Here is a 56,205-nt window from a genome sequence, read left to right as displayed (position 1 = left end):
GCTGCCCTAGTCAAACTATCCTGGAAACAGTGAACTAAAAACTGATCATTATTGATATGACCAGTCATCCTCCGACAAAACATCGTGATGTGGGCCTCAAGGCAGTTGGTTCCGTTGTATTTCTCAAACTCCGACATTTTAAACTTCGGAGGGAGCATTAGATCTGGAACCAAACTTAACTCTTTAGCATCCATACCACACTGATAATCAGCGCTTTCCAACGCCTTGAACTTCTCTTCCAGCTATTTGTATCGGTCTTCCAGCTACTTTGGGAGTTCTCATTTTGCCCTTTCTACCTCTACCATGTCATACAAATCAGGGACACCGAGATTTGCCGGATTGTCTCTGGCGCCTGAGCCTGTCGGAAAGTGCATTAATGCTGAAATGCTGGCTTGATGCTGAGGACTGATATTGACAAACATCCTTAGTGGATATGCGTTGGGCTGCACTGGGGTGTTTGTTAGGGCAAAACTCAGTGAGTAGACAAGGTCCTCATTGTCATCCCCGGGGTTGACCATAGGGTTCTTCCCTTTTTCTAGCCCTCTAAGCAGTAACTGGGTTAATTGATTCATCATGTTATTCTGTGATTCTAGCATCTGATCTTTCATATCCTGCTGAATCTTAGCCAATTGCTCTTGCATCTGTGCTTGCAGCCGATCTTGCATTTCTTTCTGCATTTGTTCCAGTTTTTCCAGCTTTTGATCTATAACTCTAGTTCTTCTCCGTGTGTAGTAGTGATGTTCCAGGGTAACTATAACACGGTTTCTAATTAATTAAGGCTCTTTTGTGAAGTTTAATGCACATGATGCAATGCAATGCAAATGCATGGAATGAATGCAAAAGAAAGTAAGGCGTTGATTCTGAATTCAATTATATTAGAACAACTTTTCTAGAAAACAAATTCCTTTACGTAAAAAGGATTACATATGCGACTTTGCCCTCATATTCCAGGCAATCCCTTTTCTGTAAAAGTTGAACCACACAAACCTCCAATAGATGCCTCCACTAGCTCATTTTTGTTTAATCTAAGCCGCGACTTATTACTCACTTATCCTCGCAATGCTTGTTAGCTCCTTTAAGAAAGTCGAGATGTGACGGCTCTCGAATAATCTTTATCGACTTGAATCTTCAGGTAAAGTCTTGTTTTTCCTCTGCAAACTATCATCCTTCTTCCGTTGTGTTTACCTGGATCATATTCAGACAACCGTATTATAATCCACTTTATCAAGAAATTCGTTTTCTTATGACAAACTGTTCTATTTAGCAATCAAATATGAATCAACACTTCATCTCTATGGTGATGTAATGCAATGAAATTAGAAACAAAACAAAAACAAAACGCATTAGTACAGAAAAAATAAATAACAAATAAAGTACCTATTCGGGTGACCACTAAAACTGGGCAAGGTTCTACCTAAGGTGGACTCTCAAGGTTCACTATATGTGGCTCGATTCTAGAGAAAGGGTACCTGAACTAGCAGATTTTTCAATCTTCACCCATTATAGGCTCATATGGATCGAGTTAAGTTCAGGGGAATACATTTCCCTATGGCCATGCAGAGATAAAAATCTCACGAAGACATAGGTACGGATGTATCCCGGAAGTAATCCACTAGCCCATGCGGAGGTGAAAACCTCACGAGGGTGTAGTTTCTCACTTCCACTTAAAATGTGTGACCACAACGGTCATGCAATGCAATCCAAGAGTATTCTATGATACTCAAACAACAACAATCATGGTGATCACAAACAAATACGACAAAAGAATCATGATTTTTCAAATCAATTTTTCAATTTTCGACAAAAGGACAGAAAATAATCAATTTTATGGTTTGATTTTCTTATTGGTCCCCAGTGGAGTCGCCAAGCTGTCGAAACCATTTTTTTGAAAAACAGGAATCGACTTTTTAAAATGAAATATGGAGTCACCACCAATCCTTTTTGTTTAGGTGTGATCGGATCACCTAATAAAATCATTTGATTAAAATATCAATTTTGGCCTATGAAATTTGAGAAGACGGGTTCGGGAGTCGGTTACGTACGAGGAAGGGTTAGCACCCTCGTTACGCCCAAAATTGGTACCAAATTGATTAAATAATGTCTTTATGTATAAAATTTTAGAAAAATATTTTGAAATACAATTTCTTTTAAAACATTTGAATGACTCAAATTGGACGTTCAAATTCTCTTGTTTCGAAGGAATACAGTATCACATCCAGCACGTTAGGACACGATCCTTTATACCCTCGAAACTATCAATTCTTGATGCTCATACATTTGAAAATTACAAAAGGATATTCGATTATTTGGTCCAACGAAAAAATCGAAACCCAACACGTTAGGGCACGATTTCTCGGATTTCCCAACATAAAACATTGCCTTGTTTTAAAATTTAGAAAACACAGATAAAATTTTAAAGGGATATTTTATTATTTTGGACAAACGAAAAAATTGAAACCCGGCACATTAGGGCACGATTTCCCGAATTTCCAAACGTCAAACATTACCTTTGTTTTGGGAAATTTTCACGTAAACAATTACAAAGCCGGTTCAAAACGCATTAGTTGATTCACTTGAAATAAAAATGATACGACCAATATCAATCAAAACATTGAAATTTGAATCACAATGCAATAATATAGAAAAATCAAAGTTACAAACATGGAACAATATACATAGATGAAATATTATACAAGTGAACAAAAAAGAACAAATTAACATACACACAATAGCAATGAGCTCACATCCAAGAAACAAATTAGAATAAAATATAACAAGTTTCGAACATAGATGAACAAAAATTAAAATAATAGTACAAAAGACTAATAAACAATATGAAACAATAATACGTGAAATAATATGAAAACTAAAACAACACATAACATACAAAACAATATAAAAATCAGGAGTCAATGTAATATAAAACAATTTATAAACTATCAAACATATGAAAATTTACGAATGAACTACACATGCTAGAGTTTGAAATGATTTACATGTAAAAAACTACTAATATATGAATGATTATTCAAATAGCTATTATGGAAAAAAAAAGTCTTGAGTAAATAATGTACACAATATTTTAAAAACAAAACATCTATTTAAAGTTGATGGCATACATATAATGGAAAAAAAATTAAAAATATGTAAAAAAAATAATAATATATGAAAGGATTTTAAATAATGAAGATATACAATAAAATATTTTTTAAGGAAAGAACTATATACATTATAGATTTGAAAAGAAATATATATACAAAAATAGATTTTGTTAACAAAATAAAAATACATATATATATACACATAAAAAAACATGGAATTGATAATGTACATAGAATAAAGCTAATTTTAACATAAGATATATATATATATAATATAAAGGTAATTTAAAATAAATATTATCCAAAATTTTAAAACAATATAATATAAAAGAGAATTTTAAAATAATAATTTTAGAATTTAAACAAATAAATAAAAAATAAAAAAATTAAAATTATTAAAGTAATTCCAAATGTATATTTAAATAAATTTTTAAAGACGAATAATAAATGAATTTTTTTTAAAAAAAATAATGAATTACACATATTGAAATGAAAAGAAAACTTAATTGAAATAAAATTAAACTAACAGAGATAATTAATAAATAAAATAAATCATTGAAACTGACATAAGACCCAAAATGCAATGCACGCGAATGTACAAGGGCTAAAAATGCAAATGTTTCCAACCCCCAAAAACAGCACTTAGGCGCGGACTAAATTGGAATGGTGCGCAAACTCCAGGGTAAATTTAAAAAACAAATAAAATGCAAATAGGGGATAATTTAAAGCTGGCGCGAAGGTGAAGGACTGAACGCTCAAATTACTCATTTAAGGGGTAAATGCGCGGATCCATAGGGTCAACACGCGGGCTATCTCTGCCCCCCCAAATTTTGCTTTAAAATTAAATAAAATCTTTATTTTGTTTCTTTTTTTTAAAACATTAAAAAAGCCTTTTAGAAAATCCAAAGTTTTTAAACCCTTTCTGCTAGGGTTTCAGACTAAAAATGTGCAGCCATCAGACCACCACCATACGGTTGCCGACAGCGCGCAGATGATGGCTGATTCCGCCAACGGAGGAGAACTCCGACTAAGCCCACGGAGGTTTGGTAAGTGCTCTCACTTTCTTCTTCTTTTGATTATTCTTTGCACACCAAAATAACTAAGAAGGTCAACAAACAAGATCAATCGAAAACCACCTCTTAAGTTTCCTTTTACACTTGTTTCTTTGCAATTGATTTTTGTGTGTATTTTGTATTCTCCGTAACCAAAAAACATTACATATTTGTGGCTTTATATAGCCATTTACAACTGTTTTTGTGCACATTTGTAGGTATGGCGAACATGGTTTGGACATGGTGCGTGGGTGCGTGGTGCGTGGTGGTGGAGAACGTGGGTAGTGGCGGTTGAATGTTGGCACATGGCGGCTGAAGGGAGGCAGCAAATCTAGGATTTCCCTCTTTGCTGAAAAATTTTTGTGGGCTAGGGTTTTTTTTTTTAAATTTGGGCTTTGTTTTATTGTAATAGGTTAATGGCTATGTTTGGGTTCTAATAGGCTGAAATTGGATATTTGTTTTTTCGGTTTATTTTATTTGTTGTGCCCGGGCAAAAATTGGACCCTACAAATTTTATATATTATTTTATCTTGAATGGATACTAGTCTTTTTTTTAAATTATTTGATATACTTTAGATTGCTTTTATAAGATCCGTTTTAAATCCTTTTATGTATTATTTGCTTAGAATTGTTTTATATTTTATTTTAGATTTTCTTACTACTTATTTTATCTTTGTATTAATGTGGATATTAGGATAGCATGTTATGTGATTATTGCTATTATGTGTATTGTGATTCTTACTTTGTATTTATTTTTTATTTGTGATTCATTATTATAACATTTTGTTTATGAATTATTACTCTGCGTTGTACATTATTATTCCAGCACATTTTATTCGCTTAAAAGGTCGTGTTTTAATATCGTTTAAGTTTTAAAATCATTTTATTCAAAAGTTTTCAAAATAAGGCAATACTCGGTATTTGGCATCTTCGAGAAGATTGTGCCCTAACTTACTGGGTTCCAATTGTCCTCGTTGAATCTAAGTAACCGAGTACCCTTTTTCAATCGAAACGTATAAATTTCAAATAAAAGCTTATTCTCAGGAATTCGAAGTGCTGTGTCCTAATTCACTGGATATGACATTTTGTATCTCGAGATAAGGATTTCTAAAGAATAAAGACAATATTCTATATTTGGAATTTTGAGAAATTGTGCCCTAACTTACTGAGTTCCGATTTTTCATTTGACCCAAATAATTGAATATCCAAATAATAGGTAAGGTCAGTTTCGAAAATGTGAAATGTTGTATCCTAACTCATTGGGTATGACATTTTATTTCTTCGAAATAAGAGGGTCTTAGCATCCAATTTAACTTATTCAAGTGTTTTTTTTAAATAAAAGGATCGTATTATAAAACTTTTTCAAGTTTTCGACATTAAAATATTAATTAATAAATTAAGTACCAATTTTGGGCGTTACGAGAGTGTTAACCCTTCCTCGTGCGTAACCGACTCTCGAACCCATTTTCTCAAATTTTATAGACTAAAATCATTGTTTTAATAAATCAAAATATTTTATTAAAATGATCAATCTTAATGTGATTTGATCACATCTCGAAAAAAGATCGGTAACAACTCTATTTTTGTTTTTAAGTCGACTCCTCTTTTTCAAATTAAAAATAGTTTCGACGATATAAATGACAAAATTGAACAAAATATGAAATTTAAAACTCACATATCTAATAAAAAACTTCATTGATAAGGGACTATACAACCATATCAATAGCACACAATAAAACCAAATGCGTATGGTTCCCATAAAATAGCGTTAAATAAATATCCCTGCTTGAAAGGACTATACATGAAAGCATTGAATATAATAATATAATGACTATACCTCATTTTAAATTTCAATGGCACGTATTTAGCGCTGTCTTTGTAATGACCAAATTTTTACGGTTATCGGGAAATTAAATTTTTGAGTCTCCATTTCTAAAAAAATGGATTCGTAAATATTTATTAAAAATATTTACGAAGTCAATTGAGTGGTTAATTAGACTTTAACTAAGTAAATTTAGCTTAATTAAGAGTAATTAGTGGAAATGATTAAATTGAATTAAATGTGAAAGTTTAATTATAGAATAAAGAAAAGTGAAGGGACTAAATAGGAAAATAAGCCAAAAAGGGGTGAAAAATGTATGGTTAAAATAAGTTAAATGTGTACAAATATAAATGGTACACATGTATTATACATGTGTATTTACTTATTATATAAGTAAAATAATAATAATTAAAGTATATTATATTAATATTATTTTATATTAATTAATTAAATAAATAAAAGTTATGACAAGTGTAAGGTGATAAATGAATACATGTGTATTAATAAATATATACATGTATAAATAATAAATATTTTAATATTTTAATAATAAAATAAAGAAATGAAATAAAGAAATAAATGAAATAAAAGAAATGAAAAAGAAAAAAACAAAGCTAACGAAACAGAGAAGAACAGGGGAGAAAGAAAGGAAAGAAAGAAAGAAAGGGAGAAAAGGGAAAATCTAGGTTTTGAAGCTTTAAACTTTAATAGGTATGTCAATTTAGTCATTTTTACTTAATTTTGATGTTTTAAAAGCTTTAGAACAAAGTTTTGATGAAATTAAGTTGATATTTTGAAATTTATTAGATTTCTAAATATTGTTCATGTTGAGTAAAATGATGAATTAAGGGCTAAATTGATAGAAATTCAAGTTAGAAATGAAATAAGGATTGAATTGTAAAGTGATTCATAAGTTTTATGCTTTAAGGACTAAATTGAAAGAATTTCGAAATTATAGTTTTATGATAAAAAATAGATAATTATGTCTAAGTTTGGTTAAAAATTGAGTAGAAATAAAGTATGAATTAAGATAGAAAAGTAAGTCAATTTAGTTAGGATTAAATTGAAATTAAAAGTAGAAAATCAACATTTTGCACTAAGACTATTTTGGACAGCAGCAGTAGTCTAAGTTTGAAAAATCACCAAAAATTTTAGAAATTGAATTAGAGTATGAATAAAATATGGAATTAAATCTTATTGAGTCTAGTTTCTTATAAAAGAAACGGTATAAGCAATTGAATTGTAAATTATGAGATATAATGAATTTTGTGAGATAAGGTCAGAATGAATTCGGGTTCCCCTGTTCTGACTTTCGAAAATCACCAAAAATTGGAGAAAAATAATTAGAGGGTTAAATTTATATGTTTAGAATCCCTAATGAGTCTATTTTTAGGAGAAATCAACGGGAATATTATCCGAGTTCTGTACTGTGAGATAATTAAATTTTAGTGAAGAAGGGTCGAAACTGTCAGACAGCAGAATAGGTGTGAATTTAAAAAATAAACTGTACTTAATGGCTAAACCAAAAATTTTGAAAATTTTATTGTAAGAATATTTGTGAGTCTAGTTTCAGGAAAAATTAACGGATTTTAATTTAGAATTCTGTAACTCAAGATATAAATTAGTAATGTATTAATGATTATAAATTGTATTAATTTCGTAGTCAATGTGGTACCGAAAATCTCGGCTAAGAAAGGACAAGACAAAGTCAACGGGAATTAGCTCGAAAATTACGGTTTGTATTTCTATAACCCAAACTTAATATTTAATTATTGAATTTATTATTTATTATGTATGGTAGGTGCATTGATTAAATTATTTGAAATAAAATGAATATTGATTGAAATTGAAGGGTGAATTTAATTAATAATTGTTGTATTTTAATTGAATGTTATGGTAAATAATTAAAGTATGAATTATTGGTATTGCGTTTTTATTGAAATGATTTGATTTGAAAATGTGGTGAAATAATTATGAACATGTGTTTATTGTGGAATTTAATTATATGAAAATGAAAAGTGAATTGAATTGTATTAAATTATGAATTAATGTGAATAACTGAGATATATATATATTGAATTGAATGAAAATGTATGAGATTGTGAAAATGTGTGAATATATATAATTATTGGAATGGTATATTAAGGAAAGAATTATTGAATTGAGAAAATGAATTATAATTGATACTGAAATGAGATAGAAATTATACTGAAAAGTGAGTTAAATACCCTATTAACTAGTCGGGCTAGTTGGATATAGTTGGCATGCCATAGGATATGGAAGAGTACTGGTTTTGCCGGCTTACTGATCAGGCACTTATGTGCCGACTACTGTTACTGTTATCGTTACTGTTACCGATTCGGCACTTTGTGTGTCGAATACTGTTACTGTTACCGTTATCGATTCAGCACTTTGTGTGTTGAATACTGTTACTGTTACTGTTTCGGATTTGTTCCGATGAGGTACTCTATGTACCGTATTGCTACTGTTACTGTTTTGGCTTCGGCCGATGAGGCACTATGTGCCGTATTGGTGTGTTGGTTGGATCCGTGTATCCGTCTGAGTCCGAGTCATGTTAATAGGGGTAAATAAAGGTATAAAACAACTGATTATTTCTGAATAATTGACTATTACCGAATAATTGACTGTTACTGGATAACCAATCAATTGATCAATACTGAATAACTGGTTATTATTGAATAATTGATTGTTACCGAATAGCTAACTGTTACTGAATAAATAATTGTTCTGATTGTTAATGAACATTACTGATTGATTAATTGCTATTGAAATTAATAAATGATTTGAAATTTAAAGTAGACCAAAACATTGGTTGGAAAGTGAATGTTTGAATACTCATTGAGTTTGAATAGTTGATATATATAAATTAATAAGTTTTATAATTGCTTAAGTGTTCAAATTATAGAAATACCACTGAGTGTATACTCAGCGTACGGTTTGTTTCCGTGCGCAGGTTAAGTTAAGGCTAGACTATTGCATCAGCATCCCAGGCCGATCCCGAATTCAATGAGGTAAAGTATGTTGAGTATTGATAATGGCATGTACCTAGGATGTTTAATGAGAGTTATTTAGGTTGTAAAAGTATTGATGAAATAAGTAAATTATGGTTGGCAACGGTATATAGTATGAATTTTGAAATTTATAAAAAAATTCGTATTGATTCTAAATTAGTTCCAAATTGAATTTACTGTTCATATTGGACCGCGAGGACCCATTAAAGGGATGACATCTTAAAACTAAGATGAGTGTGAATATTTATTTTAATTAATGACTGGAATTGGACTGTACTGACTGGTAATGTCTCGTAACCCTGTTCCGGCGACGGTATAGGGTTAGAGGACGTTACAGTCTTTTTAGGCATAATTTAGTCTTTAATATTGATATCTTTTACCAATTTAGTTTTTATTTTCGCTAAATTAATTTATTTATTTCTTAAAAAAATTTAAATTATTTTTGAAGAGAAATATTGATTAAAATATTAATTTTTTAACATTTCATTTTATATGTACTCTATATTAACATGTCACTATTTATCTTATAATTTAAAATTTATAAAAATATTCAATAAATTATAAAAATTTTAAAAAAAGTACACGAGAAATGTTATGTAGGCTGTTATGTTTAAAATTTTAATATTTTAGTCAATATTAGTCGTGCCTTGTATGACCGATTATGACGATGAATGGTAAGACCAATAATTGAGATCATTTGTAAATTTTAAGAGTTATTTTTTAATTACTAAATTAATATAATTTATAAAATTTGAGGGTTAAATTTATTATTATACTAATTTTTTTTAGTTACCACATCACCTTCTTGTTAGACTCTTAAAAGTAATGGACCAAAAAATAATAATCTCATTTAATTAAATGATCAATTTAAATATATATATATAATTGAGTGATTAAAAAGTTATATCCATAATTGAGTAACTTATGATATAATTTTCGTTTAAATAAAAGGCAGAGGTTTATCCAAATTTGGTTGATTTACCTCTCTAGTTTTCGCTTTCTGCCTAGTGTCACAGGTCAGAGTTCAAAGCCCGTGACCATCGCACCAAATGCATCCGATGGAGGTCTATTTCTTAGATGGGGATCATTTGGCCCACAAGAACTGACCCGATTCAAGGAACTGTTAGAGAAACCTGTCAGATTGAAGCCTGGTTGGCCCGATAGCGAAGATATGGCAACTTAGGCTGCTTTGGTAACTAATCTTAGAAGATAGAGAGAATCATATCTTGTAAAGATTAGATAGGATTTGATATGGCAATATCTTATAAATCCCTTAAATTATGGGACATGGTTAATCTCGTCCGTCGATGTAAATATATCTTGTCCGTCAGTTTTGGGGGAGCTCAACTATAAATAGAGAGCTTCCCCCTCATTTGTACTCACTCCATACATTGTTTCATTATTCTTTATGAATAAGAGAATAGAGAGCATTTACTTAAACACTTTGCGAGCGTCCCTTTCTGTTGTTCTTTGGTTGCTTCTTTTGACATAAATCACTTCCGCTTATCAATTTGGTGCCTTGGAGGAGTTCTTAATGAATCCTCACACGAGTAAAAGATGACTTAGGCGAGTTTGGACGAGCGAATTGCCTAAAGCCATACAGATTGTGAGACGAAAGTCTAGCCCCGTGACATTAGTCGATATATTCACAACAATTTCTTATGACCCTTCATCGCCAAATAAATGATTATTAATTAACTCATAATAATATCAACTTGAAATCCGTGGATGTTGTCTACCAGACAAAATATATGCATGCATCAGTAAAGAAAAGTGTTATTGTAATTATCTTCACGTGGGGGCTAAACAATATTATCTTGGGATTGTCAATCTCACTCTGAAGGGTTCTAAAGTGAAAAAAATGGAGGAAGCGATGGGCTTAGCATTGATTGAGGATGTAAACAAAATTTTGAGACGTATTTATGAAGCCAACTTCTCATCTTGAAAGAATCAATTGTGGGAGCTGAATCACGTAGTTACTTCCTTCTTAGAAAATAGCTTTGAAAAGTTTTTGGGCCCTCCAAGGAGTTAATTTCAATATTTCAACTTGCCATACAAGGCCTTTTTTCTAAAATAAATAATAAAAATAAAAAATAGCCTAATAGGACAAAAATATGCTATTGTCTAAATAGAACAAGATTTTGTATTAGACTTGTTCATGGATCAAGTTGTATCTGTCTGAAAAGTGAAAGGGTTTGAATAAAAATATAGGCTCAAAAAATAGGTTTAGGGAAAAATATATTCGTTTTCTAAACGAGCCAAGTCTTAGGTAAACTTTTTTTGCTCACCTGAATTTGCAAACAAAACTTATTATTGTTTTGTCACTGTTTTTTATTATTTTGCTATCATTTCATTATTATATTGTTACTATTTTGTTGTTATTAATTAGGTATTGCATAACTTTTGTGTTATTATTAATTTTGCTACTAATGCAGAGGTATTTGCTTATTAAGTTGCACTTATCTTAATGTTATTTAAGTATATATTTTTTTTCATTTGTTGGAAAATATTTATTTTAATGTTTTTATTATATTTGATGTATTATATTTTTAAAATTTATTTTTATATAAATAAATAATAATATAAAAATATTTAATAAGGGTGAGTTGAGCTCGAGTTTTAACATTTTTATCCAGATCGAAATTAGACAAAATTTTATACCTATTTTTTAGGTCGAGCCTGATCCTAAGAAACTCGAATCAACCTATGAACAACTCTATCGTGCATAGAGAGGGAAAAATTGGTCTCTTTCAACCGATTTTAACTTGAAAAGTGACCTGTGGTGTGTCTAATTTGTTGAAAATGGAAAAAAGAAAAAAAAAGATTAAGTAGTAATGACATACTACACCCTTCTGAACCTGAGATTTGATACGCTGATTTGAAATAAAGTTTTAAAATGTCAGACTCATCTAGTTCAAAACACAGTAAAAAAATAAAAAAATAAAAAATATATATATTAAAATCTATAAAACCCTATACCCCACATCTCAAAGGTAAAAAGAAAAGTTATATTAGTTTGATAGATAAAAATTAGTTTGAAGTGTTTTCCATAAAACAAAAATCCTAAAGATTTAGGTAAATAAAATTTATTTATTTAATTTATTGTACTAATATGATTATTTTTAAACTAATAATTTAATATCTTTTGTAAATAAGTAGTAAAAGATGGAGAACTTGTTTGCAGTTTTGGTGTATTACAACAGACAAATTTGAGAAACCGATGAAATTAAAGTTATATTCGAATCGAGGCATAAGATTAGTGAGCGATTTAAACAGAATATGGATCTTGAAGAGATGAAATCGTAGATCAATAATAAAATTTCAGCATGTTGTGGGAGGACGGTATCTACAATCTTCTATACATTTCTGACGTCATTAAATCCGATCACATTTAGCTATCTTCAACTTTTCGATGATGAAGATGTAGAGACAATAATAGCAGTTCATGGAAAATTCAGAAATCGTGCAATTGAATTATATACAGAGTTAAATGATAAAGAGGAAGTGAACCCAGTTGCCAAGAATCCTAGCTCATACAGTCAACCTGGGATCATAGAGGTGCCAACAATATCTTAAGGGAGAAAATCTCCAGTTTGTTGTTTGGATTTCGATCTAAATGTCCCACTGGAGGATCAATATGAGACTAAATGTAACCCCTCAAACCCGGCCTAGATGTTATGGCCAAATCTGGGAGTGTTACTATGAAGGGTTTTAAACACATTCTTTAGGTTAAAACTTTACATACTAATTGTTACCAAAAAGGGTAGACATCTTCAAAAAGCTCGTTTTTATATTCTTTATTAAAACCATTATTGTTTTTTTAATGTAAATCGTAAATTTGCAACAGAAGTTGGATAAATTGTTATAGATAAAACGAAGTTTTTAAAAAAAAAAACCTTTGTTTGCGTAAAAATCGTGATATTGTCAAACATCGCAGTATAAAATTTTTAAAACTCATCCAAAACCAAAACCTAAAGCAAACAATCTAGAGAGTCCCAAGATTTAGAAACTCTCAAGAAAAACTAGAATCTAAAATAAAACCGTTAATTTAAAGACAGTTTTTGTACTAGTGGTCACTACTGAGCCTTGTCGCATCGACCCTCCTATACTTGAGGATTACTTGAACAAAACATACAAACAAATATGAGTTTTCGAAAAAAAAAAACTCAGTGTGTAACTTATCAGAGACATTCATGCATATGGGAACAAAGTTTTCGTATATAGATCAGATACAGATACAAACACAAGTCCTTAACAGAAATAGATCAAGTCAGAATCAGATAATCAGAACATATATGCAAAATCCTACCCCCATCCTCTACACACCATTTCCGACAATCCCATCACACCATGTGAGGTATTAAACACCACCCATCCCTACACACCACATAGTGTCTGTACGACACTTATCAGAATAGTATGCAGCCATGCTGCCAAATAATAGGTGAAACGTCGCCTTACAGTACATTTCCTCCATATATACAAAACCCACCCCAGATACAGATATAGAATACAGATAACAGACATAACAGAATCAACATGTTTAGCATGCTCGTATACATATATCATATATGCTTATATAGACAATCAGACGTACATATCAGTTTTACTAACTCAAATCAGTCTATCAAGACAACATATCTCGTGCAATAAGGGTTTGATTAGCCCTTATCGACCCTATGGAAGACCCACAGTCGATTGGAACGACTCAAGCGACCCTAGGGAAAATTTCAGAATTTTGGGCCTATACGCCCAAATTGACCTAACCCATGTGGCCCACACGGCCACACCTTTGCCCATTAAATGGTCGTGTGCCACACACGGCCAGCCACACGACTGGGCACATGCTCGTGTGGTGTTGGTAGGCCACTTTTTTGACTTTTTTCGAACCTTGTTTTCTTGTGTTTTTGTTACACACCTGGTTCAATTTTGATGCTACTACAACCCCGGGACTTCCGAAACCTAGAAAGCAGTATTCCAATGATCGATTAGCAATCAATTTATGAATTCATCAATACTATACTGAACAACGCACATAAATTTACCACCACTAAAACGATCACACACACAAATTAAACTGTTGAAACGAAAACCACTGCTTCACCTTCTTCTCCTACACAATAGATTCACAAAAATCAAATTCCCTACTACACACCTCATCACCTTTTCCAAAAGAAAAATCCACCACAGATTCACAGAAATTGAAAATGAAAATAGGAAACAGAAACTACACACACCACTTATCGAACCAAACGAAGGAACTGTGAATTTAAGGTACAATGATACAGACACCGAATTTTGACAGAATCAAAAAGGGAAGAGGAAAGAAAGAAGAGGAAGAAAAACATCAAAAGATATAAAAAATGAAACACAGAGAGTTTTAAGATAAAAAAATAAAATAAAATTTGAACCCCATAATTGTAACGCCCCGTACCCGAGTCCGTCGCCGGAGTCGGACACGAGGGGTTTGCAGACTTATATCACTTCTTTGCACAATCCATTTTAAAAATTTCCAGGCAGTTGGCTAACTGCGTCACTGTCACCTTAAAAATCATATCTTGAGTTTCAAAACTCAAAAATCAGTTTTGTAAATTTTCCCTGAAACTAGACTCATATTCCCATCTACATATTTTTTTCTAGAATTTTTGGTTGGGCCAATTAGTACAGTTTATTAGTCAAAGTCTCCCATATTACAGGGATCGACTACACTGACCTTTGTGTATTACGACTTGGATATCTCCCTGCACAGAGCTTCAATACTGATACCGTTTGTTTCTATAGAAACTAGACTCAGAGAGGAATCTATACATATATGGCATGACTCCTAATTATCTCTGGTTAATTTATAATGAATTTCCAAAGTCGGAACAGGGAATCCAGAAACCGTTCTGGCCCTGTCTCACGAGAACCTGAATATCTCTTAACATACTGTCCATATGATCGTTTCGTTACTTTCCTATGAAAATAGATTCATCAAGATTCGTTTACATAATTTATTCACTATTTAATTCCATTTCTACTATTTTTAGTGATTTTCTAAATCTACATCACTGCTGCTGTCAGCATCTGCCTTTAAGGTAGACTTTACCTATTTCATAGTTTCCATGATTCAACTAGCCCTTTTAGCATAAATAGCACAAATTATGATAGTGATTAACCATTCCCATGGCCAATCCTTGTTAAGCATATCCACACCTCTCAATAACCATATCCATACCAAATGATTATAACATTATGCTCAAACATATATAAGCCATTTTCGCATGGCTATCCAAAATTATATAAATCCAAAGGGTCCATGACCCACAACAAAAAGGGTAGTCCTATACATGCCATATCCAGAGTTCAACTAAAAGAGTACCAAAAGGGCTTTGATAGTGTGGATGACTTCGACTTCGATGATCCCGAATCCGATATCTAACGAACAAATCTATAAAACAGAGAGCCAAAGCAACGGGGTAAGCATTTTAAAGCTTAGTAAGTTTCAAGTAATGAAATCGGCTTTGACTAAAGTATTACATTCACATAGCTAAATGAATCACTTTATTAATACACATTCTCATAAACATACTTACTTCACATTTCATCAACATATACACACAAGGTATTAACCTATCTAAAAGCCGAAAGTTTGTTAGTCGATTGAACGAATACTATTTAAAACGAATCGACTTTTCCGATGCACACGCAAACATACCTTATCGTTTGGGTTTTTCGAGCGTATTAATTGAATTTATTACAGCACAACACGCTCACCTTCGAACCCAAGTTTCTTCGGAATTTAGCAGGATATAACCACAAGCACAATTGCCTTCGGGTCTTAACCCGGGTATAGCAACTCGCACAAATGCCTTCGGGTCTTAGCCCGGATATATCAACTCGCACAAATGCCTTCGGGTCTTAGCCCGGATAAAATCACTAGCACAAATGCCTTCGGGTCTTAACCCGGATAAAATCACTAGCACAAATGCCTTCGGGACTTAGCCCGGATATCATTCAAATGCTCATGCACACATATATCAACAATCATGACACATCCATATTTCATTTTCGTTACTAAGGCTCAAACACAGAACATTTATTAAACCTTTCCAATTTCGGCTCAATAGCCACACACAAAGAGCATGATTTCAATTGGCTTTATAACATAGTCTCTATGCACATTCGGCTATCCGTCATAGTATGACTAATCATTTCAATATAATTCAAGTAGGGTCATTACTCGAAGACTTACATCGGATGTTGTCGAATGACTTCAATGGCTATTCAATTACTTTTTCCTTCCCTTTATCGGATTTAGTTCCCCTTTGCTCTTGAGCTTAAGTTCAACAAATTTTAAAATAGTCATTAATCGACTATTCAAGTATTACTTTCAGAATATAATATATATAGATTCAACTTTCACACACATAGATTACAGTAAGCTTTATAAAAATCAATAAATAATTCATTAGCAAATTTTCATTAATGTTTACAATATAATTACAATTTCCCTATAAGCTGACTTCCTGAGCAACAGTCACTAAAGTTTTTATAACTGGAGCTACGAAACTCCAAATCAATTGCTGTAAATTTTTCTTGACAGAAGACTCATTTATCTATTATCCATAAAATTTTAAAAATTTTTAGTTTAGCCCAACAATACCAGATTTTTCTTAAAGTTCACATTGTTTCACTGTTTGACTAAACTGACTATCCTTCACTACGAATCAAATTTCTCATTGTACAGAGTTCAAAATATGTTCTTGTTTATTTCATTTGAAACTAGACTCATTAAGGAGTCTAAGCACATAAATTTTATCTTAGGGCCATTTTTGTACAATTTATACTGATTTTATAAAAACAGAACAGGGAATCTAGTAGTCGTTTTGACTCAGCCCCACAATACTTCAAATATCTCAAGATCGGTAACTCTTTTGTTTTTATAGTTTCTTTTGTAAGAAACTAGACTCTTCAAGCTTTAATTACATAATTTACTCAGCTTCTAATTCAACTCCTACAAATTATGGCGATTTTCCAAAATCACCTTACTGCTGCTGTCCCCAAGCAGATTATTACCAAATCAAATGCTAACATTTGCATTTCACCTTAGTAGCTAGCTTAGCAAACCTTAATTTAACATATAATTGTTCATAACACAATTAAAGCATCCTCTCCATTCCATCAATTCAAAACACATACATTGCCCAATAGTATCCAAAATCATATTCGGCCTTAGTACACAACTTGTTAGCCAATTTTTCTCCATTTAGCAACTAATGCACATATGTGCTCATTTGTTAGACTCTACTTCACCTAACTACCATTTTCTTTTTCATCCAAATAACATGAACAACAACCATTTCTTGAACATTTTCTCTTCAACAATTCTTCATAAAACATAAAGACTATAACCCAATCTCATCCTTTAATAACTAAAACCGAATGCTCAAGACACCACACCATTTCAAATTTTGGTCATGGGTTAAGCAAAGAACTTAATGACTAACTAAAAAAAAATGCTAAAAATCCAAGAATCATCCTTGAACTTACCTTGATTTAGCTAACCACCATAGCTGAATTTTTCAAAGCTTTTCTCTTCTAGGTACGGCAATGAGGAGCAAGGATGGAGAAACTTTGGTTTCTCCTCCCATTAACTAGTATTTTATTAGCCTTATTCCTTATTTCATTTTGTAACATAAAATTATTAGCATAAAATGTTGACACAAAATAATTATAATATGCTTTAGTCCATAACATGGCCGGCCACCATCTAGAATTTGGCCAATTTGACATGCAAGTACAAGCATTTTTAACATGCATCAATAGGCCACTTTAACATTTGCCTATCACATTTCTAAATTTTCTCACACAAGTCCTATTTAATAAAATTCACTTACAATTAACAAAATTTAAACATGAAATTTTCACACATGCATATATACATATAATAAGCTTCAAATATGGCGGTTAATTATTTTTATGACTCGGTTTTGTGGTCCCGAAACCACTTTCCGACTAGGGTCACATTTTGGGCTGTCACAATAATATCTCAACTTCCCCTAAATCTCACTAACTAACCGACCCACTAACTCACAACTACCTTAGTATTCCACTTCCACCGAACCTACACAAAATCGAAGCAAAAATTATCGCTCACACCCATGCAGGGATTCAAACATAAGACCTCCAACAAGCTAACTCCTTACCACTTGAACCAATAGGCTCATTCTAATATGAGTTTACAAACAATATTATATAAGTCCATCCAACAGGGATAAGGCTAGGATAAAAAATAATAGAATTTTTTAAAGAGTGTGACTTGAACCCAAGACCTCATACACATACCCTGAACACTTAACCACTAAAGTAGATACATATTTGTGACAGAATACACAGAAAAAAAAGTTAAGAAATTTAGGACGTTACACTACATGACTGTCGCGTGTGAATATGCTAAGTGAATTGTGCAAGTGTACATGTCGGATCAAGTAATAAAGTGACAAGTGAGATTGTCTCCACAATGATCGGTTAGGTATAAATTGGTCAAGTTATTATAAAGGAGTGTGATTAATGCTATGACAAAAACAATATTAAGAATGTAATGATAATTAAGGAATACTGATGTGTGTACTATGTGAATTCTAACAAATAAATGAAAAATGTTATTGCAAGACAAGAGTAAGAATGCAATGACAATTATGAGAATGATTACGTAAATAATATATAAACAAGTAACAACTAAGGATGTGAAAATAGAGATGCTACATCAAAGGTTAAAAGATCTACGATCTTGAATTGTAGGTTGGGATTACTAAGAATCTACCATTTTTAACCAATAATGCCTTGGCAAATTCAATCTTATTCTACTGCTCATAAGAGATCTAAAATGACCTGCTTCTTTCGAGAGTAAGACCTCAAGTTACTTTGCCTAAAGTAATATATGTCTATAGGTCTTTAGCACAGTACCTAGCATTTTTTATTTTCTTTCTGTATGGAACTCTGCTCTAAGTCTAGAGATTGTTACAAGTATTCAGTCAAGTACTTGCTCATATCATTCAATTTCAATCTAACGAACCTAAACTTATCAATACTAGATTAATTTCATAAACATGCTGCACATCCATCTATGTCTAGAGATTATATACATGCGATTCATAAATACCATTAAATGAAATAGTAAATTAAAACTAATTTATGTTTTAGGCATTAAAGGAAATAAAGGTTTCATGAAGCAATCCCAACCATATGGGATTAACTCATGAGTTGGACAATTACATCCAAATTCAAAATAGCATTCAACATCATTTTCATCAATTAAGATCACAAAGAAACAAATAAAGAAGAAAATGAAGAACTTAGGGAAATAGCTTTGGCCTATCTAGCCCACAAATCTGGCGACGCAATATCTAGTGATTGCCTAGAAGGATTGCCTTTTCCTTCTCCCTTTCTGACTCTGTTTTGTTCTCAATCGTTATCCTCTACTTTTGTTAAAGGATTTTGTCCAATTCTCTCTCTAATTGTTTCTTTCCCCTTTCCTCTTTCTTGTTGGGTTTTATTCATCTTCTTTTAGATTAGGACCATCATCCCATGATCCCATGATCTTTTTCCTCTTTTTTAGGTTGATTTTTTTGGTACACATACAGCAGAGCTGATAACGATTAAGTGTTGACTGGGTCGTTTCCTGGTATTGCCACAACATTCGTGTTAGCAAGCTGTCCAACCTTTTTCCACGAAAAACCTTCGCTCATTTACTTTTTTCCTCATTCTGCACATGCCACTTAACAAGCAAATCTTTCCCACAAACAATTAGAAGTAACATGTAATAATATTTAAGCACAGTCCAAGCCTTTTTAATGCAATTTCATAAAAACACTAATGGAAAATCCTAAAATTCAACTAAACTTACCTAAGTACAGGGAGTTAATCAAGCTTAAAATCTATAAAATATAACTCTTTTCAAGAGTTATCAATGACCATCTATATCTGGGGGGTTCAAAATTCAACATTAGACCTTAACGAAAATATTGTTGAGCTTGATGCAGAAGAAGTGTCAGTTATGTTGCATACAATGATGGAAATAATTTGAATTTAGTGATCCGCACAAAGATGATATTTCGCAGGAACTAGAAAATATTAAAGAAGATGATGGTGATTTTGATTCTAATGAAGGCATCCAGCCGAATACTATTAAAACTGGAGGTTAGTCAAGTGGACTCAATTCGGTTCTTCCACTGTACAAATCTCCGTCTCATATGCTTAACATCAACTTGAATGCAATGCTTGCCATAGAATTTTTCGAATATATAAATATATTATCGGTCCATGTGATGCATTCTAAAGCACAACCTAGGGATTTATGTGTGGGTTTGCAACTTGCAATAAAGGAGGCCGTTATATGAACCTTCAAGGAGAAACCTTTAAACTCGGGGTGGATTACAAAGTTGCAATTTCTACCACGACCAAATATGTTAGTGAGTGTTAAAGTGGTAACAAAGATATAAATGGAGGGTCAAGGTAGCATTGATAAAAAAGAAACAAAATTGGGAAATTCAAAAATATGAAGGTCCTCATACTTGCACAACTAACGCAGGACGATCACAAAATGGATTCCAAGCTTATTTGCTAATGAATAATCCCGCTGGTCAAAGAAAATCTGACAATTTCAGTATCATTACTAATAGTTGATATGTAGTCTCGATTCAAATACTCCATCACATATTGAAAGGCATGGAAAGCGAACCTAAAGGAAAAGAAAGATGCCACTATAGGAGCCTTCAAGGAGAAAACTTTAAACTCTGGGTGGATTACAAAGTCATAATTTCTACCACGACCAAATATGTTGGTGAATGTTAAAGCAGTAACAAAGATATAAATGGAGGGTCAAGGTAACACTGATGAAAATTTTTTTTGGAAAATTTGAAAATATGAAGGTCCTCATACTTACTCAACTAATGCGAGATCATCAAAAATGGATTCCAAGCTTATTTGCAAATGAATAATCCCGTTGGTTAGAGAAAATCTAACAATTTCAGTCTTATTACTAATAGTTGATATGTAACGCCCCAATTTTCGGGAATCCTGTGAATGTTGGCATAGGTTTAATTATGTTAGTGGGCCTCTAGAAAGCCCAAGCTTAAGATAGAACTCGGCAATTTTAGTTAATTTTTTGTTCCATAAGAAAAAGTGGGTGAAATTATGAAATAGGACCTATGTGAAAATGTTTGAAAATGCTATAGGCTAAATTGAAGTGGCCAAATAAATAGGAGTGCAAAATAGGAGGATTTGCATGACAAACCTCCCATTTTACATGAAGTGGCCAGCCATCATGTTGTTGTAGACAAAATGTACACTTGATATCCATAATTTATGGTACAAATTGATAATAGGTTAGGTAAATGTTTCATGATAATAGGTTAGGTAAATGTTCCATGATAATAGGTTAGGTAAATGTTCCATGATAATAGGTTGGGTAAATGTTTCATGATAATAGGTCAGGTAAATGTTCCATGATAATAGGTTAGGTAAATGTTCCATGATAATAGGTTAGGTAAATGTTCCATGATAAGGGTTAGGTAAATGTTTCATGATAATGGGTTAGGTAAATGTTTCATGATAAGAATTTCATGTCTTTTGTATTAAAGAATTAAATGGATGAAATATGAAGTTTTATTAAAAGAAAAAGGGGTGAAAAGAACAAAGTTTTGTCCATCTTTGTTCATCATAGCTGAAAGTTAGAGAAGAGAAAGGAGAGGAGAAAGCTCTTGAGTATTTGGTCATTAGGAGGAGGAAAATTGAAGGTAAGTTCTTGGTACCTTGCTTCTATTTTGAGGTTCATGAGTTCTTCTTGATTCTATCTTAACTCTTGAAGTATATTTTGGTTTTTAGTTGTGTTGTGAGCATTTAGTCATGAATTAAAATGAAAGAAATGGTTATTGTTTCATGTTCTTTTGATGAAAAAATGGAAGATAGGTGAAGTTGAGCCAAACAAATGAGCATGCATGTGCCTTAGATGTTAAAGGGAAAAATCGGCTAACATGTTGTGCTTTAAAATGATGAAATGGAGATTATACTTAAGTAAAATCATAGATATGTGATGACTGATTGGTGATATACATGTTTAAATAACAAGCATGCAAGTTAGGTGTGAAAGAGTGATTTGGTAATAAGTCTGCTTGGGATAGCGGCAGTAACGTGACTTTGGAAAATCACCATAAATTGTAGGAGATAAGTTAGAAGCTGAATAAATTATGTAATTAAAGCTTATTGAGTCTAGTTTCTAATGAAATAAACAAGAACATATTTTGAATTCTGTACAATGAGAAATTTGATTCGTAATGAAGAGTGGTCAGATTAGTCAAACAGTGAAACATGGGAAACTTTAAGAAAAATATGGTATTGATTGGCCATACCAAAAATTCTGAAAATTTTATGGATAAAAGATATATGAGTCTATTTTCAGGGAAAATTAACGGCACTTGATTTGGAGTTTCATAGCTCCAGTTATAAATAATTTAGTGACTGTTGCTCAGGAAGACAGCTTGCAGTGAAATTATGATTATGTGGTAAACATTGACAAAAATTTGTTAATGAGTTGCTTATTGATTTCTTATAAGCTTACTATGATCTGTAGGTGTGGTTGGCCGAATATTGTAAGGGGTTAATACGTAGTTTGTATTTGAATAGTTAGATTAACGTGTTAGTAATCCAATTGTAGGCGGTTCGTGTGTGGATCTCGTCAGCATATCGTCGCAAACAGGTGTGTAACTGACACCCTCTCATAGACTAGATTGGCAAAAGCCGAAAAGCCGAAATGCCGAAAAGTCTGTATTTTGGGAATTTGCGAGTGTGCGAATGCTCGTAAGATAGTTGGGTTTGTAGATTTGATAATCTAAAGTAATAAACTGCAGTACGCGCGATTTCGTACATTTTGATAATTTGGGCTTAATAGGCCAAAGATCAGGTTCATGGGCCAACGGGCCCAATTCGGTAAGTATGCGCGGTAAGTGTTCTGATAGTACGTAAATAGTTAGGATATACATGAAAACCCTAAAAGTAGCTAAATTACTATAATACCCCTATGTATGGAAAATTACTGTTATACCTCTAGGTGTAAAATTACCGTTATACCCCTAGGGTTAATTTTGACTAAAAAGCATGACGATCTGATTCTGTATGATGTATGCCATGATTATATATCTGTTGCATGGGACATGGGTTATATTATGGAGGAAGCGTTCTGGTGGCTATGCCACAAATATCTGATCTGGTGGCTCTGCCACATATATCTGTTCTGGTGGCTCTGCCACGATTATCTGTATTTGGTGACTCTGTCACATTATCTGTTCTGGCAGCCATGCTGTAAATTCTGTGGTGTATAGTGGTTGGGTGGGTCGAGTTGTCTCCCCACACGGTGTAAGGTTGGTACGGGGGTGTATACGGTTGGATATGGTTGGGTTTCTGCATAAACATGTAATATCTGTTCTGTTCTGTTATGGGCCTATGGGCTTTATTCTGAATTCTGTTCTGGGCTAAGGCCAACTTATTATGTTTCTGTGGGTTGAGCTGATTTAGACTATGGTTGGGTTATTTTACACACTGAGTTTCCCCAAACTCACCCCTTTTATTTTCATCCACGCAGGAAATCCCCAACCATAGTGGGCTTGGAGCTGTGAGGGAATTCGGAGTGGCCACCCGTTCTGAAAGTTTGATTTTCTTCTGGTGAACTGGACATCCTTTTAATTACGTTTGAGGTTTTGGGCTTTTAAATGTAATAAGGCCGCTTATTTATTTTTGATGGTTTTTAATATGTATTACTAAGATAGGTAATACTTATTTTAACTGTTGAAATTGGATAGCTTTAGGGCGCGTTTTCTAAAACAACAGTTGATTTCAAAATAACACGACAACATGCAAAGCTTCTGCAATGAAAGTATTTTCCAAGATTAATCACTTTTCCTAAAAATGACTTAATCAAATCGGTTTCCTAGAAATATCCATGACGTTAAAGTGTGGCAATGGCGGTATGCATGTCTAGGATTGGATCCGAAAGGAGCTTGGTACTTAAGCAGTCCGATGGACTCACCACCTCTTTTCCGGTTTCCTACCTGGTGCACAGCTTCCATTCACTTTAACCTTTAATGAATTAATCTTTTGAACATCAAGTACGATTTTCTAGACTTAGAATGGAATTTTTTTTTACGTTTTTGATGTGGCATGCCGGATCTGGCCATAACTTCTGGGCCGGGTTTGGGGTGCTACATGATATGTAGTCCCGATTCAAATATTCCATCACATATTGAAATTCATAGAAAACGAAGCTGAAGGCAATGAGTGAATTGTTCGATGATTGAGACAAATCTTAGGAATTGCAAATATAGATAGCTGAGCTGAGGTAGTTTGTTCTGAATACAATGGTTGAACTGCAAACTCTCAATGCAGGCGATTCACCCAAGAATATAGTTCAAGTTAAATGGATATTCTTGATAAGTCTAAATTATATAGACTTTTATAATACCTTTTTAATTAGAATTCATGCAAATCTCGAGCATTTGAATAACTAATTATGTAATTTTGGTTCATATTGAGATATTGGGCATAATTTATGCAAAATTTGTAATTTTACATAATTAGGAGTTAACTTTACGTAATTTCATTGAATTATACTACATGATCATTTCTTTGTTAAATTGTTGTAGTATGAACCATTAATTTACTCAATGTTGGGAGCAATTGAAGAAACATATAAGTGAGTTGATTATCCAATACTTTGGATGAAAAAGGAGATGAATTGGGCTCAGAAAAATTACTTTGACACAGCTTAAAGATGGTTGCTGAAGAGAATTAAAATTCTTTTCAATTGGGTTGCCAAAACTGTCTAATAAGGGGGAGAGAGCCCAATTAGGTTAAGGCATGAAAAATAACCCAAATTAGCTTTGGAATAATTGAATTGAATATCCTAACATGTATGAGAAAAATCACAAATTAGCCCTCAACTAATGGCTTGATTTTCGTCCAACCCCATACTATGAATCAAAGAAGAATCGACCACAAATCAAGTAACCATCAAACCCTCATTCCACAATTCATGATCGACCATGCTAGAGAGATTATCAAGGGATGCACATGCTATTTTTAGTAAACTGCCAAGTTCTCCTTCAAATAAAAATAGGCCCTTCCATTCACCTTTCATATCGTCCACTAATCCTTGAATACATCTTTCATTTCTTATCTTTCTCTCTTTTCTTCCACCCCAAAAGCATTCCATCTCCTAATTTCCTTTTAGCTAGCTTTTCCTTGAGAAAAAAACTCTTTTGGCTAGCCACTTTGAGGACAATTTGCAAAGGACCAATCGCGAGAATTGGAGAAAGCCACCATGATTAGTCTTCGGGGAATCACCGAACTCATCAAAGAGTTTCTTCTTCCTTTACTTTTAATTTGTTCTTAGTTATTCAAACATGTTCGTAAATTGTTTAATTGTTTTTCTATTAATGATGATGACTTAAATTTGTTTTAGCTAGAATAATTGAAATGATTTGATAAAATTCATTCGATTCATTTTTATGTTGTTCTGTGCCTCAGTCATTCATGCTTCCAATTAAAATCATTTATGTTATTCATGCATTAAAATTAGTTGTTTAATCTTAATCAGATGGTGCTAGTGAAGACACTAATTGGAAGATGCATTCTTAATTTATATCCTAATCAGAATAAAATAAATGTTCGTAATAAACTAAGAAAACACTATTACCTTACATAATTTTAGGTTTATGTGATTAAATTGTTTCAAACGTAATCTGTCCTTGTTATATCACATAAATTCTAAGGAATCCTTAGTTAAATATGGACATACAAAATTTATAATTTCATACTATAGTTTGATTGGATGTCATACGACGATCCGAAAATTCAAGAATGCAGCTCGGCCAAATTTTTGGTCGTAATATTTGGCACATGAATGTGTCATTGATAGTTTTTGTGATGGTGAAGATACACGAATTTGACCGAGTGATGTACCAGTTCAGGTTTAGGTAAACTATTTCGCCGTCACCCTAGGGCCTTGAAAATTTGCAGAAGGTTAACTTGAGGGGGAGGACCAACGAAGATTGGGCTAAATTCCATGAGAAAGATATCAATATTTGGGAGTATAGGTATGATTTCATACCTATGCGCGACCTTGTTCTCACACCGGAATTGGCGAGCTCTCCGAACTACATGAGATGGTTTGGACATCATAGCAAGTCTTATCTACTGTCGGAGAAGGAAAGTACTAGGCAATGTCGTTGTAGGAGGCCAAGACGACCCCACATGAATCCTAAGTCGGGAGTACTTGCCACCTCAGCGGAGTCATCATTAGCTCCAACCCAACACGAGGACCTGATGTCTGCACCACCTCTTGTTCAATATGGTTTATATTATTCTGATGTTTTCACTAACTTCATTATTTTTACACAAACACCACACTATGCACCACCATACCTGCATCAACACATTCTGTACCTGTTATTTTTACACAAGCACCACACTATGAACCATTGTGCCCTGCATCAACACCTTCTGCAGGTATATTTTTTGTACCACCTTCGTCCCTAGCACCATATTACATGACAATGGCTACAACAAAACAGAGGTATCCACTATCGCCAACAATTCTAACAATTTATCTGTAACAGAGTTATGTAACATCATACACTTATCCGCCGATAGTGTTGCAAGCACCTCGGCGTCATTATTCTGTCTAGGTGGTTCATCTTAGCAAGCACCTATTACTCGAAGGGACGATATACAATGGCATCCTAGAACAACATGACATTCAAACACGGAGGAATGAGAAGAAAAATGAAGATGGAGGTAGAGGAGAAGATAAAGATAAAGATGGTGAATATAAGGAGCCGGAACCCCAACTACAAGGAAAACCTACTCGCAACTGACACCCACCAGGTTGTAGCAGCCATTCAGCCCGATAACTTCGATGATTTTTTGTTTTTAAGTTTTTTCATGTAAATCATCCTTTAGTTTGTTAACTTTTAATTTGTATTTGTATTAAATTTTTTTCCATGCACAATGTATTTGATATAAATAATGTATACTTCTTTTTTTTGCAATTTACGAAAAAAAATTTGTTTACATTGTATTCTACTATATTTTACAATAATAATATATCAATATTCACAATTTACCAAAAAATGAGAAGCAATGAAAAAAATAAACTAATTGTCTATCAAAAGAATGAATAAATGCGTTAATGATGTTTTGTCCTCAATGTTTCCCCCATGTGTGGGCATGTTGACCTCGTATGCTCTGGGTTCTTACAATTACTGCATAACCTCGATTGGTTCGTCATCTCCCAAATATTCATACTGATGCGTATCTTAGTATAATTCGGCCGACCTTTTAGCTTGCAACGCAACAAAGTATTCGGTACCAACTCGAATAGAGCACTCAATACAAGCGGCCACCTACTTTCATCTGGGATTGATGAGAATTCGGATTCCATATGTTAGAAAAACCCTAAACCTTTAAAAAACTTTAACCCCCCCCCAAAAAAAAAACCAAAGGGTCTAGGAGAGAAACTGAAAGCGTGTCCTGCTAAATGTGTTTTCAACTAAATTGACAAGTAAGCGTGTCTGCGCTTTTAGTCACATCAGTAGAAAATGCGCCCATCAAGACGCATTTTCTTTTTCTCTCTCCAAAATCAGTCTATTTCCTAAATATCCCAAAAACCAGCCCAAAACTCTAATTTTTCTTTAAATTTGACATTTTCTTCAAATTTGGCCTTCAATGTTTGATATATACAAATGCACTAAATTAAAGTTGCAAATTATATTAAAGTTTCATGTATAGTTTTGGTATTTATCCCTTTTACTATTGAAAAAAAGAAAATTAAAATTTTCGAGAATGAAATAAATAAGTATAATTTAAAAAATTTTTAATACATTATTTTAATTTCTACTGTTTTATCATTTTAATCCTTAATTTTTTTACCTCAAATCCACACTAAAAAAATGTTTTTTTTAATTATCAAAATAAAAGTAACTTAAAAATTATGTAATCAAAATAAAAGTGTGAACATGATGTTGATGTATAGTTGATAGTCATTAAAAATTTAACACTTGGATGACGTGAAGAAACTGCAAAAATTCTTCTTGGGTGACCAAAGAAAGCACAAACTGGGTAACTCACCCCTAATATTATTTGGTCTCTGCATCACAACGGGCCCTTGATTCTGCAGTTTCGAGGGCCTAATATGATCAGGGGCATTGCCATCTGGTGCAACTAAGCAGTGAGCTTATTTCATATGAATGAGTTTTCTTTAATTAAAAAAAACAGTTTGTGATTTTGATTATGCGATATTTAAGCATGAGGCCTAGGAGACGCTTCTGAAGCACTCCATTATAGGGGCTTGCTGTGTAGCCAAATATCAAAATCCAACCAAAGCTGCTGGATAAAACCCAAAAAACTGTAAAATAGATCAGTCGCAAAGAAAAATTATCCAAAGGTATTATATATCCAACCAGCCAGTTTTTTAGTTACAATATAGCCATAAGTTCCCAACTAAATTAATGATCATCACAAAATGCAAATAAAGGCATAACAACAATCCGACTGTCTCAGATGAAAAATGAGGGGGAAAGGAGAATGAAAAATAATAATAATAAGACGATATAATGCTCCCCCCTGCTTCCAGAACTTCCCACATTGCAAAAATCTTCTTAATAGCTTCAGGCCTGAAAAACACGCGTGCAAATATAAGAAAAATGAGAAAGGGAACTTCCAATTAGGGTATATGGACGCGGGCTGGCTAAGCTATTTGCGTTTGACTTTAAAAAACTTAAATTCGACTTGCATATTGTTGAGTCAAATTCAAGTAGCTCGTGAGCTGAATTAAAATATGTTTAAATTAACACTAAAAAATCTCAATTGACTCAAGCTCAAGCACGAATAATCAAGTTTGAAGTCGAGTATGAGAAACTCTTTTTTCACTAGGTAAACAAGCTTAAAAGATGTTAATCAAGGAAACTCGAGCAGTTTGGTTTTTATTTTGAACCAAGCTTGAGCTTCAAATGTCAAATTCTGTGTAGATTATTCCAGGGATGTATATTTCACTCTAGAATCTTTGCAGTAATCCATGGCATTGGAAAAAGAAACATAAAATGTACAAAATAACAAACATTGATTGGTTTGGCTATTATGTGCTTATCCCAGAGGGATGCATAGATTACGTAAACTGTCTCATAAAGATGCTTGTGCTAGTATCCATTCTTACCTTGTTAGCTATGTTGTTGGAAAGCCAATCTAGGCCCTCATAAAGCCCCTCACCAGATGTTGCACACGTACTCTGGATATACCTGAAAGACAACCAAGTTACACCAGTGGTAATGAATAAGAATAAGATTGAAAAGTGCAGCACGAAAACTCAGTGAGTAAGCTTACCAGTGACGCTGTCGAAGGGAATGGAGGCCAAGCTTGTCAGTTATTTCAGCAGCATTCATTGCATTTGGAAGATCCTGCTTGTTTGCAAAAACAAGCAACACAGCATCTCGCAGTTCATCCTGAAAACAAGTCAATGAACTTGGTAACCATGAAACCCAGCAAAACTAAACCAAGAACAGAGATTCAGCTCATCTTTCTAGGTTTACCTTCAAAATTTCAATACCAATCCATTTTTATTTGATAATTTCGGTCTCCACATGGATATCAAGAATGTAAAATATCATTATTTTAACAAACAAGAACTTTAAGAACTACTTTTGATTAATAGAAATATTTGGAACAAAACCAGTAGCATAAATTATACAAATAATTTTCATTGACTTTAATCATTAGCTTCTAAAATTGTAGTTTCAGAGACTACATTGTTTGTTGAATCGACATCTTTCAACACAACATTTGCTCAATAGCACATAGTCGTGATAGTGGTCTTTGAAATAAACAGATCAAATAACATGGAAGAATCATGCCATTTTATGTTGGATGTATTTTCACACAATTGCTCATGGGTCAGATTATAGAAAGATAATCATTGATAAGAAATGGTTTGGGTGTAGGGGAGTGTGCATCTAGGCCACCTAGAGAAGCCATGAGCAAATAGGGTGCCCTTTAGCACGTATATGACTACTAAATCTTAATTTTGTACTCAATGAATAGCATTGAAAAGGCAATTATAAGTTATAACGGCAATAACACACGTGCATAAAAAATGACCATAAAATCAAAGGTTGATATCCACTTAAAAGTAACTGCCATACTTCATTCAACATTCTATGCAATTCATCCCTGGCCTCAACAACACGGTCTCTGTCATTGCTGTCAACCACGAAGATGAGACCCTGTGTATTTTGGAAGTAATGCCTCCACAAAGGACGAATCTGCATGGTTAACAATAAATGAGCAAGACATTATTGTTTTGCCATTACTTAAATATCAGAATACGTAAAGATCCAATAACTATTAAAGTGTCAGAAAGTAAATGGTTTTTTCAAGTATTGCAGAAATAACAAGGCTCAACATCAAAGTAAAACACTTATACCTTGTCCTGACCACCAACATCCCAGACAGTGAAACTGATGTTCTTATATTCGACAGTTTCCACATTAAATCCTGAATGAAAGACACATGACAGATGATGAGCATGGATCAGTGCATCACAAACATTAAAAAGTTAACATACCAAACAAAATCACATTATGAATTATAAGCATTACGGTCCTGAGACTATAACATTCTAGAACAATCATTTGGATTGTTTCATTCCTTTTTTGCTCGACTCCATCAAATGGAGAATTTCTTCCAAGTCATTCTTTTTAAAGCAGAATGGGAACCATAGAGATTTGTCAAACATAAGTTACTGTTTTCTTGTTATTACACCCAAGTAAGACCTCCGCTGTTGAACCAAAAACAGAAAGGCCTATTACATGGGGCACTTCAAGAAGTTTGTGTTAAGCATACATGCATGCCATTTTGCAAAGCCAGGATCAAACTCTTCCTTTTTACAATGATTGGGCCATGCATCATGTGTTGCATGTTTTCCATCACCTTGGCTCTAGAAATCATGCTTAATTTGGTTCCATTTGGTTACTAAATGTTTCCTTCTTAATTTGCATGCTTATAAAAACAGTAATGGTAGAATAAACAGAGTTGAGCATCCTGTTGGATCACAAGCGCATGTGCCAAGTGGTCTAATCCTAGAATGAAATCTAGCATTCGAGGATCAACTATAAGTTCTAGAGGGCCAATAACTATAAATTCTGAAAAGAGAAAAAAAAAGCACAGAATGGTTACATGCTTTGCAAGCTAATATCTGCCATGGAGCACATGACAACAGACTTTTTCAAAATGAGGGGTAAGCAATAATAAGAAAAGAAGAATTAACATAGCGCTAATATACATTTATAAATAATCAACTAAAGCAGAGATTAGAAAAGCTGAAGGATTTGAAATAAGAGCACTTACCGATGGTGGGAATAGTGGTGACAATCTCTCCAAGCTTGAGCTTGTACAAAATGGTAGTCTTACCGGCTGCATCAAGGCCCACCATCAAAATTCGCATCTCCTTCTTGGCAAAAAGCCGGCTGAAAAGCTTGGCGAATGACAGCCCCATTTATCTTCTCTACCTTTTGATCCCTAAATATAATGCAAATTCACAGATCATTTTCCAACTACACAAAAACTAACAACTGAATTTCAACAAATCAAATAGATCTGGATGTAGAGTTACGAAAATCAATGCCATGGAACCTCATCAAGAGTTAAAAAAAAGGTTCAAGTATACAAACAAAGAAAAACAAGAGATCTAGGATAATTCATCACAGAAATCTTCAGATCAGAAAGGAAAGAAAAAAACTCCTCATAATTCCACATGCAAGCCATGAAATGAACGTAATAAGTAAGGAATTCAAGCCACGGTTAGTTCTTAACCAAACGAAATAAAAAAGATAATGAACTCAAAGCCTCACAACAAGATCAAAGTGAGAAAATCCTGTGAAGTGCAGTGAAATGGTTTCTTACATTCATCGCTTCCGAGATCGAAAACCAAAAATCAAAACAGAGATTTGAATTATTGATATTATTTTAGTATTATATTTACCTTTGGAGATAATCGCAGAGGGATCCGCGAGAGAAATTTGAATTTGAGCCAAACGGAAGAAAAGCGAATGAGAGAATTTTGAGAAACGAGAGCTTAGATTGAGACCAAAGTTAATTATGGAATAGAAAAGCATATTTGGATGGTTAAAAATGAAATGGAAAAGGAACCCAGGAACCGGTCCTCGGGTGCACCGTGAGCCAGACCAGATACTTTTCCCGATTATTTTATTGAAAATAAAAATTGCCGCGTGTAATTTCGCCTTTTCTCCAATCAATCAGCAACACGTCACTGCTGTTTACCATATACTTGCATTGCCAATTGCGATTCCGGCCTACCATATTTTAGTATCGGTTAAAATATATCATAACTACATCTACTCCTTAAAATTTTGAAATTTAGTTTTAATATTTTTATTTTTAAGAATTTAATCCTTTTATTTTTTAATTTAAAAATCAGATTCAATTATTAACTTTCTTAAATTTATTAGTGTGATATTTTTTGAAATAAAAAAAAATATTTACTTAATAGCAATGCAACTAAAAAAATAAAAATGTAATGAATTTGAATTTAATAAAATAAATTTAACAAAGTTGTTAGATCTGAATTTTGGAATATGAACAATAAAAGAAATAAATTCTAAATTTATGAAGAGTAAGAAAACTTATGACATATTTTAACTTTTACGATAATTATTTAGTACATTTAAATTTTTTTAAATTCGTAAGCAAGGTCAAAATTTCATTATGTAACCTTAAATTATATTTAAAATTTTAAAAATAAATAAACGAGACATGTGAGAAAATCTTAACCATGTTCATCTTCCTTGAAATTACCATTAGTTTGAATAATTATATATCAAAAAAATAATTTAACTTTGCTTATAATGTTATAATTTTTCACTATTTGCATATCAAATAATTAACTTAAAAATTATATCATACACCGATTGTTGAGGCTTTTAGGCTCTACAACCAGATTTAAAATATGACAAAAATGTCTTATAGGTATAGTAAAAAAAATAAAAATTAAATGTATAAATTGTGGAAAATGTTCTCAATATAAAATTGTTCTCTCATATAAAATCAAAAGCTTACAAACTATTTATAGGCTATAGTTTACCATTTAAAACAACAAAAATTGAAAATATTAAAATCTAATAATAACCATAAACCAATGACTCTTGACCTTTCATTTTCCTAAACAAAAAACTACTAATTTAAACCCATTAAAAAACAATATAACTCTTGACCTTTCAACTCTTGACCTTTCACTTACATGACTCTTAACTTTCATTTAAGTTTATTTAACAAAACTCCCCTGTAAACTTAAATGCATCTGTCATCCTTCATGCCGATTAATTTCTTGTAGTTGTCGAAGAGTATCATCGGTAGCGGTTTTGTAAAGATATCCGCGACTTGGTCCCGACTTGCCACGTGCACTAATTTCACACTTCCTTCCTTTACATGATCTCGGATGAAATGAAAACGAATGTCAATGTGTTTGCTTCTCTCATGATTCACTGGGTTCCTTGCCAACTCAATCGCTGATTTATTGTCAACTCGTATCTCAGTTGCACCAAGTTGTTGTTGCTCCAACTCACCCAACAAATTTCTGAGCCATATAGCGTGACACACACACCAAGATGCTGCCACATATTCAGCTTCACATGTCGATAGTGTCACGATTGGTTGCTTCTTTGAAAGCCAAGCAAATGCTGTGTTACCCATAAAGAACACATATCCCGATGTACTTTTCCGATCATCTAAGTCTCCGCACCAATCACTGTCGGAATACCCAATCAACTTGTAATCTTCCATATTTGAATAAAATAACCCGTGTGACACCGTTCCTTGAATGTACCGTAGGATTCGCTTCAACGCCTTCCAATGTGAATAAACCGGCTCCTCCATGAACCGACTTACAATGCTAACACTTAGCGAGATAGCGAAGGCTTCCCACCAAACTTCGGTATTTACTTGCGTCGACTCGTTCTCCTCCATCGAATTTTGAGAGTTTTACACCTGGTTCCATTGGTGTTGATACCGAGTTGCAATGTGTCATCTTGTACTTCTTCAAAATTTCCTTTGCATATGCCTCCTGTGACACAAAAATACCTGTCCTTTCTTGTCGAACCTCCAAACCAAGGAAAAATTTCATTAAACCCAAATCTGTCATCTCGAATTCTTGTGTCATTTTGCTCTTAAAATCCAGTATCATCTTACCATTGTTCCCCATAAAAATGAGGTCATCGACATAAAGAGCAACAAATAACATATTACCTCCATTCTTCTTCACGTAGAGGGCATGTTCATAACGACATTGTTTGAACCCATTCTCCTTGAAGTATGTATCGATACGAGTATTCCATGCCCGCGGTGCTTGCTTCAACCCGTAAAGTGCCTTCTTTAATTTCAGCACCTTTTTCTCCTCTCCATTTTTCATGTACCCGGGTGGTTGTTCGATGTAGACTTCTTCTTCGAGCACACCATTCAAGAATGCCGACTTGACATCCATTTGAAATATTGGCCATTTAAATTGTGCCGCTTGTGCAATGAGCAGCCGGATTGTCTCTATTCTTACAACAGGAGCAAATACCTCATCATAATCGATCCCCTCCTTTTGCTTATATCCCTTTGCAACAAGTCGCGCCTTGTACCGTTCTAACTCGCCTTGAGCATTCATCTTTCTTTTGAACACCCACTTCACACCAATGGGTTGACTTCCTTTTGGCAATTCTGTTAACTCCCATGTGTTGTTGCGGTCAATTGCTTTAATCTCCTCATCCATAGCAGTTTGCCACTTCTTGTCCCGTGCAGCCTCTTCAAAACTTATAATCTCGGAATCTGCCAAAAGACATACAATATGTACCTCATTTGTTGAATCGTACAAATCTTGCAAACTTCGCATTTTTGGTTGGTGCGGTTCATCTTCATCATCGGTAGTTTCAGGATTTGTCGGTATGATTGTTGGTGTAGCGATTGATGATCCTCCATCTTTGGTGATAACCTCCGTTGAGTTATTCCAATCCCACTCGCTTGCTTCATTGAATCGTACATCACGACTTACCACAACCTTCTTACTTATCGGGTCGAGTAGCTTGTATCCTTTTGTTTTCTCATCATACCCAATAAAAATAAACATTTTGCTTTTGTCTTCGAGCTTCGTTCTTCGCTGATCCGGCACATGTGCATAGGCCTCACTACCGAATACTTTAAGATGAGAAATTGATGGTTTTTGTCCGCTCCAAGCTTCTTGTGGTGTTTGATCATCCAACTTCGCATGTGGACATCGATTTTGCACATAGATGGCACATTGCACGGCTTCCGCCCAAAATTCCTTCGGCATCTTCTTGCTCTTGAGCATTGATCGAACCATGTCGAGAATAGTCCGATTCTTCCTCTCGGCCACACCATTTTGTTGGGGAGAGTACGGTGCGGTTAGGAATCGTCTTATGCCTTGCTCCTCACAATACTCCATGAAAGCCGTCGAAGTATACTCGCCACCTCTATCAGATCGTACAGATTTGATGTGTCTACCAGTTGTTTTTTCCATCATCACTTTGAACTTTTTGAACACCTCCAATGCCTCGGATTTTTCTTTAAGAAAATAAACCCAAGTTTTTCGTGAGAAATCATCGATAAAAGAAATGAAATACCTTTTACCGCTAAAAGATTCAGGGGTGATTGGTCCACATATGTCGGTATGAATCAATTCGAGAAGTTGTTTAGCCTGATATTCTGCCTTATTTTGAAACGAAGTTCTCGCATGCTTACCGAGCACACATTCTTCACAAAATTTTCCCTCATAGTCCATGTCTGGTAGCCCATGCACCAAATTCTTCTTTGCCAACTTGTTTAGACCACCATAATGTAGATGGCCAAAACGGAGATGCCATAGCAACGCCTTGTCTTCAACATCAACTCGCAAACATTTTTCTCGAACACTTCTCAGATTCAACCTGAACATGCGATTTCTCTCCATTTCAACTCGAGCGACCAAACACCCTTCCTTATCTTTCAAGTGTAACACCCGATCTTTCATAAGTACCGAATAACCTTTTTCCATGAGTTGCCCCATACTCAAAATGTTGCTCTTGAGGTCTGGTACGTAATACACATCATGGATTGACCCAATTAACCCATCATTTTGTAAATAACAAATGGTACCTTGGCCTTTTACCTCAACCTTCGACGCATCTCCAAATGACACATGTCCCGTTTCAACCTTTTGCATCTCTTTGAATAGGTGCTTGAGCCCACACATATGGTTGCTTGCACCCGTGTCAAGGTACCACACCATGTTGTTGTTGGTGTTGACTTCGTTGTGTGCCATCAAGAGAAAACCTTCTTTTGCCTCCTCATTTTCCGTGGTTAGGTTGGTTGTCTCTTCCACCTTTTTCGAGAAGCGACATTCTTTCGCGAAGTGTCCTGCCTTACCACAATTGTAACACTTATCAGAGTTACAATCCTTCGCATAGTGACCATATTTGCCACACTTGTAGCACTCGACATTGGAATAATTCGACCATCCGCCTCTTCCACGACCACGTCTTCTTCTCCGCCAATTTTGTTGGTTTGAATGCTCCTTCTCTTCATAATTCCCTTCTTGACCACGACCTTTTCCACCACGACCATTTCCTCGATCTCCACGACCACGACCTCTACCTCGAAAGCTTTGAGAATAGAGAACCTTTTCGTCTTTGATTGATGCCTTGGTTTGAAGTGCTTGCTCGAGTGTCTCCTCTTTCTTCTTCTTCTTACGTTGTTCATGTGCCTCGAGAGAACCGACGAGTTCATCGACTGTAAGCGTTGCTAGATCTTTTGACTCTTCTATGGCACATACGACATTTTCGAAACTGTCAGTTAACGATCTCAAAATCTTCTCCACAGCTCGTGCATCAGTTAACGCTTCTCCATTTCGGTTGAGTTGGTTCACCACGGTTTGAACACGCGTGATGTAGTCGGAGACACCTTCTGATTCCTTCATCTTCATGCCTTCCAGCTCGCCACGAAGAGTTTGAAGTCGGACTTGTTTAACTCGGTCGGCTCCTTTGTACACCTTTGCTAAAATGTCCCACGCTTCTTTTGAAGTTGTCGCACTTGCAATCTTCTCAAAGCCCGACTCATCAACGGCTCGAAATAACATGTACAATGCCGCCTTATCTTTCGACCGCATTTCTTTCAACGCCTTGTTTTGAGCCGCCGTATATCCCGCAGTAGTTGTCGGTTCTACGAAACCTTCTTGGACCACCTCCCAACCATCTTGAGACCCGAGAAGAGCTTTCATTTGGATGCTCCAATTCTCATAGTTCACCTTTGTTAGTCGAGGCAATGGCACATTACTAGTCACACTCTCCATAGCTCTGATACCAAATTGTGGAAAATGTTCTCAATATAAAATTGTTCTCTCATATAAAATCAAAAGCTTACAAACTATTTATAGGCTATAGTTTACCATTTAAAACAACAAAAATTGAAAATATTAAAATCTAATAATAACCATAAACCAATGACTCTTAACCTTTCATTTTCCTAAACAAAAAACTACTAATTTAAACCCATTAAAAAACAATATAACTCTTGACCTTTCAACTCTTGACCTTTCACTTACATGACTCTTAACTTTCATTTAAGTTTATTTAACATAAATAAATATGAAACTTATTACACTCTCTATCCTTGTAGAGTTTTACAACTAGTAGATCAAATAATTATTATATATGCAATACTAAACTCAACTAAAGAAGGATGACTACGTTTGATGCGGCTTTGCCGGCACTTGAACGTCCTGCCTCGCGATCCCGTCAGTGATTGAACGGGCAACTAAGTAAGTGCGGAATAACGAATCGGAAGAGGTTAATCCTTAGGAAATGATCATGGAGGATACTGAGTCGAGGAAAGTCTCATTCAGGGAGATGCTGATGGTGAATGTAAGAGGTTTTGCTGAGGATTCTGTTGGTGTTACAAATGAAGGATTGGTTAATGAGGACTTTGAAATACTAGAAGGGGATGTCAAAGTTTCATTGGACGGCCCTTACCTAGATATATTTTTGTCTGATCGGGTTCAAGAGATGCTTGATAGGAACATGGAGCAAACTGTGGCGGAGGCTACTGGGTCGTACAATTGGATATAAAGCTCTTCTCAACAGAATTCAAACCCTTTGGAAAGCCAGTAGTTTCGTTCCAAATCATTGATATTGATAATGGCTATTTCCTCGTGAAATTTGTTGAGTACCAAGATTACTTCAAAGCGCTGACTGAGGGACCCTAGGTAGTCTACGATAATGACCTCACAGTTCAGCCTTGGAGCCGTAACTTCTCCACGAAAGAAAAGCATCCTTCGAAAATCGTGGTATGGATTTGTCAGGCTTGCCTTACATGTTCTACAATAAAGAACTACTGTGAATCATAGCAGGGACGCTGGGAAGGGTGGTGAAGATCGACTATAATACAACGGCAGGTAAACGAGGGAAGTTTGCGAGGTTTACCGTAGTTGTTGATCTGCTGAAACCTCTAAAAGAGTTTGTGGGAATAGATGGTATTCCGTATTGTGTACGAGGGGCTGCCTTCGATATGCTATAAGTGTGAGTGCTATGGGCACGCTCAAATTGAATGTCCATCGGAGGTTGAGGGCAGGAAGGTGAATCGTCCTACTTCAAGGGATTCCTGGCCGACACCGTCATCGGGTGAGAATTTGGATGCCGACCAGAGCGGTTTTGGCCCCTGGATGCAGGCTCCCGGTCGGAAGCGACGCGCGGAGGGAAAATCGGCAGCAATTACTTTTGGAAAGAATCCAAGCGGAGATAAATCAAGCCTGAAAAGCACTCGCTTTGATGTTCTGATGACCTTGGAAGAGTCGAAAGTGGAGGGATTTGGGGAAGATTTGACGGAAGAAATTGCAGCGGTTACAACTTGTGATAATGGAAAGTTGTATGAATAGGAGAAAAGTATCCAAGGCAAGGGGAGTTTTCACGAGGAAAAATGGGGCTGAAAAAATGGAGTGAGTGGGTATGTTTAATGAAGCTGTAAATTTTGGTCAAGGGGAAGCTGGGTCAAGCGGTGCGAATGGGCCTGAGATGGAGAAAACTGGAGTGAAAGAAGCCACATGTGCGCTGAAGGATTAAAAAATGGTAGACAAGGACATTATTAATCCTATTATAGTGGAAAATATTTCTAGTCTTTCAAATAAATGTCATACAGTTGTTGATGTTGTGGATGGGAGTGATTTAAACAAGTGGGTGGTGGCGTGCATGACCCATGCACAACCAAAAGTGCTTCGACACTTAAAAATAAAGCCATTTCTATGAAAGAAATTTCCAAAAAAGGGCATAAAAGTAAGGAAAAGGGTGGAGCATAAACGCCCATCTAAAGCCGTATTGGTAGAAGGGGTGGTCTCTTTCTAAAGAGCTAGATAATGCGAGTGAAGGTCACTGTGTTGTGAATGTTGTTGAGGTGCCTATGGAAGTGACGGAAATGGAGAAGGAGATCTCGAGTATGGAACCAGCGTATGGGAGCCTGGTTGGGGTGGATCTAACTAACCAGACAATTGTAGTCGAGCATGGAGGTGTGGAGTCCCCAGCAGCTGGTGGTTTATCGGCTAGGCAGTAAGTGACTCTCTATTCTTTTTGATTTTATGGATATTAAAAATAATATGTTGGAATTGTCAAAGGAGCTGTTAGCTCCAAATTTGGTGTTATTTTAAAAAATATGTTGCAGATACAGAAGTCAATATTCTTGTTCTCCTAGAAGCGGGGTTAAAGCTGATGAGGTTATCCGGAAAACCAATTTTGAAGTTTTGTACAGAGTAGAAGCTTAGGGATTTTCATGTGGCATTTGGGGTTCTATGTAGGGATAAAATGAAGTTAAATGTTGTGGAGGTTAATTTTCAGTTCATTCATTGTCGGTGATACAGGAATGGTATGAAACAGTGTTTTTTGCTTACGGCGGTGTATGCTAGTCCTTGCGCATCAAAACATAAGTGTTTGTGGAACTAGTTAGCATCTTAAACTCCCCAACGAGATGAACCGTGGCTTATGGGGTGATTACAATGCCATAGCTTTAGTGATGAGAGAAAAGGTGGTGTAGTGTAATAGCCCATTTTTAGTAGTGTTGAAAATATTAGTTTTGGGAAAAATAAATTCGACAAGTGATTCCTTAAATATTAAATAATAATATTTACAAGTCAAATATAGTATTATATAAAATTTTTATTTGATATTTTTTCTATTTGAAGGAATAGTTAAGTACAAGTAAGTTGTCTCTAAAGTCAAGTGGTTTTGAAAAATAAGGTATCGTAATCTCGTTTCTGTAAACATTGTAAATATTTTTATTAAATACTTACCGAGTTATTATATAGTTGTATTGAAGTTTGATTCGAAAATTTTAGTGATTTAATAGTTAATTAAATAAAAAAGACTAAATCGTAAAAACTACAAAAGTCAATCACTATTGGTGTATAAGTGCAATTTGAGTATAAAAGTAAAACAAGATGGTTTTATATGACAATTTGACCATAATAATGTTGATATCCGGTAATACATTAGCTTAAATTATAATTTTATGTTTTACTTTAATAAATTAAAATGATTAAAATAATAAAACAAAAGCCAAATGAAAAAGGTGTCATCTTTGTTTCTTTCCACCAACGGAATATCTCTGAAGGAGAAAAATAAAGCTTCAAACTTCCAAAGCTTTCCAACTATGCATGTAAGTGTTTACTTGTTCGGTTTTTCATTGTTGTAATTTAATTTATCTAGTGTAGGGATTATTTTGTAAAATTGTAAAAGTTTTGAAAATTTTTCATTGATTTCTTGAATCTTTCTTGATGTTTATGCTTGAGCTTGAAGCTGGATGGATTTGAATTATTTTGTAAAGTAATTTTGAATAATTTTGAACTTAAAGACTAAATAAATAAAATATTGAAAATTCTTTGATTTTCTTGTGAAATTTTAGAATTAGAGGGTTGGTTAAGGATGAAAATAAATTTGGAAATATGAGTTAGAGATTAATTGTGAAATTAAGCTTGTTTCGATTTTAGGGACTAAATTGAATAAACGTAAAAGTTTAGGGCAATTGTAAAAAATGCCAATTAAGAAGTCATATGCATCAAATGGACTATTATAATATATTTGAGACTGATAATTGGAAAAAAAATTACTATATAGATCAAGAACCGATAGATAATTGCAGAAAAGAGAAAATTATTTATTAGCCCCTGATATTGTCATCTTTGTTGTTTAATCTTGGTAAGTTCATATGATTTAATTTGATATAATTTGTAATATTATATTTATTTATGAATTGTGGTATGTTAATATATATGTATATATATGTATTTGAATTGTTACAACTTGGTACAAGGTGAGAAAATGAATTGAAATGTAAAATGTTATATGATTACTGTATTGAGCCCGGATGAACATAGGATATAAGTGGCATGCCAATAGGTTTTTGCGTGCTATACATGATTGATATGTGATGAGATGATGTTACATAACTTGACTTTATACACTAAGTATACCAGAATCCTACATTTGTTGCAAATTTCCAGGTTATATGTATAATGATCCTAACGTGTTTTTAGGTGCAGATGTAAAGCCTACGAGCTTGACACTTGGAGCCCTAGCGTGTTTTTGGAGAGATGTTAGCCTACGGGCTAGGCATTTGGTGCCCAAGGGTGTTCTTGGTTGGATTAGCTCAGTTGAGTATTATGATGTGTTTTGGGTGGACAAATGTGTATCCCGTATCTATTTATATAGTTCACCAGACTGAACTTTAATGGTTAAATGACATGATGATGATATACACTTGATGTTTGATTATGATGCCTTGATGATGACCTGTATATGTTTTCATGATTTCCAATATTATATCGAGATTTGATATTAAATGATCTTGTATAGTTGGAATGATTATATGACTCATATATATATATGGAACTCAACTATTGAATCATATTAAATAACAGGGTTAAGGTTCATTAACTGTTTTTGTTATTTTAACTATGAACACAATGTATGTTATGTCGTTTTCGACCTATAAACTTACTAAACTCTATTGAAGCTTACTCGAGTCATGTTCTTGTTTCCTTGTAAATTTCATTTTGTGGAACCAGACGATTGGATCAACTTGAAGATCACACTATCCAGCTATCTTTCGATAGACTTTGAGAATGTTTAATTTAGGATATGTGGCATGAAATATGAGTATCTTTTTTTTGTTCATAAGTGTTCTTTATAAGTGACATATTTTGTGCTTTTATATAAGTTGAGTGTTTGTGGAAAATAATGTGGTTGATCATAGCCTGGTTTAAATATTTGAATGTGATATTTGCTTGATATGTGATGGAATATTTATATGATTAAATGAAATGCATATAGATGAAATAAATGTGATATGTAATATTTGAATAGGTAATACTTTGGTTGGAGTTGTTGTTTTGGATGCTATGAATTGATACATATATATATATATAATAGCTTCTTTTGATAGCTAATATGTGGTACATATGCTTTGACAAAGAGTGTAATTTATGACTTTGTTCTAGCATATTGTCATTTTATATGACTTTGTTTGTTAAGCTTGAATTCGTTAGAAAATGACCTTGGATGTTGGATCTGATTATTGTATGTAATGGTGCTTTATGGCATATTGGTTAGGTACATTTAGGTTGAAATGTACCATGTTCAAGTTTGATTAACTTATAGATGATAGTGTATGGAACTAAGATATAGACTTGGCTTGAAATGAATTTTTAATTTGTAATTTTTCACTAATTGTTAAAAAGTATTGATACCTAGAACCTAGAGTATCGATACTATATCAAATGAACAGTTTTTAAATTTACAGAATACAGATTTGGTATCGATAGTTTTATTTAGTATTGATACTCTATAACTTTTTATCGATACATTGATAAATGTTATTGATACCTCAATTTGGCATAATGCCAAAATGGTACCGATAATGTTTTTCGTACAGATACTTGTTAGAAAATGTCAATACTACTTTATTCAATATCAATACCTTATCCTTAGTTTTAAAACCTTATAAATAGGTCCTTATTTATGTTTAAATCTAATTCGTAAATGGATTTAAACTTGTTTTAACTTCGATAATGTATGAATAACATGTTTTTTATTAAATGATTGTTGAATGATTATCGTTTAGAGAAATATGAATTAGTATTGCATGATTTTGTTCTATTATGTGTTGAAGCATCTCGTAACCCTAATCTGGTAATGGAGACTGGTGTTACACGCAGGGTTGCGTTTGGGTGTTGATTTTTTATTCTGGGATTTTATCTTTGACTATAGGCTTATTGATATGGGATTTAAAGGGACATCCTTCACTTAGAGCAGAGGCTCTCTTTTTCAACGTCTGGACCGATTTATTTGTAATAGAGAGTGGTTGGTCTCCTTTTCTGACTCCTTAGTGTCTAATCTGCAACGTGTGGGGTCGGATCACAGGTTGATATGTATCTCCACTAGACCTCAGTCTCTTCATAAGTCAGCTAGATCATTTAGGTTCATTGTGGCTTGGCTTGATCATGTCCAATTTGATTAGATTCTGAATGAATCCTAGTCATTAAGAGAGGGAGTGGTGACTAATATTGAGAAATTTTGCTCTAAAGTCAAGGAGTCGAACAAGAACTCTTTTGACCACATTGGGAATATGAAGAGGGTGCTTATGGTCAGGCTTAAGGGGATTGAGGAGAAACTTGACATCTATACGTTTGATTTCCTTAGTCGTTTAGAGAAAGACCTTAGATCTGAGCTTGATGAAGTCTTTATTTAGGAAGTGAATCTCTAGCAACAAAAATCCTAGTCTAAATGGGCTTATGAAGGTGACTAGAATACAAAATTTTTTCATGCTAGCACTATTCTAAAAAGGAGGTCTAATTTGATTACCATGTTAAAGTTGAGTGATGTCAGTTGGTGTGATGACCCGGAGGTGTTACAACAAATGGCTACTAAATTTTATAAAGCTCTATTCTCAAAGGAAAGGAGCTCGAACATAGCCTCCTTAGAGAAAAGTTTATTTTATAAGATGAATAAGGTTGAGTTCAATTCTTTGCAGGCTAGCATCACGTCTAAGGAATTTAAGAAGGTTGTTGTAACACCCCTAACCCTAAACTGTCGCTGGAACAAGGTTACGGAGCATTACTAGACTTTTCAGAACAATTACAAAACATTAAATAAATAATTAGCATACATTGCATAATTAAATCATAATGTCTCTTTTATGGGTCCTCGAAGCCCGAAACACGTATTAGAAGCCAACCGGAACCAATTCCGATACTCTAGAAATTTTTCATAATTCACATAATTCATAATTCAATTATTTAATTCAAATCACTTTTCACTTTCAAATCAATATGCATCTCAATTGCTAAATTCAATTTCAATTCAATTTGAATCACTTTCAATTTCACTCAATATTCATATCAATTTCAAATACTCACCTCAATTCTTACTTACCATGTATAACAATTAAAATTCAACAATTAATAATAATTAAATTTGAATTATAGTAATACAAATTAGAATTTCCGAGCTACTCCTCATCGACTTTATCCTTTCCTTTCTTAGTCGAAGTTTCCGGTACAACATTAGTTACGAAAATTAAAATAATTAAAATTCATCAATACACTACAGTTTCACATTGAATATTTCAATTTTTATTCAACTTTTGACTAAATTCCAATTTAATCCCTAAACCGAGACTAATTTTATTTCTTCAAAATTAGTTCCATATTTTCACTCGATTTCTATTTTAAACTAAATTCAACTCTCTAATTTCACTCAAATTCCTAATTTTTTAAGTGTAGTAAAATTTTACTCTAAAAATAACACAAATTCAACATCAAACACCCAAACAAAACTCTTTCAAATAAAAGACTACAAAATATCTCAATGACATATATATATAATTCTCTCATAATTATCCACTAACCAAAACTCATCAAATTAATGGAGTATTTATTTAAATAGTCCCTTATTCTAATCCCACATTGAAATTTAATACTAATTAACTTAATTAAACACTAATAATTAAAATTATCAAACTATCATTCTACTCATTTCTAAAATGACTCTGTAAATATTTATCTCAATTTCATATACCATTCAATTCAATACCTTTAACTATTTATTTATACTTTTACACATTTGCCCCAAAACATTTACATCTTATACAATTTAATCCATCATATCAACCAAGTTAATTCCACCATTAACACATAACCCACTTTTGCCGAATATTTAACCCTTAATATACAGCCTATGTATATCTTTAATTTAAAAATAAATTCTTCTCATTTGTAATTTTCTCAATTAAATCCTTAATTATAAATCATATTATTTAATTAAAATCAAGAAAGTCCCATTTCAACCAATTATTCCTCAAGGTTCAAAGCAACTCATACTTTCAATTAATTCACAATTTAATCCTTGAATTTACCATTTCCATATTAACCAATTATACATATAATTTATTAACAATCCCTAAATTCTTGAATTTTATAACTTAACACCATGCCAATTTAATTTATAGCATTAAATTGCTTGAAAGCTAATATTAACAAAACTCATGGTACAAAGTATTTTAATTACTCACTAAACTTAGTAATTCAACTCAAATTTCCAGCACAAAGAACAATCCACCAAAACAGTCCCTAGACTTCACAAAATTAACAATCTAACCTCCAAGTCTATCAAAACAACCCCTAATTCTTTTGTTTATTCAACATAATCAATGTCTAGAAATCTAATAACTTCCAAAATTTTAACATAAACCATGAAATATTTTGTTCTAGGTTTCTAAAAACTCAAAAATTACAAGGAAATGACTTAAATTAACTTACTAATTGAGCTTGGAACCTCAAAACCCCAATTTTCCCTTTTCTTTCTTTCCTTCTCATTCTCTGTTTCATTTGCCTATTCTATTTCTATTTGTCTCTTTTTCTATATTTTATTTCTCTTTATTTCCTTTATTTAATTAGTTTAATATAATAAAAAATAATAATATAATATAATATTATTTACTTAAATAATAAGTAAATATGTAATAATTACTAATATATGTATTTCATTTTTCCATGTGTCATCGTATGCACCATACATTTGTCAACTTTTTAGTTTATTTATAATATAATAATATAATATAATTAATATAATAAAATAATAATATACTTTATAATTAAATAATATATTTATATATATTTAAAACATAAAAAATCTAACAGCATGTGTGGTTGAAGGTAATGGCTATGCCATTACATGCTTATTACAAGCTTATTCTGCAGGCCCACATAAACTGACGTTTGGTTCAATGGAATACCCTATTACGGGTGTATTCCATTTCGGGCTTAAGTAGAGATTTTTGGGGATTTCTATTCCCTTCCCTCTTCACCGTTTAGCCATTCATTGCTTGAAGAACCCTATCTTACCCTTACCAAATTCTCACCACAAAAACACTCAATCGGCAGCCATTTCACGTACCCTTCGACTCCGATATTCCTCCTCTTCATCCAAGGTCAGGTAAACGTTTTTCCTTCTGCTGTTCCTTTCATTTTTCTGTCTGCCTTTTTTTGTTACCCACAAATTTTTTCTGCCTATTTTGTTATTGCTTCCTTCACCATCATCTTCCTTCATCATCTTAACTTGAACTTTGTCTTTTACCTTTCCATTTCTATTTTATGGTTAAAAGGGTGTGTTCCTTACATCTAAGTCTGATTCATCGAAAGAAACAATGGCTGAGCCTTGAAGAAGTACAGTATCTCGACGTTCTCACTAAAATCGGTAAAAAAACTGGCGTTTCCAAGCCCAGGCACGTCCCTTCATTTTTTTCCATTTCTGGATTATCTGTTTTTGATATTTCAGTATAAAGGATTACTTTACAATTGGCTCTTTTCTTCATTTTCTATACTGTCTGTTGCTTACTCTTAGCAGAAATCTTGTTTTTACAGTTATCAAATTGGAAAATAACAAGACAACTTAATTTAAGCTATACTTGTTATTTGCAACTTCTGTAAATTGGGTTTTTTAGAACCTTTGAGATTAGTTAAGCTGGTTCCTTGAAAATGGTATATTATATTTGTTGATTTCTCCTACATTTGATGCTTCTTCAATTTTGGATGGAATTACATTTAAATATTGTCATTGATGTAGACTATGGAGTTGTTGGTATTCACCATGTTGGAATTCTATGTGAAAACCTTGAAAGATCGCTTGAATTTTGTCAGAATATTTTAGGTATGTGATCTCTTTTCTATACTCATATTATAGATATTGATTTATTTTTGCAAGAAAGAAAGAGAGAAATTGAGCACCTGCTTCTAAATGTTAAATTAGGTCTTGAAATAAATGAGGCTAGGCCACATGATAAGCTTCCATACAGAGGTGCTTGGTTGTGGGTGGGTTCTGAGATGATACATTTGATGGAATTTCCAAATCCAGAGCCCTTAATCGGAAGATCGGAACATGGAGGTCGAGACTTTCATGCCTGTATTTCAATTCGTGATGTATCTAAGCTGCAAGCAATCCTTAACAAAGCCGGTAAAATCCTTTTTTCCTTATTCCAGGGTCATCCATGTCAAGCAATATCTCATTGTTTGTTAATAATTTGCCTTGATGGCAGATTCTCATGCAATTCTGTAGGTTATAATTTGCCTTGTTTGCTTTCTCATTGTTGTTTTTTCTCTGCTTATTTTTATTTGAATAGTCTGCTGAGTTGTTTCTATGCATGCACCAATTATGTCCTGCCTACTATATTGTTTAGACTCAAACTTCACTCTTTGCTCCATTCCAGTATTAAGGGGAAAGAAACTTTGTAAAATTTATTGATTTTATGATATATGTTTCTTTTGATTGAATGAATATAGCATTTAGGTTTCTTTTAGTAGATGCAAACTGTAGATGCAAATTTGTTATTGCTAAATACTTTGATGGGAGTTTCTTTCTCCAACTTAGGGATTCACCTTTTGTTCAATGTGTTTCTTCTTATTGCTTTACTTTGTTCAATGTCTATTGGTGTTAGTTTTATAAGGAGAGGAGAAAAAACTGACATTACTATTGTCACTTTCATTTATGGAAAAGGTTTTTGAAAAAATGTTCCCATGTATGCAGGGGTTTATTTAAAGGGGTATAATGCTATTTTGAAGAAGGAAATTCCTGTACTTTCATTTTCTCCATGCCACTTCAAATTGGTTGCAAATGATAAGGCTATTGGGAATGGGCTTGAAATGTTTGATGGTCATAAAACTCATAGGTCACAAAACTCACTCCCAATATCTGGTTCAGGAACCTCAAAGTGGACAAGTCAATACATATGAACTTTCATTTTGGTAATTTTTTGTTTTTGTAATATTTGAATGGTATAATGACGTGATAAAATGTCATTACAATGTTGTAACCTTTTTATGTTGTGGATTATGACATATAAACTAATGAAATCATGTAACTTTTTGTTAATATGTAAATATTATATTTGGATGTGAAATATAAATTTTAAGTTATTTATTACTTCTAATATTTTGTTTTTTTATTGTAGAATAATTAAATTATTTGTTACACTAATAATATTTTAGCACATTAAATATGTATTGCAGTTTAAAAATAATAAAATAGATTATATATTATTTTTATAGTATTATATATTATGTTTTTTTAATTCATATAATAATAATTATATTAAGAATTTTATTAAATTATATATTATTTTATAATTAAGTTAAAATATGGTTAAATAATTTATTATTTTTATTAAATTATTTTAATAATAATCTTATTAAAATTTAATAACAATAAACATAATCATCTACCTAAAAAAATTTTGCTAAGGGTACTCGGATCATTTTAGTTTTTTTCTTTATGCTATTACAACATCATTTCATTCAACTAAACACAATAATACTATTACAGTTCTATTCCATTCCATTCAACCAAACAATTGAATTACTGATTACAGCTCTGTTCTATTACAGCTCTATTCAATTACAACCCTATTCCATTACAGTGAACCAAACGCACCCTAAGATTTTTATCAGGCATACGCCGCCTCAACTTTAGAAAAAGGCATAATTGCCTATTTGGTCCTTTTAACTTTTATTTAATCTATAATTAAGCTTTCACCCCTATTGCAATTTAGTCCTTTTTTAAGCAAATTCACTTAACCAAAACCTAATTAACTACACAACTAACTTTGTAAATATTTATTAAACATATTTATGAATCTAATTTACCGGAATAGAGTCCCGGGAATGCATTTTTTTTTCAATTTGATCCTTTTTAATCAATTAATCATCGAAACGTTAAAATTTCTTAACGAAACTTTAATACCACCTTAATGACTCTGTAAATATTTATAAAAATATTTATGCTCAGTTTATAAAAATAAGGTCCCAATACCTTATTTTCTAAAACCACTTGAACTTAATAAATCACTTATATAACATAAATTATCAAATCAAAAACCTTTTTAAAAAAAATCACATTTGAGTTGTAAATATTAAATAACTATAATTACGAACTTACTCGTCGAATTTGGTGGCCTCGAACTACTATTTTTGATACCACTGAAAATCGGGTTGTTACAGTTGTTTTTGACATGGATCCTTTGAAAGCTCTTGGAGTTGATGGGATCTATGCAACCTTTTATCAAAAGAAATGGGATGTAGTTGGATGAAATGTTTGTGATTTTGTGAAGAATATTTAGAGTAGGAGAAATTTTGAAGATTAGATCAATCGCTTGTTTTGATCCCGAAAGTGGAGAACCTTGAGAGATTATCCTAATTTCGTCTTATCAGTCTCTACACGGTATTGTACAAAATCATGATAAAAACCATTGTTAATAGATTGAAGTCGTTAATGCAAAAATGGGTATTGTCGAACCAATCAAGCTTTGTTCCAAGTAGAAGTATTACAGATAACATTATTGTTGCTTAAAAGATCAGTCACTCAATGCGTAGGAAAGTTGGTAAGAAAATGTGGATGGCTATGAAGATTGACATGGAGAAAGCGTATGATAGGTTAGACTGGAGGTTTATTGACGAAACATTAGTTGATATCACTATTCTAGGTAATCTCTAACATATCATTATGTATTATATTAACTATTCGACATTGTAGGTGTTATACTCTGAGGTGTTTAAACCGTCCAGAGGTATTAGGCAATGAGATCCAATTTCACCCTACATATTTGTTTTGTGCATGGAACCTTTGGCCTAAATCATTAATGTTGAAGCTCTATATGGGAAGTGGAAGCATATAAAACTGTCTAGGGATGGTCCTAGTATTTCTCATCTATTTTTTGTAGGTGATTTGGTGTTTGTTTAGTGAGGTATCAATTGACCAAATAAAGATTGCATTAGTTGACCAAATAAAGATTATGGGGAAATTTTGCACCACTTCTAGACATCGAGTTAATGCATAAAAAACTTAAATATTTTTTCTTTGAAGAATGCCACCCATAAACTGAAAGCAAATATCAGTTGTGGACTGGGTTTTTCTCATGTGGATAATCTAGGTAAGTACCTTGAGGTACCGTTCTTGCATCAAAGAGTTACAAAGGACACCTTTCATTATATAGTTGAAAATATGAGGAAAAAACTAGCAGGATGGAAATCTAAATTACTATCTATTGTTGGGAGAATTACTTTAGCTAAAGAGGTTTTAGCGGCTATTCCTATTTATGTATTGGAATCGTTAGTGATCTCGAAAAGAGTGTGCCATGAAATGGAGAAGATTATCCGTAATTTTTTCTGAGGGACCACGAAAGAGAAGAGAAGAGTACATCTAGTCAAATGGGACAATCTGTGTAAAGAAATGAAGTCTGATGGACTTGGTTTAAGAAGTTTGACAATTTTAACAATGCTTTTCTCATAGATTGGGTTTAATCTTATCAAGAAACCTGATCAGCTTTGGGTTCAAATTTTTAGAGCTAAATATAAATGGAAGGGTAAATTACCTTTTACTTTACATATGGGTAATGCTTCTCGATTATGGAAGTGTTGCAATATTTGAAGTAGGGTAAGGGATGGTGTCATATGGAATGTTGGGAATTGAGTGAATGTTGATTTTTGGAGAGATAATGGGTTAAGGGTTGGGGTTCTCTAATTGACAATTGTACTACACCTGAATGCATACCTAAGGAACATGTGCCTTTGAAGGAGATGGTTACGCTGAGTGGGGATTGAAATTGGCCTGTCTTAAGGTTAGTGTTACAAAACCCAGTTATTTTTTGCATTTCTGCTTATAAGCCCCCATTAGCACAGGATGACGATGATTGTGTGGGGTGGGATCATGAGAATAAGGGTGAGTTTACAATTCGTTCTACTTATGCATCTTTTTATGGGTTGGATATGGTTAGGAATGGAAAAATATGGTATCAGATTTGGCATATTTTGGCCCCTCAAAAGGTTCGGGTGTTTGTGTGGCTAGCTTGTCTCGATAGTGTACTAACTAATGTAAACCGTGTGAAGCGTCATTTTATGACAGATGCAAGTTGGAGTGTGTGTGAAGGCATGTAGGAAAGTATTGACCATGTACTGAGGTTTTACACCCCAACTGTAGCAATATGTTTTTCAGTGATTAAGATGAGTAAGAGAAACCATCGGCTCCTAATTATTTTGCTAGTGGGCCTAGTGAGTGGCCATGTAACAACCCATTTCCAGTAACATCGGAACAGTGGTTTCGGGACAACAACTTCACTGAGTAAATTATTATTTTATTATTATTTAAATGTCTATGGAATTATAGTAAGGTCAAATTAAAATTTCGTTAAGAAATTTTGATGTTTACATAGTAAATTAAATGAAAATGACTAAATAGTAAAAAAGGGTAAATGTTGAGTTCTAATAGCTAAAGGAGTCAAACAGCTATGGAATCTTAAATTAAAGGACTTAAATGGTAATTAGACTATTTAATGAGTTAGTGGATATACATGGCATGGTTTTATTGAAATTTTAATGTTTTAAAAGGTTAATTTAATCATTTGGTAATTAAAAAGAAAACTAAATAACAAAAGATGTGCAAAATATTGTCATATTCATCTTTTGCTAAATTGAAAATGTAAAACACCATTAGAGAAAGAGGGATATTCAGTCAAGCTAACATTGAGTGCATGGTATGTAATTTTGTCCTGTTTTTAATGATTTTTATATTTTTGAGGTCGGTTTAGCTTAATCTAGCTAGCCCGGGGCTTAATTTATAAAAATGTTAAAGATTGAGGGTTATGCCATGAATGTTTTTGAATTATTCTTGATGTTAAATGATAGATTATGAACTTTTTTGTGAAATAAACAAGTTTTGTAAAATGATTTTTGATGAAATTTACATTTAGGGATTGATTTGTAAAAATAGTAAAAGTTCATGTTAAATTTATAAAATGATGATTTATTTGGGTTGTTTCCCTAAAGAATTCGGTTAGCCTATGAGAGGGATTAAAATGGTTAGATTTTAACTTATAAGCTTAAGGACTAAATTGTAAAAAGTCAAAATATTAGGGGTAAAATGGTAATTAGGCATAATATGAATTATCAATTGAATTGAATGTTTGAGGTTAACTGAAGTACTTAAATGAATATAATTATCTATTTAGAAAAAGATAAACCACGTACGGATTTAGATCGAGGAAAAGCAAAAGCCTCAGATTAGTTCGACTTCGTTTCTACGCCCCTAGTCGTCGAAGTAAATTCGTATAAATGGTTATCGTTTTAATGTTGTTTAATTTGAATGTTACTATGTTATTTTTAAAGTAAATGGATTGATGTATAATCGTATTGATGCTATGATGAATTGATGAATATTGAGTCCCAGTTGAACCTTAGGAATTCATAGGATACGAATGACATGTCATTAGGGATTTCATGTTTCGAGTGCTGGTCTTAAATGTCCTACTGATGGTTGAGGTATTTCATTTGTTGCGGATACTCCACAGCCCGTGTGAGCAGCATCGTGTAGCTTACGTTTCGACCCACAGCTTGTGTGAGTAGGCCTATTTCATAGCTCGTGTGAGCAATGATGTAAAGGAAATGTTATAATTATGTAAAGACACACTTCGTGTGAGCTTTCATGAGTATCCGATTTAATTTTTCAAATAAAATGATAAGTGTTCAAATGAAATGTATCATTAACCTATAAAAAGGAATGGTGATCTAAATTATGTGAATACATGTGTAAAATTACTTGTTATGGATGAATTCATTTGAACCATGTAAAAAGGCATTAACTTGTGTATTTGATGATGTTGAATAGACATTATGCCAAGCTTATGGTGTAGTTGGTAGTACACTTATGTTATTTACATTATGCAAATGAAATGGTAAGTTGTATTTATGGTATACGAGCTTACTAAAAATTGATTGCTTACATGGTTTCTTTCCTATATTTTATAGATTGTCGAAAGCTCGATCGGTTTGGAAGCTTGTCAGAGATCTATCACACTATCCAACATAAATATCGATAGTATTTGAATTTTTTGGCTAAGTTTATAATGACATGTATAGGTGGATTTGTAATGGTGTTTAATTGAATGTTTAGTTTATGATTTGGTATGTGTAAGTTGTGTAAGTTAACTTTGTTGGTACATTTGATACCTTGCTAGTTGGTGTCATTGAGGCTATCTTATGTTGCATGTTTTGAATGGTTCATATGGTATGTTTTGAATAAGTATGATTATGGTCAAGTTATGAATTGTTTTGGAAAGTATTGAACTAGATATTGATGTTTGAAATTAGGCAAAGTTGGCATGTTTATGTAAGTTTTGATGATTTCTTTTGAGGTGTCTTGAATGGCATATTGGTTAGTTGATTTAGGACTCTTGAAATGGTCATTATATATATGTTTTGATAGGGTTGTGATGCCTTGATTATGTGCACAAAAGACCTAAAGGTTTATGCATGAAATGGTATTGGGAATGGTTTGATTCTAGGTGAATTTTAGGTCCACACGACTTGAGACACGGGCGTGTGACTCAGCCATGTGTGGCACACGGCCTAGCGACACAGCCATGTGTCATCTAAGAGTTCCTTTGTATGCAAGTCAGTTAGTTACACGGCCTGACACACGAGGTTGTGGGGCAACTCAGAGAGTTACACGGTTTGGCATACGACTGTGTGACCCACTCAGCGAATTACACGAGTGAGGACACGGGCTGGGTCACGACCGTGTGTCCCTAGTTCTAAGGTTATATGGCCTGGCCACACGATCGTGTGACCCCTGTTTCCAAAATTTTGTAACTTTTTCTTAGACTTTCCAAACATTTTCAATTTAGTCCTGAATTGTTTCTAAAGTATTTTTAAGGGCCTTGAAGACTCAAATTAGGGACGAAATGTGTATGTATGATTGGCTTATGATATGCTTATGATTGTGTATGAAATTTATGTTTAAATGTTCCGTTTGTACAATAATACTTCGTAACCCTAATCCAGCGACGGATATGGGTTAGAGGTGTTATAGGTCAGGTTTTTTTGGCATTATCTGTTGGCAACTTTGGGCCAGAAAGAATAACTATGTCTTCAACACTGAGTTTTTTGAAAGCATGAGCATATTGGAGAAAAGTTAATGAACGAGAGGAAGGTTTTTTACACGCAGTAAAGAGAAAGGAGATTCCTTTGAGTCACATTAATGCGATCTCTCGAAGTTTGACAAGTGGACTCTACCAAATGATGGTTGGCTAGAAGTAAATACTGATGGTGTAGTTTGCCAATTGTCCGGGATTGCTGTGGCAGGACGTTTAATACGAGATCATCAGGGGTTTGGTTCATTAGTTTCTCTAAAAATATTGGTTGTTGTTCTGTGGTTTTGGCGGAACTCTAGGGTGCTTTTGAGGGGCTCCAACTAGCATGGGGTCTAGGTTTAGAGAGGGTGATACTTGAGATGGATAGCACTGAAGCTATCGAAGAGATCGAAGAAAATGAAAATGAGAAACTTTTTTCAACCGTGGGGCGTTCTATCAAGGACCTTCTTAAACGTTCATGGATGGTCTACATTAGTCATGTGTTCAGAGAAGGGAATAAGATTGCGAATGGACGGGTAAAAATGATGTTCTCAAGACTTTTGAGAAATCATATTTACATGGAGCCACCGAAGAAAGTGCTTCAATTATTGCACGATGATTAAGTTGGAGGGAATTCGCTTTGTCTGATTAATCTTTGTCTTCACGTTATTTTTAAATTTACAATAAACTACATTAATACATGGAAAATAAGTATAGGGTTGAAAGAACAAATATGCTACAACGTTTGTCATTATTGTTTTTGCTAAATCATTTTTGCAGAGTTGATATGAATCCAGGCGAGACTTCTACAAAATACAGTCATATAATGCACCAGCAATTCCCACTAATTTATCATGGACCAAACTTTAGGATGGCTCAAATGCAATGTGGATGTAACAAGATCGGTGGAGGAAAATATAATTAGCTATGCACTTGTTTTACATTATTCTCATGGCCAAGTTGTTAAGTGCACACTTTATAGGATCACTGCTAGATCCTAGCATGGCTGAAGCTTTTGAGAATTAGGGAAGCCCTTTTATGGCTGAAAACATTACATGCTTTGTTTTCGGGTAACTAATTTAGGATTGTTTGGGAATTTAAATACATTTTTAGCATTTGAACTTCCTTTGGATATGAAGGAGAGTCAATAAAATGGCTTATTTGCTTGCAAAAGTGATCCTATTGAGTGTAAATCATACTGAGTGAGACACTCCTACTAATCTTCTTTCTATTTTCAGTTTGGATGTCAATTTGATTTCAAACATTAATGGAGATAGACGTATGTCTTCGATTTAATTTTTATTCTCTCCCTGGTAGTTATTTTGTTCTTTATATTTTTCTTTGAATTAATATATCTACTTTAAGAAAAAAATACCTTAGAAAAAGAGTATAGGGCTAAAAGTAAATTGACTTTTTTTAAAAAAAATTCAACAATTTTATTTGAAAGGGAAATAAATTAATCAATTTAGACTGTGTTATTAGAAAGTGAATAAACAAAAAATAATTTAGGATGATATTGAATATTTTTGCTAATAGCCGATTGAGTACTAGCTCAGTTGGAGGAGGACGTAGGTTCGAACGTGTTGATGCGTGTTTATCCTCTTATTTAAGGATTGAGATGAGTTATAGCTAATTCT

At 33.4% G+C, this 56,205-nt stretch overlaps 2 protein-coding genes and 1 long non-coding RNA gene across 3 annotated transcripts; 2 read left to right on the top strand and 1 right to left on the bottom strand.

Moving 5' to 3' along the window:
• Positions 1-3,695: 3,695 nt before the first annotated feature.
• On the top strand, positions 3,696-4,692 carry LOC107886590 (uncharacterized). Its single transcript, XR_001680803.2, has 2 exons — positions 3,696-4,147; positions 4,372-4,692. It is a non-coding gene; the product is annotated as an uncharacterized lncRNA (long non-coding RNA).
• A 23,774-nt stretch (positions 4,693-28,466) lies between these two features.
• On the bottom strand, positions 28,467-32,339 carry LOC107886591 (ADP-ribosylation factor 2-B). Its single transcript, XM_016810604.2, has 7 exons — positions 32,073-32,339; positions 31,439-31,609; positions 30,516-30,586; positions 30,235-30,354; positions 29,420-29,538; positions 29,253-29,334; positions 28,467-28,713 (listed from the first exon to the last, which is right to left on the bottom strand). The coding sequence occupies exons 2-7, from the start codon at positions 31,584-31,586 to the stop codon at positions 28,708-28,710; spliced, it is 546 nt and encodes a 181-aa protein (XP_016666093.1). The 5' UTR covers positions 31,587-31,609; positions 32,073-32,339; the 3' UTR covers positions 28,467-28,707.
• An 11,405-nt stretch (positions 32,340-43,744) lies between these two features.
• On the top strand, positions 43,745-48,594 carry LOC107887694 (uncharacterized). Its single transcript, XM_041095419.1, has 6 exons — positions 43,745-43,855; positions 46,448-46,611; positions 46,781-46,872; positions 47,242-47,325; positions 47,425-47,628; positions 48,199-48,594. Exons 1-6 carry the CDS (start codon positions 43,745-43,747, stop codon positions 48,402-48,404), a joined length of 861 nt encoding a protein of 286 aa, XP_040951353.1. The 3' UTR covers positions 48,405-48,594.
• The last annotated feature ends 7,611 nt before the right edge of the window (positions 48,595-56,205 follow it).

This window comes from Gossypium hirsutum, chromosome A03 (genome assembly GCF_007990345.1).
Source record: "Gossypium hirsutum isolate 1008001.06 chromosome A03, Gossypium_hirsutum_v2.1, whole genome shotgun sequence".
In the NCBI taxonomy this organism is placed as follows: domain Eukaryota; kingdom Viridiplantae; phylum Streptophyta; class Magnoliopsida; order Malvales; family Malvaceae; genus Gossypium; species Gossypium hirsutum.
Note: the sequence above shows the minus strand (reverse complement) of the source record. Positions and strands in the feature narration are given on the sequence as shown.

Coding starts and splice junctions, on each gene's coding strand:
- LOC107886591 (XM_016810604.2), bottom strand. CDS start 31,586: ATGGGGCTGTCATTCGCCAAGCTTTTCAGCCGGCTTTTTGCCAAGAAG. Junction 30,587..31,438: donor CACCACTATTCCCACCATCG/GTAAGTGCTCTT, acceptor TCTTTCATTCAG/GATTTAATGTGGAAACTGTC. Junction 30,355..30,515: donor ATGTTGGTGGTCAGGACAAG/GTATAAGTGTTT, acceptor TTAACCATGCAG/ATTCGTCCTTTGTGGAGGCA.
- LOC107887694 (XM_041095419.1), top strand. CDS start 43,745: ATGAAGAGGGTGCTTATGGTCAGGCTTAAGGGGATTGAGGAGAAACTT. Junction 43,856..46,447: donor TTAGATCTGAGCTTGATGAA/GTCTTTATTTAG, acceptor GGGCTTAAGTAG/AGATTTTTGGGGATTTCTAT. Junction 47,326..47,424: donor ATTTTGTCAGAATATTTTAG/GTATGTGATCTC, acceptor ATGTTAAATTAG/GTCTTGAAATAAATGAGGCT.